Source organism: Dermacentor albipictus, chromosome 2 (genome assembly GCF_038994185.2).
Source record: "Dermacentor albipictus isolate Rhodes 1998 colony chromosome 2, USDA_Dalb.pri_finalv2, whole genome shotgun sequence".
Classification (NCBI taxonomy): domain Eukaryota; kingdom Metazoa; phylum Arthropoda; class Arachnida; order Ixodida; family Ixodidae; genus Dermacentor; species Dermacentor albipictus.
In genome coordinates, this window is record NC_091822.1 from 75,068,165 (window position 1) to 75,140,253 (window position 72,089).

Here is a 72,089-nt window from a genome sequence, read left to right on the forward strand (position 1 = left end):
AGCACGGTACTACAACAGGTACCACAGAACCCGAGAATTGAACGAACTAAAAGCTGGTGATTCCGTTTGGGTAACGGACATGAAGACTAGAGCAACTGTACTAGCCACAGCCGCTACACCGCGGTCCTACATAATACGCACCCAGGATGGGAGTACGCTGCGGCGTAACCAACGAATGCTCAACCACTTGCCAGAACAGAGGAAGGCAGAAGGCAGCTACGAGTTTCCAAGCGAAAGTGATTCATCCGAATTTGTTTTTACGAACAGGGAGTCACCCGATACCTTAACAGATTCGTTACCTTTAGCATCGGGGGCTATGACTTCAACTTTAGTACCTTCTGCTTCAGTGACTGTGACCAAGTCTGGTAGAGTGGTTAAGCGACCAGTTCGATACGGGATTGATGAATAAGGTTTTGTTCATGGTAGATTACCACTGAGGGTTCTTGCTTTGTTCATGTGCGGGTGTGCTAAATGTCATGCACGAAAACCACTTTCATTTTGCAAAAGGGGGGATGTGCTGGAATGTATTTCTATGCGGCTGAAAGCACGCTCCCGCAGGGCGCGCTGAGTCATTGCGCCTGACGCATGTATGGAACCACGTGTCACTGACGTCACGCTGGTTCTACTTAAACGGCTGTGGAAATAAAGAAGGGGCTCTTTCCCCTTGCTGGCGTTTTGGACTTTAGTCGTCTCCTGTCTTTCGTCGATCACCCACTGATAGCAGCGGCGCCGATACGACAGGTGGAACGGGGGAGATACCTATGTAGGTAACGGCACGATGAGGGAGGCGAATATGCTCTGTGGAACATAGCCGTGTCGGATCACTATCGGGAGGGTCAATAGCAGCACGTAGAGCGAGTTGCACAACACCAGCAGAACAGTTTATCAAAGCGGAATGTATTCACAGAAAGTCAAGTCCCAGGATGAGGTCGTGAGGGCAGTGCTCTAGAACATAGAATAAAACAGAAGTATGATGTTCGGCGACACTCACGCGAGCCGGACACATGTCAATCACGGCTGGTGTTCCACCGTCGGTGACTTGGACCACAGGCGACGGAGCAGGAGTGAGGACTTTCTTGAGACGATCCCGAAGCTGAGCATTCGTCACAGATACGTGCGCGCCAGTGTCAATCAGAGCCGTAACAGATACACCATCCACGTTCTTTAATTAGGTTCCGATGTGTGGGCAAGGTGAGAAGAGGATTTTTGCGTTGGGTCGGTTTGGCAGCATATCCTCCAGGTGCTGTACCCATTAGTTTTCCAGAAGGGTGTGGCGGAAGGAGCTAGGGGACGGTGATCGGTGAGATGGAGGCGATCGGGTGAAGCGGTGACGTGGCGAAGCAGAGCGGCTAGAGCGGGTAGGAAGAGAAGTGTCGCCAGAACTTGCTGGCTGCGTTTGCGGGGCGAACCGAGAAACAGCATGAGGGCCGTGGGATGGGTGGTAGGACCAGGGGGTCGAATCCCACGAAGACCGGCAGTGACGTGAAATATGGTCGATACGGCCACAAGTGAAGCATATAGGCCTATCGTCTGGAGTATGCCATTCGGCCGGGTTGCGATACTGCGTTGGGGATTCAGGTTGCGGGTGCGTATGACACTGCTGGACGGAGTGTAGTTAGGCCGAATAACTGAGCAGACGTTGGTCAAGCCAACGTTGGCCAATTCTCGGCGCACGACGGACTGTATCAATGAGGCGGTCGCCTGGTAATTGTCGGGGCCATGGGTTGGGGTCGTGATAGTATATGCAGCTTCTATTTAACGTCGGATGACATGAAGGATGTCATCAGAGCGACTGGGTGTGGGTGGACTGCGGAGGTCTTCGCGGGTGGACGTAGCAGCCACGTTGGGAAGGCGGGGAAATGGCTGTGCAATGCGGCGACTCTTGGCTTCTTCAAACCGCCGGCATTCGCTAATGATGGCTTGCACGGTGGAAGAATTCTTGAAGACAAAGAGATGGAAGGCATCATCTGCTATGCCCTTAATGACTCCGGCACCTTATGAGGTACGGACATCTTCGGATCCCCTTTGCGGCACAGAGCGACCACGTCCTGGATATAAGTGAGGTAGGATTCAGTGCACGTCTGGACACGCGAAGCGAGGTCTTTTTGGGCGGCGCGCTGACGTACAACAGGCTTGCCAAACAAATCTTTGAGCTTCTGTTTACAAAGGTAAGTTCCTCCTTGTAGGTCTGAAAGTAGGCGCTTGCTTTGCCCACGAGGTAAAATATCAAATTAGCGAGCATGATGGTGTGGTCCCAGTGGTTGCTGGCACTCACCAGCTCATATAGTTGAAGCCAGTCTTCAACATCAGTGTCATCGGTGCCAGAAAGGATTCCTGGGGCGCGGGGTTGTGCTAGAATGATGGTGGGCCTGGAAGCCGACGGGTTCGAATCATCCTCGCCTTGAGCTGGCATTCTAGATGCAGCCAAGGAGCGCCCGCTGCGTAAATCCGTCTTGATAATGATCCACCAACCTCCACCAAAAATGTTACGGGGTTAAAAACAGTCAGACGTATATTTACAAGATATTTACAATAATTGCAGCAGCTGACAACATGTTAGACAGCGCGCGAAATTCAGAGCGTCGTCTTCTTCCGACCAGGATTAAAACATCTCGGTCAGCATGTCAGAATATTATAGGACCTTTTTCTCACCACTGCAGCATCGCCTAACTTGGTACCTCAAACTTGGTAGTTGCTTTAGCCTATCCCTTCAAGCATAGCGATTCCGGGTAAATCATCTTAACATCTTCCCCTGACGATGGCTTCCGCAGGCTCCTCGAAGACGAAGCTGAAGAAGCGCTGATGCAGTGACACTTCTTTTCTGTGGTTATTTCTTCAGTCCAGGGGATGCTGAGGCAAAGTGCACTGATGACTGGACGGAAAAGAAGTAAGTCATACGGTAGTCAAAAGAGTAATAGCGCCTTCGCAGCAGCCCTGTTGTTTAAACACGATATGGTTACACATGTCCATTTATCGGGAACATCTCTCCTTCCGTCGTATTCATATACTTCTTCAGGCCGTCCCTTTTGTACTTTATCACTGTCAATGACACTGGTATTTAAAATTGTGATGCTTGCTCCGCTGTCAACTAACGCGCTCCTTTCCTTTCCATCAACAAAAACAGATATGTACAAGAGGCTTGCATGCGACAAATAAACAGCTTCTCTTGGTATCGTCACGCGGAAGCCCACGTTCTCTTTATTTATTTTTTGTCATATCGTCTGACCCTTCCCATTTACTTGAGCCTCCTTCGTGAGTCAGAAAGGACACATGAGTAGCGGTAGACTTCCACCTTTCAAGCGGGCGTCTTTCATCAGCTGGTGTGGCAGTTGGATGCCTTGAACGAGGCAACAAGGGTTGCGACTGGGGCCCTGGGGCCTTGTAGGCAGAGTTTTCGCATTGCCTGCAGCAGTACTTCAACCATTTTGGGCCCTAGCTGAGTGCAGTTCAGTATGCAGTGCAGCTCAGAATAGCTCAGTGCAGATTCACATCTGTACTTGAATGCGATAGCTTTGTCCCATAAGAATACCTTGTTCTCACCAAAAGTGCTGACAAGACTTTCTTTCCACTCCGTAGAGGGCTTGTTGGCGTGAGCGTTGACACGTTATTCGTACCGACCCTTCGCTATTCCTGACAGGAGTAGTCGCATGCTTTTCACTTTATCTTCGTACGTGCGCCACTAATTTTCACTACAGGCATATTCATGGAGCGTTAGCCAGGACTCGGTACGTCTGGACTCTCCATAAAATATGTCTGGCTTCACGTGTTCATTATTCGGTCTGTTTATTCCTCTTTCAATCACGCTTACAGGTAAACACATTATTTCATTTTGCTCTCTGTTTTGTGTCTCTTGTACTTCAAGAAACTTAGTAATCAGGTTTACGCCGCTGTCAGACCAAGCAACCGTAGCAGGCTTCGCGCAGTTTCGATTTGTAGTCAAAAGAAATTTTCATTCTCTTGAAGTTTCATATACAGCTCCACTTTTTCTTTCGCAATTAAAACATCTCAACTGATCTTTGTCCTAGCGCTTATATAAGAGACAAATGCATCGGTTCTCACAGCTTGCGGAAGAACTCGTTTCTCTTTATCTTGACGGGTTGTAGCCAGGTTTCGGATGCCACCGCTTTGATTCGTTCCGCTGATGGTGTCCACCCACGTCTCAACTTGAATGTCCACAAAGAAACTATGCGGCTGCACCAATTTGTAGTAAGACATAGTAGGCCTAGGTTATGGTGTCAGCTATCTTCTAGTGCGAACCCCCTGGTGCTTCGTCGTCTTCGTTCAGACGCTAAGTCGTGACAACGTCCATGTACAACCATTTCAATCGGTTTTTATTCCAATCGCTCAACGTCAAATTTGCATAACAGCCGACGCAAGCATCGCGCAGTTGTTCGCAACGTTGTTTCAACAATCAAATAAGGCGCTCTCGTCGTTTTTGTGTGCAGGTCACTTTTGTTTTCTTTCAAAGCAAATGTCATTGCCTACTTCGACTGGTGCTTCTTATCTAATTACCTGACAAGAGGCGAGGAGCACGAAGAAGGGGAGAGGGCGTTCGTGGGGCTGAGCTAGCGAAATAGAAAGTAGATAACCGAATGAGAAGGGCGGTGTCGACGTCTGCGATTGATCTGGTTTCCCTCGCTTAGCTTGCGGTGGCTAGCGTTAAATCGCAGCAGGGCGCAACGGAACGGTAAAAACGCCAATAAAGCGAGTCCTCTGTGACCATCACTCGGCAGAGCGATGTCGTATACATGGGCGAATGGGCTCGAAAGCGTTATACTGCCACGCAGAAATATTATACGCAAATAAATTTGTCCTCCCCGGCAGCTCCGAGTGGCCACTGCCAAGGTGATCGGCGGGATGCCACCAATTTCATTCCGAATGGGCTAGTGATCGGCTATTACGAAGAAAAAAATCAATTTAGTTTGGCCCATTAGTGCATCTTTAATGAGTAGACGCCATATTGAGGTGGTGAGTTCTTGTGGTTTTCTGACCTTTCCTGACAGACATACAGAGGAAGTGGGCGCCACCTGAAAGAAAGTTGGCCAGTAGCGGTGGGTTAATTGTGAAAAAAAGGCGTAACATAGGGAATAATTATTGTTAATCATACATAATAAATGTGTACACGTAATATCAGGTGGGGAGGCTTGGTCGTTTCCGCATTGTCGCCTGACAGACAGACGAAGTTGGGGTGCCTTGCGCGTCCACAGCTAATCAAGTGTGCAGAGGTATCAGGAAGCAAAGCCAAGCCAAAGAAGAAAGAAGCACAGTTGCCCGTATGTTTGCAACTACATGCATTCCTGCATAAACTCACGACTGTATTCGCTATTATTGCCTGTATAAGTATCATCCAAATACCAGATATGCAAAAACAGGATGAATTTACGTACCTGACATTTATTTGTGTTAGAGTGCGAGATGCAGTTGCTTACCGATTTATTTGTAGTGTGATTTAATGACGTGTGTACAGATTCCCTAATATTCTACTCAGACTAGCTGATGCGGGCCCATACTTGGTCAAAATTCTACTAAGCCGAGCTTGCTGCCACTTATATTTAACAAATTATTCTCAGCCAGGCTCACACGAACTCAGCCTCATCGTTCGGTTGAAGTCTTAGTGAGCTCACCCTTGAGTTAGTTCACCGACCTGTTTATAAATTACATGACATTATAGTTGCCGTTATTGTTCGCATTGATGACGCTGTTGCCCTCAGCGAGTCGAGGGAGACCTCTCCTGATCTTACATTGACTCCAGACGAGGGAAAGGCCTGGAGTATATATATATATATATATATATATATATATATATATATATATATATATATATATATATATATATATATATATATATATATATATATGAACGAGAGGTAAGGAAACCCAGGGGCAGGATTATGAGTCATAAAAGCCAGCAAATAGACACCAAGGGCAGCAAAAGAGCATTTACTTCTACATATTACTTATTTCAAACAAGTGATTGATTAATTGGAAAGTCAATGGAAGAACAACTGCCCGAAGGTGGGGTACGAGCCCTGGTCTTTGAATTACGCGTGCGATGATTGTACCAATCCAGCTACCACGGCGCCGTTTTCCTATCTACTTTTCTGGGATATATATATATATATATATATATATATATATATATATATATATATATATATATATATATATATATATATATATATATATATATGCATTGTGAAACGAGGCTTAGGCAGCCAGTCTCGTCTTTATTCTTTCGAGTGAGAGCCCCCCCTCCAGGCCCCAAAACGGCGCTGATGAGTATGTGCGGGTGAAAATATGAAGTGCATGAATAATGCTCACGCAAATTTCCCTGCGCGTGCAAGCGACCAGCCAGGCCGCGACTTAGCCAGGAGGGAAACGCTGAACGATTCGTTCGATGCGCGAACCATGAACGATCTCCGAACCACGATAACGATGGTCCAAAGAAAGGTCTACGGGAGTAACGCGATAGTTCACGGGGGTTGTTTGTTCATTAATAATGTAGGGTCCAAGGAAGCCGGATTTAAACTTCTCACACAAACCGGGTGTACGAATGGGCGGCCAAACGAGCACTTCCTCTCCAGGACGAAAGGAGACGTCGTGACGAGAGATGTCATAACGTTGCTTGCGATCTAGTTGACTGACTTCTGTGTTGAAGCTAGCACGTTGATGGCATTCCTCAAGTCTCGAGAGAAACTGTTCGGGTATACTGCCCGAGGTGATAGTTGGTGCACTGAAGAAAGCGGCGTCCATGGTGAATGTCGATGAACGGCCGTATACTAGGTAGAATGGTGAGCACCTCAATAGTTCGTTGGATAGCGGTGTTATGAGCAAAAGTCACAAGAGGTAAAAGTTTGCCCAGTTGTCGTGGTTTGGCCAGATATACATTGATATCATATCTATTAGTGTGCGATGAAATCGCTATGTTAAGCCATTTGTTTGAGGGTGATTTACGGATGTCGTCTTATGAACTGTGCTAGAAGCTCGGAGTACTTCTGCGATCTTTGTTGACATGGAAGTCTTGCCGCGGTCCCTTAACAATACGCGAGGTGCACCACGACGCAGCATAATGACACCCACAAAGATAGTGGCAACGTCGGAGGCCGAACTAGAGTGTATAGGAACGGTCTCTGCGTAACCTGTGAGCTGTGGTCAACAGCTGTCACGATTCATCGATGACCTGCCGGCGTTATGGGCAGAGGGCCGACTAGGTCTATCCCAACGATGGCAAACGGTGTCTCGGGACATGGGATGGGCTGTAAAAGCCCAGCAAAAGGCGAAGTCGGCCGTTTCCGCCGTTGACGCTGGACGCAAGAAGCGACGTACTTGGTCACAAAGGTACACATGCCTGGCCAAAAGAAACGGCTCCTAACGCGGTCGTATGTTTTGTGAAAACCCAAATGGCCAGCAGATGAGTCGTCGCGAAAGGGTTCAAGGACTTATGTGCGCATCGAACGTGGAAGAACAGGTACCCAGCGGTGTCCGTCGGAGTTGTAAGTGTAGCGGTGCAACACATCGTTTTCGAGATTGAATAGCCGCAGTTGTAGACAGAATCTGGCATTTGCTGCAGAATTACTTCCGTACAGGCGTTGGATAATGCTGTTGCAGTAGGGGTCAGAACGTTGACACGAGACGAGCTGAGTGACGCGATTGGTAGATAACGTGTCAGTAACCGCTAGAGGTAATAACGGCAGTGGCGACTTAGTCTCATCATCAAGTGGCGAGCAATGAAGAGAAGTACTCGAAGATAATAGTGGCAGCGGGCAGCAGGAGAGAGCGTCGGTATCTTGATGCTTTTCGCTAGACTTGTAGACAACGTCAAAATCGTACACTTGTAAGCGGACCACCCAGCGACCAAGCCTTCCAGACAAATATTTGATTGACGACAACCAGCATAAGGCGTGGTGGTTGGTTATCACCGTGAAATGGCATCCGTAAAGATATGGTCGAAATTTTTGTATCGCCCGAACTACTGCGACGCATTCCAGCTCTATGATCGAGTAGTTCTTTTCGGGTTAATGCGCGGCTGACATAGGCGACAACTCTCTCTCGTGAGGCGGTATCACGCTGTAGAAGGACAGCACCAATCCCATGGCCACTAGTGTCGGTGTGCACACAAGTTTGTGCATTCTCGTTAAAGTGGCAGATGGCAGGGTCGGTGGTGAACGCTTGCTTCAGGGCTTGAAAACAAAGTTCGCAGCCATCTGTCCAAGGGAAAGCAGTGCCCGACGTGAGCAACTTGTGCAGCGGCAACGTCGCGGCAGCAAAATGACTGATGAAGCGGCGGAAGTAGGATACTAGGCCCAAGAAACTTCCTAATTGTTTTTAATTTTCAGCGCGAGGGAAGCAAAGCACGGTAGCAAACTTTTCGGGATCTGGTCGAACGCCATCTTTGCTTATAATGTGGCCCAACACTTATGTTCTTTCTGGCAAAATGGCATTTCTTTGTGTTGAGTTGGAATCGAGCGTTGAAAATGCATGTGGAAACTTCGTCCAAACGCTCAAGGTGCTGACAAAAAGGTGTAGAAAAAATAACGATGTCATTTGAATAGCACACACAGTTCTTCCACTTATGGCCACGTAAAACTGTGTCGATCATGCGTTCAAATGTTGCAGGAGCATTACATAAACCGAAGGCCATGACGTTGAACTCGTAAAGTCCGTCTGGTGTTGCAAATCTGTCTTGTCCTTGTCCGCTTCGTGCATGGGGATGTGCCAGTACCCGGAGCGGAGGTCTGGAGAGAGTCAATGCAATTGTCGATTCTTGGCATCGGATCGACGTCTTTACGCTTGATCTTATTAAGGGCTCGATAATTGACTCAAAATCGTACAGAGCCGTCATTCTTGCGAAGCAGCACAACAGGAGACGACCAAGAACTGGACGATGGCCGAACTATGCCTCTTTTGAGCATGTCATCAACGTTATCCGCAATGATTTTCTATTCTGCGAAAGACACACGATACGGGCGGCAGCGTGCAATTGAACGGCCTTCCATTTCCATGCGATGTACTGCGACGGAAGTGCGTCCCAGAAGCTTGGAGTGAACGTCAAATAAGGCGCTGTGTTTTTGTAGGAGTGCCGAAAGGTCTTCCTTCTGCGCAGCGGTCAGATCGAGATTTATCGCGGCCGTTAAAGCAGCGGCAGCAGTATGATAATCAATTGTGGTAGACAAAGGTGGTGATTCGGTGTGAAGCAGTACCAGCGAAAGAACTTCGGTGTCAGTAAAGTAAGTCACAGTAGTGCGCTGGGAGAGCACAACTGGCGAAGAAGTAGGGTTACGAACAGCGACGAACGCTGTATCGTCATGAAACCACACCAGGTTAGGAGTAAGGCTAAGCCCACCAGAAATGCAGTGACCGCTCGGCGCAAGGAACACATCACCTTTAGGAATAGTGTCGGAAGTCAGTGTGAGAATATGCTTATTGCCCGCGGGAATGAAACAGTCGGTAGACATGACGAAACGTGGGCTATGAGCATCGACTGCGGACGAAGATTCAGCGTCCGTCATATGAATAGTTCGCTGACGGCAATCGTGCATGTCACGGCCTTGAGCCTACTGACATGCACATCACTAGATGCCAGAGGAGAGGACGAGGTTGAACCCACAGGAGCAATTTCGTAAGTCACAGGCGTCACCTGGCACACCACGGGGTAGGGTCCTGTGTATCGCGAAAGGAGCTTCTGTGAACGTCCGACGTGACGAGAGGGCGTCCACAGGAGCACGAGCGCACCAGGCGAAAACTGTACGTCACGATGTCGGGCGTTGTACTGACACTGCTGTGTGGTTTGTGAGGCCGTCAGTCGAGCACGGGTAAGCTGGCGCTCATGGTCGGCGAGGGCGATGGCGTCGCGCGCATACTCGCTTGTTGAGATAGCAGCAGGAGGAAGTGCCGTGTCTAGGGGCAAGGTAGGTTCGCGACCGTACATGAGATAAAATGGAGAAAATCCGCCGGTGTCGTGCCGGGAATCCGTCGGGTCGTGCCCCTCCTCACGTAACATTTGTACGCAAATGTTACGTGAGGAAGGGTAATGTCCCAGTCGTGGTGGTCTTTGGAAACGTACTTGGACAGCATATCGGTAAGAGTACGGTTTAACCGCTTTGTCAGGCCATTTGTTTGAGGATGGTATGAGGTAGTCAGTTTGTGTTGAATGGAGCAGGAACACACAATGTCAGCGATAACTTTCGAGAGGAAGTTCCGACCACGGTCAGTAAGCAGCTGTCGTGGGGCCCCATGAAGCAAGATAATGTCACGCAAGAGTAAGTCCGCGACGTCAGTGGCGCAACTGGTAGGGAGAGCCCGAGTGATAGCGTATCGGGTGGCGTAATCAGTCGCGACGGCTACCCATTTGGTTTCAGAGGATGACGTGGGAAAGGGACCGAGCAGGCCTAATCCAACACGAAAGAATGGTTCCACAGGGACAGTGATCGGCTGGAGATGACCGGCAGGTAGCACCTGAGGTGTTTTCCGACTCTGGCAGGGAACACAGGCAGCAACATAGCGTCGAACGGAGCGAGTGAGAGCAGGCCAATAGAAGCGGCGGCGGACGCGGTCGTAAGTGCGGGTTACCCCAAGATGTCCTGCAGTGGGTGCGTCATGCATCTCAAAGAGCACAGTCTGTCGTAGCCGTTTTGGCACGACAAGAAGAAGATCAGAGCCGTCAGGGAGGAAGTTCCTTCGGTACAGAATGCCGCCCTGGAGGACCTGTCGGTGAACGGATGCGTCGGTAGATGTAGAGCGCAGACGCTCGACAAGTGCTCGCAGCGATAGGTCTAGGTACTGCTCATCGGCAATGTTAGCGAAGGCAGACACAGAGAAAATGCCGTTGGCGCTACTACTGTCGGCGTCGTCAGGCTCGTCGACCGAGTAGCGAGGCAGGCAGTCAGCGTCCTTGTGTAGTCGGCCAGATTTATAGGTGACAGTATACGAATATTCTTGGAGGTGTAAGGCCCAGCGACCAAGTCTTCCTGTAGGATCTTTCAGTGAGCGTAACCAGCAAAGCGCGTGATGGTCTGTGACAACGGAAAAGGGTCGGCCATATAAGTATGGGCGGAATTTCGCAACCGCCCGAACTAGGGCCACGCACTCACGCTCACTGATGGAATAGTTGCGCCCCGCGGGTGAGAGGAGCCTGCTGGCGTAAGCGATAACGCGGTTGTGAGATCGCTCTGATTGTTCGTGTTCTTAAGTGTCACGAATCGGCCTTGTGCTTTGTGTATAGAGGGGGGTTCACTTCCCCCCACGTCAGCGGGGCGACAGTTGCTGTGTTATGAGGAGTCACAGGCACCGCGCAGTGTTGGATGACGCGTCGCGGCAGGCGCCAGGAGGGCGAGTGCCGATTCTGGGAAGTCGGTATTGTGCGCACGGTGTTGGCAGTCCGCCGACGGTCACACAGACCAGCCTTGAAAGGGACCGCTGTACAAGGTATTGTGGGTCTGGCGCCCGAGTGCCTGACTAATTGGAGGCGCCGCCGAGGTTAAGAAGGACTTAGCAACTCTGACCCCGTGCCGCATGCAGTGAGCATGGACCTAATCTTCTACGCGTCCGGAACGCAATCGCCAGCCTTGTTGGGTGCGACTGCCTGTGTGGTGTCGAAGGCCAGCTTACAGTGCACGCTGTAGGAATTCGGTGCACACGTAAAGAGTGCATTCGGACGACGGCGTCTTGGAAACACGCACTCGGAGAACTTTGTCTTGTAGACAATAAGTTTGAAGGACAAGGAGCGCCATCCGTCTCCCACATGGCCAAACTTTGAGTACAGCGGCACTACGTGGTGTCGATGCCCCTGCTTCCGAGACATTTGCGGCCTAGATGCCGTTGGGATTTGAAACGGTCTAGCGATAACTTGTTCGGGCCTGGCGTGTTTTGCTGAGCCCGTCACCAACTACGGAGAAATGAGAGGGCAACGGAGTTTTGGCGAAGAAGGAAAATAGCTTTGTTTTCCAATATGTTTATTTTTAAGAGTAAGCCCATCCCTGTGGGTTGTGGCTTAACAAACGGTTGACTCTGATTGGCAACTGAACCTGTGGGACGGGCCAACGGCCCTACCGCCTTTTTTTCTTTGTATATTTGGGCTATAAAAATCGGGACGACATGCTGTCCCTCAGACTTGGCTGAAATCAGGATTGATGATAGATCAGTGAGCCTCCGTACTATGTACGTTAAAACGAGTCTGGGCTCTAACAGTCATTGAGACAGTCGAAGAGTGAGACTTTGTTTCTCAATTGTTCAAATTTGTAATGTATTTGTTTTACCTGCCATGTATATAGAAAAGTTTACGTATAAATGTTTGTTGTACATCTGACCTCATCGTTTCCTGCCTGCGTTTGATCAACAACTGCCGATCATCATCCGAGAAGCTTCAAGTTCCAACGGTGAAGCGAGGACGGAGAACGAACGAAACTTTACTACGGTCGTGGCCACGCTGGCGTTGTGCCAGTACTGCGCCAATTCCGTGACCGCTGGCATCAGTACGGACTTCGGTAGGCGCAGAAGGATCGAAATGGGCCAGAACGGGAGGCGTTGTGAGAATGTCGATTAGATGTGAGAATGCAGAGGCCTCGTTATCGCCCCACTGGAAAGGGGCGTCTTTTTTCTAAAGCTTGGTAAGTGGTCGTGCTATGGCGGCGAAATTTCTCACGAAACGGCGGAAGTACGAACAAAGGCCGGTGAAGCTGCGCACATCCTTGACACACTTCGGAATAGGGAAGTGCGCAACAGCATGGATCTTGCCTGGGTCCGGTTGCACTCCGTTCGCGTCAACGAGATGTCCAAGGACGGTAATCTGGTGACGGCCGAATTGACACTTCGATGCGTTGAGTTGCAGACCGGCTAGACGAAAAACGTCCAGGACTGCTGAGAGGCGCTCGAGGTGCGTTGCGAACGTTGGGGAGAATACGATAACGTCGTCCAAGTAGCACAGGCTCGTGGACCATTTGAAACCGTGAAGAAGGGAGTCCATCATGCGTTCAGAAGTGGCAGGGGCGTTACATAGGCAGAACGGCATCACTTTGAATTGATAAAGACCGTCGGGTGTTACAAAAACAGTCTTCTCGCGGTCGAGATCGTCCACGGAAATCTGCCAGTAGCCGGAGCGGAAGTCAATAGAGGAGAAATAGCGAGCACCATGGAGGCAGTCAAGGGCGTCATCAATGCGAGGTAGGGGATACACGTCCCTTTTGGTAACCCTGTTAAGGTGCCGATAGTCCACGCAAAAGCGCCATGAACCATCCTTCTTTTTGACCAGTACAACAGGTGACGCCCATGCACTATATGATGGTTCAATAACGTTCTTGGCAAGCATTTTGCGAACTTCTGCGAGAATAACTTGACGCTCAGCTGGTGACACTCGATACGGGCGGCAATGAATAGGAGGGGCATCGCCGGTATTAATGCGATGTTTGACAGCTGTAGTTTGGGCCAAAGGACGATCGTTAAAGTCGTGGTAGGAAAACAGAACGCGGTAGAATTCACGAGCGGGCTCGGACGGCAAGTCGGGCGCAATCATTTTCTGTAAGTCAGCGATGGTACAATTTGCCGACTGCGATGGTAGAGGAGTATCGGACGAAGTGTCGTCTACTGCAATGGATGCTACTGAGTGATCCTCGAATGAACAAAGTTGAGCCAGAGACATCCCGCGTGGCAGCACTTGTGTCGTCAAGCCAAAGTTGACCACTGGCAGGCAGACGCAATTCGCCGTAATAGATAAAACTGTAGGAGGTACTGTGATCCCGTGTGTAAGGAGGATGTCTTGCATAGGAGCCGCGATGTAGTGACCGTCGGGGACTGGTGGGGATGACACTAGGTCAACGTAGGTCAGTGCCGAAGGTGGCAAGCGAACGAAGTCGACGGAAGTGAGGCGACTGGGGTGTGGTTCAGCAGGGTTCAGAACAGGCAGGTCAAGGCGGAGAGTACTGGCGGAATAATCGATGAGAGCAGAATGTGTGGAGAGGAAGTCTAAGCCGAGGATCATGTCGTGGGGACAGTGGGCGATGACTGTGAATAGCACGATTGTTGAGCGATCGGCGAAGGAGACGCGGGCGGTACACATACCAATTACGGGGGCTGTTCCGCCATCGGCGACACGGACAACAGGCGTCGTGGCGGGCGTGACAGTTTTCTTGAGCCGGTTACGAAGGTCAGCGCTCATTACGGACAAATGCGCCCCAGTGTCTATGAGTGCGGACACAGAAACACCGTCGACTTGCACGTCAAGAAGGTTCAGATGAGTGGGCAACGTCAGTAGTGGATTTGGCGGCGTAGGGAGCAATGCAGCGTCACCTCGAGGCGCTGCATCGTCTAGTTTTCCGGCTGGGAGCGGCGGCCGAAGGGAGTCGGCGAATAGGAGCGACGGGGCTGGGGAGAGCGAGATTGTCGTCGTTGGGGAGAAGGCGAACGAGAATAGGAGCGGTTCGGTGCAGGAGAATCAGCGGCGGCGTTATCGCAGCGTGCGGCATAGGGACGAGAAGGGCCACCTGGGAGGTGAGATTTGGCAGTATAAAGAGAGCGGGTCGGGGAACTCCAGCGACTGCGACAGTGCCGAGAAATGTGCCCGATTCGATGGCAGTGGAAACAAATGGGCTTGTCGTCAGCAGTGCACCATTCAGATGGGTTGCGGAAACGTGGTGGGTAAGACGATGCGGGACGGGGCGGAATCGAAGAAGCCGGGCGGGTATCAGGACGATGGGCCGAGCAGATGGAGTGAAGACCCATGATTTCGAACTCTTGGCGGACAACTGCCTGGATGAGTGAGACCGTGACTGCAGATATGTTGGTGGGGCTGGAGTCGAAGGCAGCCGGATAGGCAGCCTCGATGTCACGCCGGACGATCCTGGTAACATCGGCAGTGTTGTTGGGACGAGGGGTGTCGGCACAGGAAGATGTCGCTGGGGTGTTGGGCAGACGGGCAAACTGCTGGTCAATACGTCGGCTTTTAGCGAGTTCCAGGCGGCAGCACTCTTTTATAACAACATCCACCGTCGCTACGTTGTTGCAAACCAGCAGGTTGAAGGCGTCATCGGCAATGCCTTTAAGGATGTGGGCAACCTTGTCTGACTCAGTCATGTGGGTGTCAACTTTGCGGCACAGAGCCAAGACGCCCTGAATGTACGTGACATAGGGCTCTGTTGACGTCTGCACACGGCCGGAAAGCGCCTTCTGCGCGGCAAGTTGGTGACCGTAGGGGTTGCCGAACAAGTATCGAAGCTGTGTCTTAAGTGAATACCAACTGATGAACTCATCTTCGTGCGTGCGATACCAAACTCGAGGTGTGCCACCGAGGTAAAAGACGACGTTGGCGAGCATGATAGTTGGGTCCCACCGGTTATTGCGGCTGACGTGTTCGTAAAGGCTGATCCAGTCCTCGACGTCTTCCCCATCTTTCCCCGAGAATACGCCAGGATCACGGGGAGCGGGGAGGGTGGTGTAGGTCGTCGAAGTGGCAGCAGGTGTCGGAGCCGGTGGAGTCGGGTTGTCGTCGCCGGGCGCCATAAAGGAAGGCTCGACGTACCGTCCACTGCGAAGCTCCGTGACGAGGTACAGGGAACGTCCACCTCCACCAGATATGTTACGTAGGAGACGCAGACGAAAAGCTATGTACATGTATATTTGCAAGAAGATACGCTGCCCTTGGCCAAGAGGCAACACCCCGCGCTTGCTTCTAATCGTTGTCGTCATCTTCACACAGCTCGCCTTTTTGCGATCGCATATATCGTTCCGTAGCAATATGAATAGTTCGCTGACGGCAAGAGATGAAAGGTGAGGTGGAGGACAGGAAGTCCCAACCCAATGTCATCGCGTAGGTACACAAAGACAGCACGACGTACTGAATGTGGTGAAGGATGCCATCAATGAAAACATGCGCAGTGCAAACACCGGAGGGCTGATAACGAACTGCATTAGCACAACGAAGGGAAGGGCCATTATGCGGTGTCTTCACTTTTCGCAATCGAGAACACAAGTCAGTACTAATAACGGAAAACGATGCACCTGTGCCAATCAAGGCTTCGATTCGGACACCCTCAACACGCACCAAAAGTACACTTGACGGGGGCTCCAGAGGAGTTGCACGTTGTCCAAAGGATGCAGCTTTCCCTCCTGAAGCTGCACCATTTAGTTTTCCGGGCGGTGATCGGAGGACGAAGTAGCCGGTCGTACAATGGAAGAGGAGCGCCGCATCGGTGATGGAGGGCGACGATGCGGGAAACGCAATGAACGGTAGTGTTCAAGTCCTGTGGAGATGGGGAACGTCGTGGATAATAATTGTAGTAAGAACGCCGACGTTGTGGTGCAGGGCCAGAAAACTCATCCCTTTCAAACTCGTCATAGCCACGTCTTTCACCTTGCTGACGGTGTCGGTCAAATTTGAAATGTGGCCACGGATGCCGCAGTAGCAGCAAACCGGTCGAGATGGGCTCCGTCCGTTGTAAGACGGAACAGCTGGTGGTATTGTAGTGATAGGATTCAGGGACACGTGCGATGCAGGTGCCTGTTGTGGTGGCTGCTGGGGCGGTGGCACTATAGAGGCAACCTGAGCGTAAGTTGGCGTAACGATTGGCTGCGGGCTCGGTATTTGCGGGCAGGTCACGGCTGCTACCTCTTTCCTCACGATATGGCGTAGGCCACCCCTAGGAGGCGTCAGATGGACCTCAGGAGGGTTTGATGAAGCTTGGGCGGGCAGTTCCTCACGGATGATGGAGCGAATCAAGGCACGTAGCTCGCTGTCATTGGACGCCTTGAAATCAGATGTGTGAGGTAGTAAGCGGAGCACATGAAGCTCATCGAGTCGCTGACACATACTGATGATGTCTGCGACGGTAGTGGGATTCAGCACTACAAGAGCATTGAATGCCACAGTCACAATGCCCTTGAGCAGGTGGCGTACACGGTCACTCTCTGCCATCGAGGTGTTCACGCAGCGGCATAGGGTGAGGACGTCCTCTATGTACGAAGTGTAAGACTCGCCCGAGAGCTGAACATGCTCAGCAAACTTCTTGGCGATATCGGAGCGGACATACTAGTTCGCGAAAATGTGGCGTAGGTCGTGTTTAAAGCTGCTCCAGTTGATGAAATCGAGCTCATGATTGTAAAACGAAGTTTTCACAACGCCGGTTAGGTAGAAGGCGACGTGAACCCGCCATGGTTGCTCAGTGGCTATGGTGTTGGGCTGCTGAGCACGAGGTCACGGGATCGAATCGCGGCCACGGCCGCCGCATTTCGATGGGGCCGAAATGCGAAAACACTCGTTTACTTAGGTTTAAGTGCGCGTTAAAGAACCCCAGGGGGTCGAAATTTTCGCAGTCCTCCATTACTACGTGCCTCATAATCAAAAAGTGGTTTTGGCACGTTAAACCCCATAAATTAATTCATTTTAATTTTAAGAAGGCAACGTGAGCAAGTTTTGTTGATTGGTTCCATTGGTTAAAGTCGCTCACGTGCTCGTATAGCTCCAACCAGTCTTCAACGTCGTCAACTGGGAGCCCAGCAAACACCGGTTGATCCTTCTGAGGGGTGGTGACTGTCCAAGAAGGGGTTCCAGCAGTAGCAGGCAAGGTGGATGTCGTGGTATTGGTCTGCTGCTTTTGCGACATGGTTCAGTGCAGTTGGTAGAGGCGGCGACCCGAGCAGAGCTGCAGGGTTATAGCTTAGGTGAAGCTGGAGAGACACTAGGAGTGAGAGGGCGAAGAAACCGGACAACACACTCCACCACTGCTGAGACGAGGTTTAGACAGCCAGTCTCCCCTTTATTGTCTCGAGTGAGAGCCCCACCCCCAGGTCCCAAAACGGTGATGATGAGTATGTGCAGGCGAAAATATGAAGCGGAATAACGCGTGCAATATATATATATATATATACACAGATATATATAACAGAAAAAAAGCAGTTCTGGGTCCGGGTAAATATTCATAGTGAAGTAGACGCGCGTATGACGCGGTTTATTGACGTTGCGGCCGGGGTCCGGCCTTCATCATTCTGATGCAGGCCGGACCCCGGCCGAAACGTCAATAAACCGCTTCATATGCGCGTCTACTACACTGTATATATATATATATATATATATATATATATATATATATATATATATATATATATATATATATATATATATATATATATATATATATATATATACGGAAACTGTGTTCATCCCTTTGTGCGATTGTGTGTGTCTCTGTGTGTGCGCGTTTGTATACATTTGTTTCGTGTATATTGTTGCCCAGGTGACACATACTGCAGTCGAACGAGATGTGTGTCAAGTTGATGCATGGCAGGGACGTCACCAGAAGTGTTTCAATACACTGCGTCCTGGGTTGTACCATATTCCAGACCTAATTAGGCAAAATATTGCGACCTGTACCGACATTTGCCGTTTATGTTGTGGACGGGAAAAGCAGATGATCCTCCTATTTTCTATATTTCTTGGCCCAGGCGGTGAGAAAATTTCGAAAAACATCACGAAGCATCGCAGACCCACAGCCGGCAGAATCGATTCGTGGCTACATGAAGACATGTGTGCACCCACCTGCACGCAATTGCTATTGCCCCCAGAACCGGACACTCCTTCGATTGAGTTGTGGACGGAGGCCTTTAGAGAAAAGTGTCCGCTGGCGCACTGCATAAATATTGCGAGTCATTTAGAAACAAAAGACGGCTATTCTAAAGTCGGTCGACAGTTCAACATTAGCTGGTACGGAACGTACCGTTCGTGCCAACGATTTTCTACTCAAGGTTGAAGGCAATTCTCGCCTAGTCGAAGGTGGCGGACTACTAGGCACGTTTGCTAGAGCACAGTGTTGAGGTCTCTGTTCCTCCAGAAAGGAGAGCTTAGCAGAAGTGCTGACGTACGGTATATAACACGACAGAATAGCTCGGCATACTGCATGCGTTTGTCTGAAAGTGAAATCTTGGCCTCTTCAAATGGCCTTCGTTCTTTACTGCTGAACCTAAAAGCGCAGGAAACAGCACGGTCGCACCCGCATAACTGGAAGAGGGATGCATTGGTTCGATCTTAGAATTTTGCTCTTGTTGCTGGTAGCACTTCGGCAATTGGATTCGCCGACCTTGACTTCATCGCAACTATTTCCGAAAATGATAAGCGCTATGAATGCTTCAAATGAATATTCCGCACGTCATTTCTTGCTATACTCTTCAAGTGACATGCAAGAGTTGTTCAGAAAGGTTCATGAGTTTCCCCATGCACTGAAATTTCTTAGCACGTCATCGCGCGCCAAGATGAGATGCGAATTTTTATTGCGTGTGTGGAGTTCCGACCGTTGCGTAGCATCTAGAGATGACTTTCTATCACTTCATTTTCAACGGAATGAAGTGTTTGTGCCTTGGTTGACGAGTGATGCACGGAACGCAGTTCATTATCTTAATAACCTTATGCCACATGGATTGCGGGCTCGATTCTATGTTTCTGGGAGAACACATAAGGAAAACGTTGTAAAGTTTCCGCGAGATCTATGCCAGGTTGTAAGTATCAGCTCTGAGAGCATCAATGCCCCTGCAGATCAGTTTCGCAGGTGCCACATTCGAGAGACGGTTTCAGTGCAGCACCTGTTCTCAAACTTGCGAGCGCATCAACAAATGTTTCCGAGAGGTGAGGCTTATAAAGCGGCGGTGTCTGCAATGGGAGGTTCGCCCACAGAGGTACAGAGCTCACCAGATGCACTTGCAGTGATTTCCGCGTATAGGCACCTTAACAACACGTTGCATATCGTACATGGAGATATCGGTGACCTGCGCACAGCGAAAGCAGACATAATTCTTCTGCCTGTTAGCAGCGCGACGGCACTTAAGCACGGGTTGTTTATGTTTGCCCAGTATCCACCTGCACAGCTGTGCATCCTCAGCTCCCCTATAAGAGCGGTGCGGCTAACATTCATTGACTCCAGTGTTTCTATCTGTTGGTTCTTCGTATACCTTGTGGCTCTCGGAACACTGGTGGCAATGTGCCGCCTTGCAAGCTGCCGTTTTGCATACTGGGTCCCACGACGTAAGTTCAGTGCGTACAGCGTGGTCACTTACCTAGTGTGCACTTTGCTGGGACGTTCTCCTCCAACCTCGGTAGCGTTGTCCAACCGCCATGTTGCGACGGCCTTTTGGGCGCTCGCCATGTTGGTTCTTGGGAACTATGTCCAGACTAGCATCACCGCCATTCGTAGCGTTCCATGTGTTCTCGGATCCAAGTCCTTCGATGAGGTGGTTAACGATATCAGAAGTGGCACCGAACTATGCTTCAGCAACGAATGGGCGGAAATGTTTTTCTTTAGAAAGATGCTGGGAGGGCGTTTGTCAGAATTGCTATCAGCGGCGACACGCCAGAGAAATGGAAGGATGGTCATGCCGACGAATGTACGGTTTTGTTACAAATGCGCACATAACGGGAATTGTGTAGCTTTTTCTTCTTGCACCGAAGATGAATTGTTGACTGCCGCACATTGGAGCCTAGTTCCCGGCGACCTCACCGTAACTGCTTCCCGACTGGCTGGTCTTCATCCTGAAAACCCAATGAGGTCAAGTACCATTGTTTTTTCGGGGCCGCAAAGATCCGTCTTACCAATACCTCTATGAAGCGTTCAAGCGCTGATTTCTGGTTGATGTACTGGGGGAGATAGTAATAGTGTAACGGCCTGAGCGATATTAATGGCTAAAAACTGTGCGCCAACCTATCATAACAAAAGGGTACGTTTGAACGAATGATCTAATTTATGATCGGAAAAAATTGGTGTGCTTGTTGCAGGCGATTAAGGGAATTACGCTCATTGTTGATAATGCTGAACGTAGGCCAACTGATATTAGGGCTTGTGTCGTAACCATGTTTTCATATGCCAACAATGGTCCGGGGGGCTGTTGTGTTGGTAACCAAATTGTTTTCCTGCATTTTGCAATCAACCTTTTACTGCGATAACAATTATATGGACGCTCATGGCGCATCTCTGCCGTTCGCGTTGGTATTTCCGTGATGCTCCGTACAAAGTCCAAGGGTGATAAAATCGTCGCCCCGGGCCGTATGCTCTATGTGCGAGTGATAGCGGGCAAGGATGAACCGGCCATCGCGACTGAATCACGCGCACGCAACGGGCGGAAGCGGGGAGGAGGAGGCGCACCGGCTTCCGTCGCACGCAAGCCTTCGAGGGGGAGGGCACAGAAGGGGCCGCGTTCTACTCCGGGCGGCCCGGGCGGCCCCCGCCGGTCCGCTGTATCTCGAAAGCCATCTGCGACGGGCACCGAGTTTGCGCTGCGCAGCGTTGATGCGAGAAGGTGCACGAAAGTCAATTCGTTCACTGCTGCTTCCGCGTTTCCTCACTGCAGAATTTTGAAATCGAGTTTCCGCTGTAATCGAGTGAAATGTGTTCATGTTTGCTTGTGTGCGCGTGACACCATGCTTGTTATCTTAGTTAGTATACCTATGTTTGCAAGTTTATACAGCCGATAAAACTACCATCCTTATTAGTGTAGTTATCTGCCCACTAATTTGCTATCGCAATAGATGATTCGCCTCTCGTGCAGAAATGCGATATTTTCTCTTCTTCTATCATGACTGAAAAGAAGCACCTTGATGCTGCACAGTTCTTCGAAATATAATGTTCCTTTATTATTTTGTGTCGTGTTCATACGGGGTCTCCTGAGCGCCATTTGATTTTCATGGCATTGAGATACAACCATCCATATTCCATATGCATAAAGTCACAGCTCATACGTTTCCATTTAGTTACCGTGATGTATTAAATCTAGCGTTGCAAATGCTAGGCGTCGTCTCACGGCCATGTTAGCGGATGTGGAACAAGCGCAGGCGTGACATGGCGGCCTCACGGTCGCACAGCAGCAGCCAGACACCGTTTCCCCTTTTTGACTCGGTAAAATCTTATCGCGTTGTGTGAGGGAAAGGGAAGTGGTAGGAGGGTGGGCAGCCGAGGCGTAGAGGCTGGACGATCACAAAATGAAGTTCAGTTTTTGCTTGTTCTCGAAGGGCGCACTACTCGCTTCTATCTGCTGATTTCCAGCCGCGCTCGCGTCCCGCACAACACCCTGTAAGTGTGATAGTGTGGGTTTCAATGTACCGTGGGAGCATCTTGTTTTACTCCTAAAACCTCCGCTTCTTGAACGCAAGTGTGGGTTCACTTTGTTGATTTGTGAGAAGTACGTCGTTGTACTCAGTTCCTTGCCTGATACTTGATCAATATTTCTTCTTCCTGCACAAATGATTTACCCGTTGTGTAACACGAAACGTGTATGGATTTTCTTTCGCAGACACCAGCACCGGCGCATCCTGCTTGCCATTGCTGAAGGTGGCCTGTCTGTCCCACACAGAAGACGAATTGTCCCCGTGGAGCCAAGATACGCTGAAGAGGACGAGACAGCTCGGCTTTTGCTCACGTTGTACGGTATCGGGTGTGCAATATCGTTCGCTGCTTTGGCCGCCGAGCTCATTGTGCACAGGCATATTCGTGGATCTTTTCGACAACTGCTCCGGGAACTTGCACACCGCTGTAGAAATAGGTCTGTGGCACTGGAAGGTCGAGTTGCATAATCGTCTCACTTCGTCATAGAAACGTAAAGGAACGCACCAGGTTGCGCAGTCGCAACGTTCTTGCCCACTTACCACGACCTGTAGGTTTACGTTCACAAATAGCTTCCTTTTATTTTTAATCAAGAAGCTTTCGGCATGTGCTCTAGGCAAGGAAATCGGAATCCTGTTTGAATTATATGAAAGCTGCGAGAAGAATAATTGTGGTGTTAGATCTAGCTTATCCTATAACACAGGCTGTTTTGCGACGATGTGTATTTGGAGAAAAATAAGCGATGGTTATATTCACTGGCTAATATTCTCCATCTAGGCAATCAACAGACGCACAAAAGATACAAAGAAATTGATGTGTGCATAAATATAGTATAGCAAAGTCGCGAACAGCTTAGGTTAGTGATACAACTCAAAACGCAAATGTACATAAACATACAGTTGTGTTCACTATAAGCTGCAACATCGATACACGTCACTGAAGAGAATCCAAGACTGCGCATCTGCGATGACATACGAACAATTGTAAAGCCAAGCGGAGGTTCCGTTACGGGTATTTAGTAAATAAATATTTCTTATGTGAGAGCCACCCTGCAGACTTGGATCTCCGTCGACCATGGGCACTGGCGTTTCAGCTCATATTGAAGGCGTCTGTACCCGGAGAAATAAATGCTTAACGAAAACCTAAAGAAAAAATATTATTTATCATGCAGTAGTTATGGCAGGAGAGGTGAAAGGACTGGGAATAGTTATCGTAAATTCAGCGTCCTCCCTCTTGCTCTAAGGGTACGAATAAAGAAAAAAAGCAGAAAGCGTTTACAACACCCTGTAGGAAATTTAAGCATCCGCTCTTTGACTACGTAGAAGGCGCTTATGAGCCGGACTGTCTACAGGGTAATCGTTTTTGTTTTACGTAATTTTTAAAGTCGCCTCTAGCAGATAATATAATTCTAGTCCTAGAGCTGGATTCATGTGAGGGATGGGGATTACTTGCACGCTAAATACTTACAGATACTCAACTAATTGATACAAAATCACAAATGAACTTCTTTATGTTTCTTTGCGGCAAATATTTCAATTCACGAATTGTATCGGGTGAGTTTGCAAGCCATATGCACTTAAAGTTAATTTCCAAAGTGAGACAGACAGACAGACAAAGAACTTTAATTACAAGGTCCTGAGAAGCTTTGCCTTAGGGCAGAGCTGCGGGCCGCTCCCACGTGGGGACGGGTAGGCCGAGCCTAACCGCCGCATCGTGGGCTCTCTGGACAGCCCAGGTTTGACGTGAAAGGTCTGAGCTCTGGATGGCAGAGCTCCATTCTTCTTCTGTGATGCGATTGGGTCCCTGTAACGAGGGGCATCGCCAGAGCATGTGTGCGAGATTGCTAACAGACCCACAGTCGGGGCAAGTAGAGCTAAAAACCTCTGGAGTGATCGTGTGGAAAAGGGCCAGGTTTGGATAGCACTTAGTTTGAAGCATGCGTAAAGTGGACGCCAGAGGTCTAGCCAGTTTGCTGTGAGGGGAAGGATAAGTCCTCCTACCCAGGTGATAGTGCGTAGTAATTTCGCTGAAAGTTGTGAGAGTGTCCCGAAACTCGAGGACCCCGGAGTCTGAGCTCGATCCTGCTCCCGCGCGGTGGGTTAGTGCGCGCGCTTGGGAGTGGGCAATGTCATTAAGATTGGGAAACGAGTCAAGCTGGGGTTCGAGGTGAGCCGGAAACCACGTGATGGTGTGCGGAGAGATGATCTTGTTCTTGAGAATCTTGTGAGCCTCCTCAGCGATGGATCCTGAAGCGAAAGCCCTGACCGCCGATCTCGAATCAGTGAAGATTTGTGATCTTCTGTTGTCTAGCAGTGCTATAGCAACTGCGACCTGCTCCGCTCTGGTTGGTGTTGAGCACTTCAGGGAAGCCGCATTCACTATCTGTCCGTTGTGGTCAACGAGGGCAATAGCGAAGTTAGACGACTGTCCATATTGGGCGGCGTCGACAAAACATGCCGAGTAGGGATCGTCCTTGGTACGCTTGAGGAGGGCGAGGGCTCTTGCCCTGCGTCTGCCTACGTTGTGTTGAGGATTAACGTTACGAGGAAACGGTGCAACTCGTATGTTGTTCCTTTGATCTTCTGAAATTTCATATTTCCTCTCTTCCAGGAGGATAGGGTTGATCCCAAGAACCGCCAGGATCTTCTTTCCAGCTGGGGTACAGGATAGACGGGCCAGTTGGGCTGACTCCTGGGCCTCAATTATCTCGTCCAATGTGTTGTGCACTCCTAGTTGCATAAGGAGATCCGTACTCGCCAGTAACGGAATGCCTAGTACTTTTTTAATACTTTTTCTGATGAGCGTGTTTAATCGTTTCTTCTCGGAGTTATACCAGTTGTGCATGGCTGCCACATAAACTATATGACTCATGAGGAAGGCGTGGAACAACCTGAGGAGGTTGTCTTCCTTTAAGCCTCCACGAGGAAATTCGAGACTGTTGATAAGTCTGATCATGTTCTCAGTCTTGGCTGTGAGCTTGTTGAGTGTCGTATTGTTACTGCCAGTGGATTCGATGAACATGCCAAGTACCCGAATGGTGTCTACTCTGGGGATTGTCTGTCTCTGGGGAGCGAGTCTCTGGGGAGCGAGTCTACTCTGGGGAGCGAGTCTGTCGGTACAGCCGCTTTTAGTGTGGAGCTTGATGTTTATTTCTGACAATGGTTTCCAGCCTCTAGGTTTGGGACCTCTCCTGACTGGCCTGTAGAGGAGGAGCTCAGACTTGCTCGGGGAGCATCTAAGCCCCGTATTTTCCAGGTACATCTCTGTTTGATCTACGGCCTCCTGTAAGCCTGATTCAACAGCTCCTTCGCTTCCTCCGGTGCACCAGATTGTGATATCATCAGCGTAGAGCGTATGATTGATTCCTTCTATGTTGGAGAGCCTTTCCGATAGTTTCTTCATGGCGATGTTAAAAAGCAGTGGTGAGACTACCGCTCCTTGTGGCGTGCCTCTGGGGCCCAAAATGAAATTGTCGGACTTGAGGTCACCGATTTTGAGCGTGGCCTTGCGATCCCGTAGGAACGAGCTAATGTATCTGTGAAAGGCGTCTCCCAAATTGAGCTCGGAGATGGAGTTAAGAATGTGAGCATGGGATACATTGTCAAAGGCCTTCTCCAGGTCTAAGCCTAAGATGCCTCTTACATCTCTTGTGGTGTTGTCAATGATTTGACACTTGATAAGCTTCATCACGTCTTGCGTTGACAGGGCCGGACGAAAGCCAATCATGTTGTACGGAAACAATCCTTGTTTCTCGATGTGCTTGGAAATTCGATCGTTTATAACATGTTCCGCTACTTTCCCCACGCAGGACGTGAGTGAAATGGGTCTGAGGTTTGAGAGACTCGGGGGCCTTCCAGGCTTTGGAATGAGGATGACCGAGGCCATTTTCCAGGACTCCGGAACAAGCCCTCGTTCCCATATTCCATTAATCTCATCTGTCAACCATTCTATAGAGCAGTCGTCCAGGTTTCTGAGGGCCCGGTTGGGGATGCCATCAGGACCAGGGGCCGACCTGCCATTTAGATTCTGGAGAGCTTCCCTTACTTCGCATGCCGTGAAAGGGTTATCTAGCTCGGGGCAAGAGGAACCTTTGTAGGGGGGATAGTCTTCGTCACTCGAGTTTCCCAGTGGCAGATACATGCGAGCGAGTCTGTCGAGTACGGTCTGCAATGTCTCTGATTGTGATGCCTGGTGTAGAACCTTCGCTATCACTTGTCTTTGGTTTGACTTGGTGTTGGTATCATCGAGCAGATGCTTGAGGAGGTTCCATTTAGCTCCAACTCGCATCTGGCCATCCACGGAATTGCAGACCTCATCCCACTGTTGTCTGCTCAAGGTTTGGCAGTGATCTTCTATAGTTTTGTTGAGCTCCGCGATCTTTTTTCGGAGCCTTCGGTTGAGTTTCTGCCCTTTCCATCTGTTCAGCAGTGACGTTTTAGCTTCTACAAGATGAGCGAGGCGGCTATCCATCCTGTCTATCTCCAATTCAGTCTGGATTTTCTTTGTCGCCGCGCTGATATCTTCCTTTAACTGTTCAGCCCACTGCTCTAGGCTAAGTGCTGAGTCATGTGTTTGTGCTCGCTCTTCCCTAACCTTGCGAAAGTAATCCCAATCTGTAATAGTGAACTCTTTGAGGTCCCCGCTTCTCACGTTGACGGAGGTGGCCAGGATGTTGTGATCACTGCCAAGGTCCACTTGGAGGTTGGACCAAGATGCCAATTCCACATTCCGTATGAAAAAGAGGTCAGGTGTGGTATCCCTGGAGCAGGAGTTGCCGATCCTGGTCGGAAAAGCCGGATCTGTTATAAGCGTGAGGTTATTATTGACTGTAGTTTGCCATAGGTCAACGCCCTTGCGGTTAGCTTGTTGGTACCCCCATGCTTGATGCGGAGCGTTAAAATCTCCGGCCACCAGTAGTGGGAATGTCTTGGCCTTGCTTGTAGCCTTGTTGATAATTGCCGCGAATCTTTGCCTGAGGTCTTTGGGTCTACTATATATGTTAAGTATAAATATACTTGTCTTGAACTGTCCGCTGGGGATGATTTCAACGAGCGAGTGCTCAACCTTATTGGATTCAAGATTCAAATCGTGGGCTATGAACGCACATTTGTTGGTAACTAATGTGCTGATTCCCCTCTTCCCATCACCATATTGGGTATGCGATTTATAGCCCGGTAGGCTGACCGTATCCGTGAGCGTTTCTTGTAATAGGATTACATGTGGCTTTTCCTGGTGGGTCCGAATGAACTGTTGGAGGACATTCCTTTTACGATGGAATCCCCTACAGTTCCATTGCCAGATATTAATTACCCTGTGATGTGCCGCCATGGTGGGACGTAGCAGTTAGCTTGTGTTATAAAATGCTGCGAAGCGCAGCCGCTGCCGACCTTTCAGTGTCGGTGTTATTTACTTTGTCCAACGATGTAGCTGTAGCCATTGTAGAAACGTGGCGCTCCAGATTGTCGCATCTGATTCCTAGTGATCTGACCGCCTCAGCGAGTTTGTCAATCACAATTTGAACTTTTTCGAGGGATTCATCAATTTTATCTATCGTTTTTTCCAATTTACGAACACTGGCGCTCTTGTCTGAGGCATGAACTGCCAGCGCCCTCTTTTTGGGTAGACCATTGGCCGTCGGTTCCGCTACGGGGATCTCCATGGGCGTTTCTACTGCAGGGGCCTGAGTGGGTTGGACTGTCTCTCGCGGGCTGGGTTTTTTGAGTTCTGCAATTTCTGCTGTGAGCGGTTCCGCTACGGGGATCTCCATGGGCGTTTCTACTGCAGGGGCCTGAGTGGGTTGAACTGTATCTCGCTTGCTGGCTTTTTTGAGTTCTGCAATTTCTGCTGCGAGCTGCTCCATCGCGTATTTTAACGAAGCATTTTCTCTTTCCAATTGTGCAATCCTGTTGTGCTCTGGCGATTGACCCCCCGTTACCTTTTTCGGTGATTCTTTGACCCGGTCAGCCCATGTGGTACCACGATCAGCAGGATCCTGGATCTGAACTGCAGGTCCCCTGGAACGAGAGTGGCCCCTGGAGCGGGAGTGGGTCCTGAGGGCGTTGCGGCCTCTGGAAGACGAACGTTCCGTCGAGCGATCCCTAGAAGGGGCACGGTCCTGGTAGCCGCCATCCTCGCCGCCGGGGTCTCGGGATCGGCTCCTGGATCTGCGCGAGCTGCTGAGGGCCGGCTTGATAGGGGTAGGCGACCCAGTTGGTTGTTTGGATTGTTCGCGGTGGCGCCGTTCTCTTCTCCGTTGTCTAACTATAAACGGAATTTGGAACCTTTGCTTGCAGGTTCTGTCAGCCGTGGGATGAGGGCCACCGCAGAGGGTGCACTTCGGTGTACATTCGTGTTTATCGTCCGGGTTGCTCGCACCACAGCCGCGGCAGATTGCATTTTCAGGGGCTGGGCAAACGTCAGCTCTGTGGCCAAGCTTTCCACATGCATAGCAAACGTCAGTTTGTCTGCGATAGAGAGAGCATTTGACCAAACTGGGACCGCATTTTACGTAGTCCGGGACTTTGAGTCCATCAAACAGGATGACTACCGTGCTTGTGTTCTTGATTCGTCTCACCTCGAGGGCGCTTGGATTCTTGGATTGAATGATGAGGCGTTTGAGCTCCTCTCGATCGATGGTGGGATCAATGTCACGAATAACTCCCTTGCATGTGTTTTCGGGGGCTGCGATATATGCACTAACTTCGTAGCTGGCTTGTCCAATATGTATAGCTTCCACTTCGGCGTAGGCCATGGCGTTACGCTTTGATGGTGTGCTTGCTACCAATATGTTTTGCACCATGTTCGGACATATGATATCCTCCACCGTATCCGCCTCCGTAAGCCTAGCAGCGGTAGTGAGGGCTTGGGCAACTCTGAAGTGGCCCATCTTCTTGATGTCCAGTCCTCCACGGGGACGGATTATGATGCGAACATGCTCTTTCGGTAGCGGAGGCAATCTCGAAGCAGTCGTTAGCCGTGCCTTGACACTCGACGGAGCCTGGCTTTTATTCCCGCCACGTCGCATGTCGGTGACTCGGGCGCGCTGCCCTAGCGGGTCCTGGATGATGGGTTTTCGCTTGTGTAAGGCTGTGGTCCACCCAGCGCTTTCACTGACTTCGTCGGGAGATATATCCTCGCCATCAACGGTGATTTGCATAGCCGTAGGCATCGTGGCTTGAGCGTGCGGAGCCGCGCTGAGCTCGCCCACCGAGCCTCGGCCGGGCAGAGGTCGCACAGAAAAGTCCTCGAACGACTGGGAAAATGTCCACCCACCGTTGAAAACTTGGTATCGGCGGAATCCTTGCACCTTTAGCCGTCGAGTGGTACCAACATCTTCAAGAATGAAGCAAGTACTCGACCTTAATCATGTAGAGAAGCAGGAGAAGCAGATATTGACGCACGCTATCGTTTCTTCTTCTTCTTCCTCCCCCTCTAAAGTGAGAGCAGTTTGGAAATATGCGCCATCAAATTCACCGTAGAAATGCACTGCTGTTCCAATCCCTTGTTTAAAAAAGCGCTCTATTATGCATTGCAGCACAAAAGTAACTGAAACGCCCAAGTATTTGGTCCAACACTTTGAGAAATATCGCTAAAGTGGGGTGATTTTGCGCGTTTATTTCTAGCGGATGCGTCTCGTAAACACTGACAAGCATTCGTAAATTTCCACATGGGCCGCAAAGTAATTAACTAAGAATTAATATAGTCATTTTTGTTAATTGTTTGGATTTGTGTTTAGATTTCTGGTCCTAGTAATTTACGCAGCTTCGAATGATCCAGCTCAACGACAAAAATTATGCCATGTACCACAGTGGAGTGTTAGAAATATCGCGACAATTAAAAATTATCACCCTGGATGTTGAATTCTTGCTGTGGCGTCGTCATAGCAATGTTTTTGTGGAACACTATTTTGTTCTTTCCAGTTAGATGACTGAGTAAAAGCAATATCAACAATAGACCATTTATGCAGTTCGTACGCCGTGTGTACTAATCATTAGAATTGCAAATACAAGGAACTAAATGCCGGTGATTTGATGTGAAGTCCCATTTGTGGGGACGATGCTTACAAGCAGAAGAAATTTCTTGCCACTTTCTCACCAATAAATATCACTTGAAAACCACTCCTGTATTGCCCGTTCTCACAATAACTTTTTACAACTTTGATCATTTAATCCTGCCTCTTAGATACGCCGTTCTGGATTTTTTTCTCGGATATCGTTATCAAATATATGGCAGCACTTATCATTCATATTGCTTGATCAATGCTTAAGAGAGTCGTTGATAGTTCCTTACATGTTCTTCAAGAAGCAGATAATTTGTTGAGTAGCCATCTCTACACCACCCAGTGTATTTACTGTAAACGCGCTCTTAGTAGCAGGCGAAATTGTGTTTATCGAAGTGTGTATGTTCAGTTCTGGAACATTGTATGAGAAAATTACACAAAGCTTTTTCAGATGGTAACCCTGGGCTTACCTTTGATTCATTGCAAAACACTAGCTTTAATATCGGACTGAAGAGAAAGCATGATTTGTTACGTTGCATTTCACAATTCAATTATCGGAAACAGAATGCGGTATGATGTCTGGGAAACGAGAAGTGGCCGAGCAAGGTTGTTGCCGTTAAATAGTTTCATCATATTTCAGTTTCGACTTTACCAACAGTTTTTTTTGTAGTGTAGTTGTGTAGTGTAGCCCATGTACATATTCCGTTGTATGTCTTTTTAATTGACAGTTATAATAATGAATAAGTGGAATTGCCATCGGTGAGAGACAACTTTTAAGGAATATGGAAAGGATATTTTAGGACAAGGTGACTGTGATCGGCAATTAAACTAACACGAGCAGCGTGCTAGAGGCCTCTAGCGCCGCTGAATTACCGCTACTGGATTAACTATGGACGGACCGTGGTTTAAACAGGCTAATTCTGCCGTGCTATGAAATCATGCTCAGTTTTCAGCGTCCCATAATACATAAATACGGAAGCCCCACCATCACTCCAAACGAATACGTAGTGATGGCTCTCCATGTGAAAAATGTTTGGAATGTGTGGAAATCGTGCACTTAGAATTGCTATTGGACATCGGTAAAGCTGCCGTTTCTATTTTATGAGCATTGCTGCGACACTGTTTGGGGTGTTGAAGGACACGTGGAAAGTACAATCTGAGAGTGTGGAGGAACTCCCGGTAGAGGTAGTGCAATTGTCTGCAATCTTCGCATTTTGAAGAGATTCCCTTCTGTGAATTCTAAGAAATGATCACACGTAGGGTGTGAACTACCCAAAAAATTACCAGCCATTAGAGCTGCGTGTAGAGCTGCGTTGCAGCTCTAATGCAGATGAAGATGTGCAGCGGTGGCGTAGAGGTAGAACACCCGCCTCGCGTGCAAGAGGACCATGGTTCGAATCCCGGTGCCGTTCAATTTTCCCCCGGAATTAAAAAAATCCGCGTGTTGATAAAATTGCATAAACAGGCCTGGAATGCGGCCAGATCCAGGTGACCAGATCCGGTAGAGCGCTCCCTCACCAGAGCAGGATTGGCCACCCTGGTGCACTACTTGGCCACAACCTCCTATATGAACACAACAATCAAACCCCGGCCCTCAGTCCCCAGCACCTGCGAAACAACTGACCACGACAGTGGGCGTACCTGTGACGGAGCAGAGGGGGCTAAGAATACCTGGGTGCGAAAAGGCCGCCATTGGAGTCTGAGCTTGGCAACGTTTAAGGCTAAAACCTTATCTAGTGAGGTGAGTCTAGCAGTGCTATTGGATGAATTAGAGGGCAGTAAATGGTATATAATAGGGCTCAGTGCAGTTACGAGGACAAAAGAAGCATACAAAGTGCTAAAAAGCGGGCACGTCCTATGCTAGTGGGGCTTAGCGGAGGGACGAGGACAAAGAGTCGGATTCCTGATTAATAAGGGTATAGCTGGGAACATACAGGAATTCTATAGCATTAACGAGAGGGTGGCAGGTCTTGTAGTGAAACTTAATAAGAGGTACAAATTGAAGGTCGTACAGAACTACGCCCCTACATCCAGTCATGATGACCAGGAAGTCCAAAGCGTCTATGAAGGCGTGGAATCGGTGATTGGTACAGTCAAAACAAAATACACTATACTGATGGGCGACTTTAATGCCAGGGCATGCAAGAAGTAGGCTGGATACAAGTCAGTGGGGGAATATGGCATACGCTCTAGGAATAGCAGGGGAGAGTTATTAGTAGAGTTTGCAGAACAGAATATTATGCCGATAATGAACACCTTTTTCCGCAAGCGGGATAGCAGGAAATTGGACGTCGAAGAGCCCCAATGACGAGACTAGAAATGAAATTGACCTTATACTCTGCATCATACCCTTATACCCTGGCATCATACAAGATGTGGACATGCTCGAAAGGAAGCGCTGCAGCGACCATAGGATGGTAAGTACTCGAATTAGCCTAGCCTTGAAGAGGGAGCGGAAGTAACTGGTACATAAGAAGCCAGTCGATGAGTTAGTGGCAAGAGGGAAAATAGAGTAATTCCGGATCAAGCTACAGAACAGGTATTCCGCTTTAACTCAGGAAGAGGGCGCTAGTGTTGAAGCAATGAACGACAGTCTTATGGGCATCATTAAGGAGTGTGCAAAAGAAGTCGGTGGTAATTCCGTTAGACAGGATACCAGTAAGCTATCACAGGAGACGAAAGATCTGATAAAGAAACGCCAATGTATGAAAGCCTCTAACCCTACAGCTAGAATAGAACTGGCAGAACTTTCAAAGTTAACGAACAAGCGTACGACAGCTGACATAAGGAAGTATAATAAGATAGAATTGAACATGCTCTCAGGAACGGAGGCAGCATAAAGGCAGTGAAGAAGAAACTATGAATAGGCAGGAACCAGATGTATGCGTTGACAGACAAAGCCGGCAATATCATTACTAATATGTACGAGATAGTTGAAGTGGCTGATGAGTTCTATGGAGATTTATACAGCACCAGGGGCACCCACGACGATAATGGAAAAGAGAATAGTCTAGAGGAATTTGAAACCCGAGAATTAACGCCGGAAGAAGTAAAGAAAGCCTTCGTAGCTATTCAAAGGGGAAAGGCAGCTGGGGAGAATAAGGTAACAGAAGATTTGTTGAAGGATAGTGGCCAGATTGTTCTAAAAAACTGGCCACCCTGTATACGCGATGCCTCATGACCTCGAGCGTACCGGAATCCCGGAAGAGCTCTCACATAATCCTAATACATAAGGATGGGGACGCCAAGGACTTGAGAAAAATTATAGACTGATCAGCTTACTGTCCGTTGCGTACAGAGTATTTACTAAGGTAATCGCAAATAGGATCAGGAACACCTTAGACTTCTGTCAAAGGCTACTGAACATTAGACCATATTCACACTGTCAATCAGGTGACAGAGGAATGTGGGGAATATAACCAACACTTCTATATAGCTTTCATTGATTACGAGAAAACGTTTGATTCAGTCGAAACTTCAGCAGTCTTGGAGGCATTACGGGATCAGGTTGTAGACGAGCCGTATGCAAAAGTACTGAAAGATATCTATAGCGGCTCCACAGCCACCGTTGTCCTCAATCCGAATAAAAAAATCTCGATAAAAAGAGAGAGAGAAAATGATAAAAGGAAGGTAGGGAGGTTAACCAGGACTGAGCCCGGTTGGCTACCCTACACTGGGGAAAGGGAAAGGGGGACGGAAAGATGAAAAGAAGAGAAAGTCCACTGGAGATATCAGTCGGTCACTCAGTCCGAATCACAGGCGCTCACTCGATCCGGTCGCTTTCAAATATCGCAGCAGCGCTTTTGTGGCCTTTTGTAGCTGCGATATGCGAGGCCATGGTCCCAAGATCTTCTTCAAGGTGAACGGCTTCCCATCCAGCTGATTGAGAGCTGTGCAGAGGTCTTGCCTTTCGTTTTCATAAGATGGGCAGTAGCACAGTAGGTGTTCTATGGTTTCCTCGACACCGCAGGCATTGCACTTGGCGCTATAAAATCGCAATAAAGAAAGGGGTCAGGCAGGGAAATACGATCTCTCCAATGGTATTCACAGCGTGCTTACAGGAGGTATTCAGAGACCTGGCTTGGGAAGAATTGGGGATAAGGGTTAATGCAGAATACGTTAGTAACTTGCGATTCGCTGATGATATTGCCTTGTTTAGTAACTCAGGGGCAATGCATGCTCATTGACCTGGAGGGACAAAGCAGAAGAGCGGGTCTAAAAATTAATCTGGAGAAATCTAAAGTAATGTTTAAGAGTCTCGGAAGAGAACAACAGTTTACGATAGGTAGCGAGGCACTGGAAGTGGTAAGGGAATACATCTACTTAGGACAGGTAGTTACGGCGGATCAGGATCGTGAGACTGAAATAATGAGAAGAATAAGAATGGGCTGGGGCGCGCTTTTCAGGCATTCTCAGATCATGAACAGCAGGTTGCCATTATCCCTGAAGAGGAAAGTGTATAACAGCTGTGTCTTACCAGTACTCACGTACTGTGCAGAGACCTGGTGGCTTACGAAAAGGGTTCTACTTAAATTGAAGACGGCGCAGCGAGCTATGGAATGAATGATGGATTGGGTGAGGGAATAAACGCGAGTAAATGACATCTTAGTTGAACTCAAGAGAAAGAAATGGGCATGGGCAGGACATGTGATGAGGAGGCAAGATAACCGATGGTCATAGCGGGTTACGGACTGGATACCAAGGGAAGGGAAACGTAGCAGGGGGAGGCAGAAAGGTAGGTGGACGGATGCGATCAAGAAGTTTGCAGGGACAGCGTGGCCACAATTAGTACAGGACCGGGGTAGTTGGAGAAATATGGGAGAGGCCTTTGCGCTGCAGTGGGCCTAACCAGGCTGATGATGATGATGGTGATGAAAGCTGCTTTAACTGTGAGTTACATTTATTGTAAAAGTGATATTTGGTTTGACACTTCGTCGCATTGTTTTACTTCCTTAAGGATCCCTGCCTTGTAACTCTTGAGATAATACCATTTCAAATGATTCTGAAGGAAGAAATGCTTCGACAAGCTCAAGCTCAAGGAACAACCATGCGGATGGCATGGCAAGAAAACTTTTGTATATTGCCCTGACCCTAAGCATTTTATATTTCACCAAAAGTTTCTGATGGTCAGGTTAATGTCTCGGATATACGCGTTGAAAATATCGTAAGATATGTTCGCGAAGAACCTCGACCAATCGACAAACCCCATGAAACACTAGTATTTCTTCTTTACCGGAAAGTACTCTGTAACCAATCATCAAACTAGCACATATATCTGAACAACTAGTACTTGTATGTGAGTATAAGAAGGTCGAGCATTTTTCTTTTTTTGGTGGTGAGGGCCTCGGCATGGGTAATCAAGCACTCACGTTGCTTCTCGGGCTGGTTGTCATCTGAGCAACCTCTCGCGTTAAACTCGAAATGTGCCTACGAAAGATACCCCATTCATCGAACTGTGGAAAGCAATGGCACGTATAGCAGTGGACTGAAAGCTATATTTCGTACTTTCGTGTAACCCTGGAAGTATACTTCCATAGCGTGTCCTGGACACACACCCACATACACACCCACCTACTCACTCACTCACTCACCAACACACACACACACACACACACACACACACACACACACACACACACACACACACACACACACACACACACACACACACACACACACACACACACACACACACACACACACACACACACACACACACACACACACACACACACACGCACACACACACACACGCACGCACGCACGCACGCACGCGCAATAAATCAAGTTAAGCGAAATTGCCGCCATTCTAAAGCCTCTTTTTCACGTTGCTAAAACTCACATGCTTTTCTGCCGACTCTGAGTGAACGTGCACGTTGTACGCAGATTCCTTCCAAGATCATCTTGTATATTGACGTACTGAGTGACCATATTCGAGTTATATTCAATATTTTGCAAGTAAGTGAGAACACCTATATATATACATGTCTTTGCAGGGACGACTTGATTGAGCTCGTGTGCAAGCTCGTGTGTGCTTGCTCGTGTGAGCTCGTGTGTGATTTAAAGTCATCTTGCCCTGTAGTTCGTATTACGATGAAAGCAGTAAAATGGTGAGAGAGATAAGCGCCACCAATCAACTGTTTATTATCAAACAGATACAAAAACGAAGAAGACATCCACATGTGCGTCAGCGCGTCGCGCAGGCAATGAACAGCTCGAAGGGAGGCGACGACTTGTGTCTGTTGTTCCGCGCCTCAGGGAGTCGCACTAGCGAACGCATTCATTCTCCTCTTGCAGTTGGGATAATTGTTCGCTCAGGAACGAGATTCCATCCAGCGTGCCATGAAGGAGGCCTCGCAGACTCACCTAGCTGGGCACACGATGAGCAGCGGAACCGGTCTGGGAACTCGCAACCTGCGGGGAACATGCCACCAGGTGGTTTTCACTAGGTTTAACACCCATGCTGCGTTATTTCGCACAAATTGGAGCAAAATGAGCACAATCCGGACTGGGATAGCTCGAGTTCGTCCTCTGGCCAGGCTACACGTTTCGCATTTACGCGTTTTCTAAAAGCTTTCACCCCGAAATAACGCCCATTTCGCTAAGAACGGCACGAGCAGTGCAAGCATGCGCCTTTGCTCGGCGCCATGCTACTGGAATAATAAATAAATAAATAAATAAATAAATAAATAAATAAATAAATAAATAAATAAATAAATAAATAAATCAGTCAAACGGTCGATCGATCCTTTATTTACCATGCCCAGGAAAGAATATGGGCAACAATTACGGCAAAGGAAATATAAGTAAAAGAGCAACAACAACGATAATACGAATAAGAAGAACGTTTATTGAGTCCCACAAATGGAAAACAATATGAACAGGCATGTCTAAGCCCCAGTTGGCTGGTATGAACATGCCTAATAATAACAATAATCAATTACGTGTTCATTAAGGTGCCCAAGAACACCTACGGAACCTTCGTATTGGTGCACGTAAACTTTATACGAGACACAATATATCGAAAGAAGACATAGCTAGTATACAAAACAATGCGAAATGGAGAAAGAAATAGGAAAACAGAAAAACCATGACCTGGGTTTAAAGGTGAGCTAATCACACATCATTATCTACATTTATGAAATAACACAGAAAATGAACTCTGATATTTCGTTAGAGGAAGAATACTTATTACAGGATTTTTTTTTTCAGTCGAACAATATGACAATCTTTAATGCAACAAGGCTGGTCAGAAAATGTAGAATCTGGCCTGGAGCACTTTTGCGGAACTGGAAATTGCACACGATTAAGAGGCTTTGAGCAATGTTTAATGCCATGGACAACCTCATAGAGGAATAACAGGTCTGATTTATTACGTCTTCGTTTTAGATATGTGAGTTGACGTATGTTTCACAGGGCTGTACTGCTGTCGCCAGAACGGCAAAAGAGGTGCTTGATGGATACCAGTGTATTCTCCACGCGTTTGCTGAGCGCAGAATTAGATTTGCACGTTCTACCCCAAGCTACAGAGGCATGCTTTAGTAGTGATAGTCCCACAGTAGAATGCAATTTCATTAAACAACAGGGGAGTGGAAGTCTCACGATACACGAACGACGATACCAAGTGCGCGAAGTGAACTTTGTTTCACAAATTTAGCTTGAGAAGAGAAACTTAACCGTTTGTCTAAATATACTCCAAGGTCTCTCATTTCATCTACGCTGGGCAGTGGAGCACCCGGAAGAATATTTGGGAATTGCGCATGTTGCGTTTTCTGGGTGTAACTTCACACCATATTTTCGGAAGCGTGTAGGAGTAGCCCATTTTCTCTGCACAGTTTTTAAGGTGAAAAAAAAAATGTTTTCTTGGAGGTAAATGCAGTCGTGAACACTGTTTACACTCTTAATAGCCTTATGTCGTAGGCATATATAAGCAATGAAGAGTGCCCAGTTGCTGATGAAATGTCCTTTATGAATAGAAGGATGAGAAGAGGGCCGAGAACGGATCCCTAATGAACTGCACAAGCTTTTAATTATAGCCAGCAACACGCAATCTAGTCTTTAGGTAGTAAAGTACGAGGGAAGTGGTGGAAGAAGGTATGTTTCAGAAGTGCGGCAGTTTGGCCTGGTTGGTAAAGTTGCATGGTGATTGTAAAACAGCGTTCGAAAAGTGACGATGAGGAAGAAAAGGCAAGAAAACGTGCGCTTTTTCTCTGTCTCGTACTTTTTTCAGCGCTGATATACACACACCATGCAATTTATGTCTTTCAGCAGCGTACCTTTTCGGGCTTGTCGGTGCCTGATTTGAATAGCAATGAATAGCAAGCAGAGGATGCGACAGCAAAATTAAGACTCTGTTCGCGCGTGTCTGAATTTTAATGTCCCGTCCTCTGCGCGCTGTTCGCTGCTATTCAAGGCATGTCTATTTAGTTTAACCTTCGTAATGAGGATCTCATGGCGCACTGCATGACATGCTCTACTTAGGTGAAAGTGAGTAAAATTGGCCCCTGCTATGTACCACACTGGAAGCATGGGTCATAAAAGTGACCACGTTCATTCTTGTGAAGCGCCCTGATAAATTCCGAGCTAATCATCTAATGAAATGTTCTTGGCACTAACAGAGAGATGGATATACAATACGGATTCAAGCACTTTTTGCGCAGAGCAGGGAATAGATATAGGCCGCTAATTATTACTGCAGTTCTAGAATCCGATTTGTGTACGGGCACTACCCGTGCTGTTGGAGAAATATGGGAGAGGCCTTTGCCCTGCAGTGGGCGTAACCAGGCTGATGATGATGATGATGATGATGCTGATGATGACTACCCGTGCTACCTTCCAACCATTAGGAAACATAGTAAACTTTAGCGAACTGTGTGAAGATGCTTCAGATAGCAGAGGCAAGTATGCTTCTGTGAGTTTCAAGCAGTGTGGGAGGAATAACATAAGCGCCAGTAGAAAGGGAAGGTTTGAGGCGCTTATACGAACGTGAAAACAACCTCTTCATTGTCTAGTATCGTACACACCATACAAGACAACATTACGCGAGTTTAAGATCACTTCACACATTCAGTGGAGTATCATATGAGGTCGCAGTTTGTATATCGTCTGGCAGTTCATTGGAAATTTGGAGAATATGAACGCTTCTTTTAGCTTTGCCATATCTTGTAGCGCAACGGGGCACAATAAAACAATGAAATTTTCAGAGTGATCGAGGCGCAGTATATGCATATCTTGAATCGGAGTCCCCAAATGTGGCACGAGACAACTATTTGCAGAAACAGGGAATTACTGTTGCTGTGGAATTAACAGGGAAACTACTGAACAATAGCCTCTGTACACTCGCGGACTGGTGCGAACGAAACGGTATGCAAATACATTTTGATAAAACGGTTGCCATGACAATAACCACAAAGAAAAAGCCGCTGTCTCATACGTACCACATTGCTAATAAAGCTATTCAATCGGTAACGTCTGCCAAATATTTAGGACTAACTATCACAAGCAACTTAAAATGGGACAAACATTTGAAGAACGTTTGTACAACAGCGTTCAATAAACTTTGCTTTTTGCGCAGGAAGCTAAAAGACTCGCCGTCAAGTGTTAAACTCGAGGCATACCGCACTTTGGTTCGACCAGTCCTTGAGTACGCTTCCGCAGTATGGGATCCATACTGCGTTAAAGATATCGCACAAGTAGAACGAATTCAGCGCCTGGCTGCCCGATTTATTGTGTCTGACTATCGGTCTACATCATCTGTTACTGACATGTTGCAGCGACTGAATCTGGAACCTCTCTGTGTACGCCGAAAGATTGCGAGACCAAAAATTCTTTATTTGATATATCAGAACAAAATTGGTCTCCTGCGCGAAACTTATCTTTCCCGCTCACAACACAGGTCTTCTAGAATTAATCACTCGAATGTTATCCGCCCGTACTTTGCGAGGACGAAAATGTTCCAGAAGTCTTTTTTTCCGCTCACAATTGAAGAGTGGAATTGTCTGCCAACGTCTGTTGTTGATTGTACAAATGTAGATTCCTTTGTGAAATCTTTGTCATCGCACTTGATGTAACCCTCTCCTGCTAGGGCAGCATTGCTGCCTGCAGTATTTTGAAATAAATAAATAAATAAATAAATAAATAAATAAATAAATAAATAAATAAATAAATAAATAAATAAATAAAAAAGGGCGGCAAAAAAAGATGCGAGCGCAGACGTGCACTGTTCACCACAGGAAAACTCTAAGCAATACTTTTCGGAATATTGTTTAACTAGCATCGATTCTGCACTGCCAACAAATAGAAGAAAATGCAAACACGCTTATACTGCGCCCCACGCTGTACGCGAGCGAGTAAATGTCTTTTCGTTTAGCCGACATCAAAGAAAAAGGTTTCATCTTCAAAATAAACAGCAAGTACTTCCCTGTCTGGTCGCTGCGCTGGATGGCTGCGCCAGGAAAGGTCATTACCCAGAAATAATCGGAGCTATTTTATCGAAGGAACATACTGTATCATAAAGCATTTATATGAATGTTCGTTGTTTGTGCGCAAAAAGAGCGGTCCCATATTAACTGCTGCCTTTAGCGGAGACACAACTTTTATTTTCGTTGAAGTGAGTGTTTGACCATTATTTTCAAATGATGCCATTGTATCGCACAAATTCGCCTCTCACAAAACTAATCGCTTTCACATAAGTTATATGTTTGGTTAGGCGCACCATGTCATCTAGGTACTGAAAACATATACTATTGAAACAGATGATATGAAATCTTTCATAAATTCCTGTAAAAAAAGACGAGGAAATAGGACCATCGTGGGACGCCGATTCTCAATGGAAGATCGCGGCTGACTGGTGTTTACCTGTCCAAGGGAACAATTTGTAAGCGATCACTAAAATAATTTTATAAGAAATCCCACAACGGTCTTCTGAAACGCAGCGGGCTCAGCTTCTCAAGAAGAAAATTGTGGCTGACTCTGTTGAAAGCCTTCGATATATCTAGAAATAAAGCACGCAGATGAAAACACAGTTGAGTACAAGATTCTTCCAAAGAGAGTGTGGCTCCTTGTCCTCCTATAACACCAAACTGGCAACGTGAGATAACTAATAACTTGTCTAGAAATGAGGTCATGCATTGGAACATAAACTTCTCTAGTATTTGTGATAGTGCCAGCAGGATTGATATATGTCTATAATTTTCAAGGTTTCTTCTCTTCCCGCCTTTGTGTAGCGGCCTGGCAATCGCAGCTTTCAGTTAAGAAGGCAAAGAAGCGGTTTTTAGAAGTCCATTAAGCATAAAAAGAGGAATAGCAGAAACAGCAATAAGATAAGTTAAAAAAAATGAACTGAAATTACATCTATGGCAGCTGGTTTGTTCAGTGGGAAACTAAATAGATTTTTAGCGAGCACACACATTTTAAAGCAAACAAAAGTGACCTCCAATAAATGGAGAAAGCATTTCATTGGTCTTTTTATGTAGCCCTGCGGGTCACCGCCCGATGCTTGTTTCGGCGGTTACGCGAATTTGACGTCAGGAGATTGGAATAAAAAGTGTAGGAATAGTTTTACGTTATAGGGCCCCTTGTTGAATATAATTTACTTATGTCCCCAATGAAAATAGAAGCATGTAACACATCGTCAGTGTCATATTTATTCAAAATAAACGAAAGTCATTCCAATGCAAAGCTGTACGTACACAGGGCACACTGACACCCCTATTGTAAGCTACCCACGCACTTTCCGAAGATGCCTATTTATCCATATGGATATTCTCTTTATATATTTTTAGTTGAAGTTGTTCCTTATCCCGTATATAGCAACTAATCATCTACATTTGCACTACTCAACAATAGCTATGCAAATTACGAATTTTTTTGCAGAGACAAGACATGACACTTTTCGCGTGATGGAGCTGAAGTACCCGCCAAGGAACGCTTGTGCATTATAACTGCATTGCCATCTTCAGGCCTGCTGCTGCAGCCATATGCGCTACAGTACGGCATTGGGCTAGCAGAACACTGCAGGAAGGACACACAGCGTGCCACGTTCGCTGCGCCGAGCCAACAAAGCCAAGGAGAAAAATGGCGCAAACCAAATAGGAAAAAGACAAGCGAAATGCAAGATCCCCGTGTTTCCAAGGGCAACGTCAGAGAAACCAGTCGTCATGCATAAAAACGGGAGCAACAGTGGTTCCTGCGGAGCTACGCTCTAGGGGAAAGGAGGAGGCAAAGAAGAGTTCAAAGAGCAAATTATCAAGGGACTTTTAAGATCAGCGAGGCAGCCGCGCCATACTTTGCTCCGGTTGCATCGTGTCGCACGAGACGAATTGTACACGCCAAACAATATACCGCGAAATGAACAAAAAATAACACATAGAGCGTCACTGAAATTTCGCATTATGGAGTACCGTGATCTTCGGCGAAATTCGTGGGCCACCCCCACTTCGCCTCTTTGTCAAGCTACACCACATCAACAGCGAAAGCTCTCCTCGTCATGTGCAGTTACACACTGATTATTTATGATGATATTGGCCTGTACTTTCTTTCATGCTGCGCCCACTTCGCTTGCTCTTACGCAACGTCACCTAACCACAAGAACGCACCACGAAAGTGAAGTGCACTGAATAAAGATGCATGAATATGCGCAACGAAATTGAATCTTTTTGAAAATAGTCGGGGACTTGTGCGTTTCTAAACGAATAGAAGATGGCTGCGTGCCGATCGCTGGACTTCTTTATGCATAATAAAAGTTTTTACTGGGAAGTATAACAATTTCGAGCCCTTTCGGTTGTGTATACGACATCGCTCCGCCAAGGCTACTTTGCTGAGGATTTGTTATATGGGCGTTTTCAAACTCCTCTTCCACGCCACTGCGATTTTAGACTAACCACCACAAGCTACGCTAGAGAAAGCAGATCGATCAATGACGTCAGAACCGGCCTCCTAATCTTGTTATCTCTTTCACTGCGCTAGCTCCACCCCACCAACACCTTCTCGTCTTCTGCATGCTCCTCGCCTCTTGTCAGCGAATTAGATAAGGAACCGTCAAGGTAGGCCATGTATAAACTTCGAAAGAAGACAAACGTGACCTCCTAAAAGAGAGGAGCGCGTTTGATCGGACTGGACAAACAAGGCTGCTGGCAACCGAGCCATGCTTGCATCGACGGCTACGGAAATCTTACGTCGAGCGAATTGAAGAAATACAGATTTGAGATGTGTTATAGTATAAGGCCCCTGGTGCGCGCAACTTTTCTTTCAACTTTCTTGGACGTAGCAGAACTCGCGCTTGTGTTTTCTCATTCGTGGTTTTCTTGCGCATGTGGGCAGGCACAATGAGCGGCTCAGCACCAAACAGCAGGAAATCTGGCTGGCAAAAAAAAGAGGTCTCACCAAAGCCCTCCGCAGGAGAAAATCTGAGTGGTGGGAACAGAAAAAAATTGCTGTATGAATAAGGCCTGCACGTCAAAGACTTTTACGTGAAACAGCATTACACTTTAACTCAATGTCGATGAACGGTTGGAAGCAAAAGAAATCACACACACACACACACACATGCACGCACACGCGCACGCACACGCACACGCACACGCACGCACACACACACACACACACACACACACACACACACACACACACACACACACACACACACACACACACACACACACACACACACACACACACATTTTTTTATACTGCAGACCTAGCTCAGGTCCAAGCAGGGTGGTAAGAAACGGGTAATACCATGCATCAATCAATTGAAACAGGTCACAACGAGTTAATCCAGTCTGTTATAGTTCGAGGAAAGAAAGAATACTTGAATACATCCGTGCGTGCAAAATAAGGTGTTATTGAATTTGGATGATGGAGTCGAGTAAGCCTAGACGTTGAACTAGACACACAGGATGCAGGATTAATTAATAAATCTCCATTAAAAAGCATGGATAGAAATCTCATTCTTAAGTTTCACTTCGCTGCTCAAGGATTTCGATATGATTATCACGCATTTTTTGTGAGGGGGAGTCATATCGAGAGAATGTTGAATATACTATATGCACGGTTTCTTCTGTACCCCTTCGAGACCTTTAATATTTTGTTTAGTAAATGGGTCCCAAACAACACATGCAGATTCAAGTTTCGGTTTAACTAATGAATAATAAGCAAGCACTTTTACGTTAGGTGTGGAATTTTTAAGTTTATGTCGCAAAAAATATAATTTACGCAAGGCCGAAGAACTGCTATTATCAATGTGCAAATTCCATGATGAATTGTTAGTAATTGTGACACCCTGCAAAGACAACGAACCTAACGTGTAATTAAAGGTTAGGGGAGCTTTCTGACGAGTGAAGCGAAGAAAGACCGTATTTTCAGCGTTAAGCCGCATTCCCCACGTTTTGCACAAATCAATAATGCTAGCAAGAGAAGTGTTTAAATCAATTTGATCATTTATTGAAGTGAACTGGCGGCTATTTGCTACATATTTTGTTATCTATGCGATCGATGTTTCTCGAAGCTCAAGATGTCTAAGTTTTTAGTATTAGTTTGTCATATGGAACTGTATCGAAGGCTTTGCGAAAATCAAGAATTAAAGCATCAATTTGACCATTTTTATCAAGACATGAAGGGAGTGAATGAATTACGGTGACAAGCTGTGTAACTGTTAAATAGCCTTTTCTAAATTCGTGTTGAAATTTAGGTAGTATTGAATGTTTCTCTATCAATTCCTTAATCTGATTTGCAACCATATGTTCAATTAGATTACAACATGAGGATGTCAATGATATTGGACGGTCATTTTCTAACAATGAACAGTCGCCCTTTTTGAATACGGGTACAACTCTGGCTATCTTCCAGTCACCCGGTAATTTTCCAGCAAGTAGCGATGCACGACATATAATAACAAGGAACCCTGCAATAGCTTCAGCGCATATATATATATATATATATATATATATATATATATATATATATATATATATATATATATATATATATATATATATATATATATATATATATATATATATATATATTGTTACGGGGTTAAAACAGGCAGACGTATATTTACAGGATACTTGCAATAATCGTAGCGGCTGACAAGATGGTAGACAGCGCGCGAAGTCCAGAGCGTCGTCTTCTTCCGACCAAGCTGACAACATCTTCTTCGCCAGCTTGTCACATCACCCCCGGCGGCGGAAGCACCTGTTCGATGCTGTTTAGGAGGCGGGCGAGTGATACAGCGTAAGACGCGCGACATGGACCACGTCGGAGTGATGCTGAGCCATGGTTGGCTCAAGAGGGGCGATTTCGTACGTGAGGTCAGCTACTTTACGCAAGACACGGTAAGGGCCAGAGTAGCGTAAAAGTAACTTCTCCGAGGGGCCAACGCGTCGCGACGGTGACCAAAGGAGAACCGGGGTGCCCGGTGTGTAATGGACGTCACGATGGCGGGCGTCATATAAGCGCCGCTGATTGGCCTGCGACTCCACAAGTCGACGTCGGGCAATATGGCATGTTTCTCGATCTTTGAGTATGGCTTCACGGGCGTACTCGGACGGGGAATTCAGGCTAGCAGGCAGAATGGTGTCGGAAGGTAACGTAGGGTCGCGGCCAAACACGATGAAGAATGGAGAGAAGCTGGCGGTATCATGGCGAGACGAATTATAGGCGAAAGTAACGAACGGTAGCACAGCGTCCCAGTCGCGATGGTCAGCGGAGACATACATTTACAGCATGTCAGTAAGGATGTGGTTAAGGCGCTCGGTTAGACCGTTCGTTTGTGGATGGTAAGCAGTAGCAAGCTTTTGTTCAGTCGCGCATGAGTTCAGAATGTCGTAGCGGCCGCGGTCGGTGAGGAGCTGTCGAGGGGCGCCGTGGTGAAGGATGACGTTCTCTAGAAGGAAGACGGCGCCATCGGTTGCACAGCTTGTCGGAAGAGCGCGTGCGATTGCATATCGGGTGGCGTAGCCTGTTGCGACAGCAATCTACTTGTTTCCCGAATCAGACGTAGGAAAAGGGCCTACGAGATCAACACCTACACGGAAGAAAGCTTGTGATGGCACGTCAAGTACCAGGCCAAAAGAAGCGCCGACGAACGCGGTCATAAGACCGTGACACGCCAAGGCGACCTGCAGTCGGTACATCATGAAGCTGGGCGACAACAGTCTGACGCAGATGCGAACTGGGGAGACACCTATGTGGCTAACGGCACGGTGTGGGAGACAAAGATGCTCTGTGGAACATAGCCGTGTCCGATCACTATCGGGAGGGTCAATAGCAGCAGGTAGAGCGAGTTGCACAACACCAGCAGAACAGTCTATCAAAGCGGAATGTGTAGACAGAAGTCGAGGCCCAGAATGAGGTCGTGAGGGCAGTGCTCTAGAACATAAAATAGAACAGAAGTATGATGTCCGGCGACACTCACGCGAGCAGGACACATGACAATAACGGCTGGTGTTCCACCGTCAGCGAATTGGAGCACAGGCGATGGAGCAGGAGTAAGGACTTTCCTGAGGCGGTTCCGAAGCTGAGCATCCATCACAGATATGTGCGCGCCAGTGTAAATCAGAGCCGTAACAGGTACACCATCCACGTTAAATTTAATGAGGTTCCGATGTGTGGGAAAGGTCAGAAGAGAATTTTTGCGTCGGGTCGCTTTGGCAGCATCACCTCCAGGTGCTGCACCTGTTAGTTTTCCGGAAGGTTGCGCCGGAAGGAGCTAGGGGACGGTGTTTGGCGAGATGGGGGTGATCGGGAGAAGCGGCGACGTGGCGAAGGAGAGCGGCTAGAGCGGGTAGGCAGGTAAGTGTCGCCAGAATTCCCTGGCTGCGTTTGCGGGGCGAACCAAGGAGCAGCATGAGGGTCGTGGGATGAGAGGTAGGGCCAGGGGGTCGAAATCCACGAAGACCGGCAGTGACGTGAAATATGGCCGATAGGCCACAAGTGAAGCACATAGGCTTGTCGTCTGGAGTGCGCCATTCGGCCGGATTGCGATACCGCGTTGGTGCGTTCAGGCCGCGGGTGCGTATGACAGTGCCGGACGGAGCGTAGTCAGGTCGATTAACTGAGCAGACGCTGGTCAAGCCAATGTTGGCAAATTTCTGGCGCACGACGGACTGTATCAGTGAGACGGTCGCCTTGCAATTGTCGGAGCCATGGTTTGGGATTGTGACAGGAGATGCGGCTTCTCTTTCACGTCAGATTATATGTAGGACGTCATCAGAGTGATCGGGTGTGGATGGACTGCGTAGTTCTTCGCAGATGGAGGTAGCAGCGTGTTGGGAAGGCGGGGAAATGGCTGTGCAATGCGGCGACTCCTGGCTTCTTCAAACCGCCGGAATTCGGTAATAATGGCTTATACAGTGGAATAATTCTTGAAAACAAGGGGGTGGAAGGCATCATCTGCTATGCCCTTAATGAAGTGTGCAACTTTATAAGGTTCGGACATATTCGGATCCACCTTGCCGCAGAGAGCGAGCACGTTCTAGATGTACGTGAGGTAGGATTCAGTGCACTTCTGGACACGCGAAGCGAGGTCTTTTTGGGTTGCGCGCTGACGTCCCACAGGCTTGGCAAACAAACCTTTCAGTTTCTGTTTACAAATGTCCCAGCTGGTAAGTTCCTCCTTGTGGGTGTGAAACCAGACGCGTGCCGAGCCCGCGAGATAAAATATCAAATTAGCGAGCATGATAATCTGATCCCAGTGGTTGCTGGAGCTCACCCGCGGATATAGTTGAAGCCAGTCTTCAACGTGAGTGTAGTCGGTGCTAGAAAAGGTTCCTGGGTCGCGGGGTTATGCTAGAATGACGGTGGGCGTAAGTGCCGAAGGACCCGAAGCATCCTCGCCTTCTGCTGGCATTGTAGATGCAGCCAAGGAGCGCCCGCTGCGTAAATCCGTCTTGATAATGATCCCGCATCCTTCACCAAAAATGTTACGGGGTTAGAAACAGTCAGACGTATATTTAGGGGATATTTACAATGATACTAGCCGCTGACAAGATGGTTGTTGTTGTTGTTGTGTCCTGAGTTGCCGTGGCAAATACACACAGTGGGGGATTGGCCAAGAATCGGGTGGTTTAATAGGTGCATAAAAATAATAATGATAACAAGGGAGTTAGCAATTGAGCACATGAGTTTGAAAGTAAACGCTTTGTGTTTGGAGAAAAAAGGAAATCATCCGATGAAAACTGGCTATAAAATAATAATAATAATAATAATAATAATATAATAATTGATAATAGATAAGAAATAAAAGAAAGCTATCGTTGGCAGGGAGAACGATCAATCTAACATGGAAATCGATTGGTTTCAATGAAGTAATTTTGGATCGCCAAGCAACCATTTCTGTGGCTGAACCCAATAATGGAGGCTCCAAAAGATAGGATCACAGGCACTGATAAAGTTAGACCAATAGAGCGAAGCGGGATTTCTAGTAGTCGTTTTGTTATAATAGAAAAATGTCTGCAAGACAACAAGAAATGGTCTTTCAATGGAATAAGCGCCAAAAGTGACAGCACAAAAGAAGAAAAACAGAAAGGACAAGGCGGTTTTTCTTCTTTTGTGCTGTCACTTTTGGCGCTTATTCTATTGAACGCTATGCACCAACTAGCCCCACAACGTGTTTTACTGAAGAAATGGTCGATTGTCTGCGCTTCGCCACAGAATCAGCATAATGGTGAGGGGAGCAGACCAGACCTGTGGAGGTAGAAGTCCAATGCAGGTATACGGCAGCGCAGCTTCGTGATGGACACTTCAATTTTCCGTGTTCGGCAAAAATTTCTGTTCCAAGGGTGTAGGAGATGTCCGTAATCCACAGAGTTAGTAATTGCGGAGCCTGATACTGTCTGTATAGTGATACTCCTTTGAAATCTAGCAGCAGTAACATAAGCAGTCAAAGGGCCGCAAGGGAAAATCGGGCGACTTATCGATGCCTTAGCTAGAGAGTCTGCAATTTCATTAATGATTAGTCCTTTATGGCCAGGCACCCAAATCAAACGCACGCTTCTCAAGTAACCAGGTACCAATGAATGAAATGTCCTCATCACGCGAGAATCACTAGAAGCAGTAAGGAATGAGCACAATGATAACGAATCAGTGACTATCCCGGCTGACGTAATTGATGGTCCTAATTTGCGTAATGCCAGCACCACGGCCATGAATTCGGCTAAAAAGATCGGTATGAAATCTGGCAGCCAGAGAGAAAATGTCCAATCGAGAATCGGGGAAAATATTCCTACACCTGACTTTTCTTCACATTGTGAAGCATCTGTAGCAAATACAACGTTTGTTTGAAGGTTTTTCAGGTGCTCTTGTAATATGCCGTCTAGAATACGGTGTGGAAGTAATTTTGCATTATTAGGAAAGATGTCATCGAATTGAATATCCGTGGCAACAGCTCTGTCGGGAACAGGAAGTACATCGCATATGCGCCCGTCCAAAGAGTCAAGTAATTTTTGCACGAATATAATTTGCGGATTATGTAGTCGCGGCCAGATGACACCGAAAAACAATGCAGGTTGTGAAATAAAGATTATTTGGGGATGACGCACTGGTGATTCATAAATCCTTAAAAACGTCTGCACCGTCAAAAGCCAGAACCTGCACGAAAGTGGCGGAGCACGGGATTCTCGATAAAGAATATATATATTGGCAACAAATTTAGGAAGACCTAAACACAGACGTAATGCTTTTCTTTCTAAGAGTACATGTAGGCTGGAGCTCCAGAGAAGAGCACGCAACGAAATTCTAATACAGGGCGAACGTACCTACGATATATCATAAGGAGTGTCTCTCTTCTGTATCCTATTCGACGACTGCTCAGCCTACGCAATATGCCAATTGCACGGGTACCATTCTCAGTCACATGATCTATGTGTGAGCGCCAGCTGAGAGAGGCGTTATAAATAATTCCACGGTATTTAACAGATGCCACCTGTGGTATGTCTTGAAGGTGGTAAGACAATGAAATGTGCACTATGTCACGTATCGGAAAAACGAGAACACCACATTTGCTGGCATTGAGTGGGAAGTGACTGACATCTAACCACCTCTCCAGATCATAAAGGTAAGTTTGTAGTCGTTGGTATAGCGTGTGCATGTCGTTTGCAGATGCAAAAAACGCAATATCGTCTGCATAAACATAAGTAGTTATTTCTTGATAACAAGGTAGTGTGCTCATGAGAATATTAAAAAGCACCGGGGAAAGAACTGAGCCTTGCGGTACGCCTCTCGTTTGCTTGTGTTTAGAAGAAACGCCACTTTCGCAGCAATAGAATTCTCTTTCACATAAGAATTACTGAATCCACGCTACTGTATACCCAGGAACACCACAGGAAGTTAACCGATGGATCAATACAGTGTGCTCCACAGTGTCGTATGCTTTGGCGATATCGAGCGTCACTAAGGCAGCGTATTGCTTATGACGTCGAGCGAGTTGTATTCGGCTTCCCAAGTCGACGTGGGCATGCCTGATGGAGCAGCCGGCCCTGAAACCAATCTGACAGGGACTAAGAATGGAATTATCATTAATAAATTTCATGATACGACAGTGAAGAAGCCTCTCAATGAATTTTAATACGTTTGATGTAAGCGCAATGGGCCTAATGTTCTCCAATACATACCTTCCTTCTTGTTTCTAAAGCATCAATATTACTTTGGCGAGCTTCCAGTGCAACGGAATCCAAGCATATCTAATTGAATAATTCACCAGGTCTAAAAGAACGTTAGACGATTCGTGAAACAATATTTTTAAAATTGCATTTGTGACACCATCAAGGCCAGGGGCTGAATTCGGTAAACATAGTGCACTCTCATTTAGTTAAGCTAAGGAAATTGGAGTAAAGCCATCCCAAGGATCTAATGCAGAATGAATAGCCGGAAGCCCGGCCGTAAATCGATTTTCTAAGCCTTCGGCAATCTCTTTTAGGGAGGCGTTGAGTTCCTACGCGGTCAAAACAATTGAATCTAATGTTATGGGTATTGGTAGCACCTTCCTAGCACGAAGGAATGCAAATAAAGCACGCTTATTTTTTCAGTTAGATAGATAATCGTAATGTCTAATATCGTATTCCTTTTTGGCTCGATTAACAGTACGCCTAAATACACCAGCATGAACCTGATAATTTTTCCAATTTGTCGGGCACTGATTATGCAGAAGCATTTTCCAAGCGGCCTTTCTTTTTATATAGTCCCGCGTACACTCGTTATTCCACCAACGACAAGCGGTGCCTTTAGCCGAAGGGATGACAAATTCAGCTTGCTTCCGGGAATCCTCGAGGATTGAGCAAATGGTTGAAGCGATTTCCTTATTATTGGCATTGACAAGTTTCGAAACGGCAGAACGCAAGAAAGTTTTAAATTTCGTATGGTCCACAAATGTGCATGCCTGGTATTCTAAAGATGTTGTTTGACAATTGATTTCAAATGACAAAGGAAGATAGTCACTGTTGGTTGCTGAGTCAACCGCTACCCACGACAAAACCTTGATGCCAGCGCTACAAAATGTCAAATCTAACACTAAACGGAAGGGTCCTCTAGCAAACGTTACTTGTCCTGTGTTCTGACATGAAAAGTGACTATCAATAGTCCACTCCCAAAGTCGCTTACCAGAAAAATCTGTTTTTAGCCTCCCCGACACGTGATGCGAATTGAAATCCCCTACAAGCAAAATTTTATTTCTACAGGCAGCCACAGCCCTATCAAGTTGACGTGTACTTTGTACACCACTGGGGAAATAAGCATTTATAATTGAAAATATATGGTATCCTGGGAGACATAAATCTATGGCAAAAATTTCACCGTCAGAGTCCATGATTTGAGAAATTTTTGCCTTGTGACAAATTTTACTGGAAACAAGTATCATTAATCCTCCACCTCGCGAGTCTCTATCTAATCGGAAGGACCGAAAACCTTTTAAATGAAAATGTTTCTCTGGTGAAAGCCACGTTTCTTTAAGAAGTAAGATATTTGGATTGAATTGAATAGATAGGCAGGATAAATCTGTTGAAGCTGAAAATATAGAACGACAGTTCCACTGCAGCACTTTCAACTGTCCAATGGTGTGGAACGCACAGCAGCGGCAGCTGCCTCCTTTAGAATACTTTCTGTAAGCACAGGAGTTGGTTGACTCTTTTTTGATTTTGGTTTCATAGCTTTTGAAATTGGCGACCCGATACGTTTGGGAGCTCGAGTGTCAGGTTTCATGTCTGTGTCACTAACAGTGTCTGAATAAGAGGGCTCATCCTCGCGTGTTTGGACGAGCGAAGTAGTTAGTGTCTGTGGAATGTTCTGCAACTGTAGAAGGCGCCTCTACCTTGTTGCTAGGCATTCGAGGTGTGGCGTTAGATACTGGGCACTGCATTGGTGTCTTATTGGTCTGCATTATTTGCATCTTGTGACTGGAAATGATTTGCGCTAAGCGATCAGAGAGACTGGATATCAGTTTATCCATAGGTTTAGCCATTGCTTTTTCCACTGCAGAGTCAATTGCTTCTAAGAGATAAAGATCCATGCTTGGAGTGTTGCGCGCTGTTACACCAGAGTATCCGAAGGCCCTGTCTTTGATAACTGAAATTGCATCTCTTCGGGAGTAGCGACGGCGGTCGATCATTTCAAGAATTTGCATTTCTTGAGCGCGAGCTGAGCAGTTCGAATAGTCTGCTGGGTGTTCTCCCCCACAGAGGCAGTACTTTTGAGATTGAGTAGAGCATTCACTTGAAAAATGACCATCCCCACAGGTGCGGCAACGCAAGCCAGACTTACATCCTCCTGCACTGTGCCCGAATCTCCAACAATTCTTACACTCGATTGGACGTGACGCAAGCGGCTCTACACGGAACACAAGAGGCCACATCTTTATTTCAGATGGACATGATGTGCCCACAAACGTTGCAATAACAGATTTTGTCGGAACCCTCTCGTTATTTGCCAGTCGATTGCAACGGTAGATAGCAATGACGCCTGCTGCAGATAGCTTGTGCAGGGTTTCAGTACGAATTAATCGGGAGTCTATGCCCCGTACAAGACCCTTGGTTACCGCAAGGTGAGGCGGAATGAAAGCACTCACCGGGGTGGAAGCGAATGAAGCGCATTTCAAGAGGTTTTCAAAACAGGGATGGTCGGGTGAACGACACACTATACCTCACCGTCCGAACGCTCGCACATCAGTGATGGTCTTGAAGTGGTTGGACGTGGCCTTAAGTGCCTTTTGGACAGCCTGTGGATGCGTAATCCTGATGGAACCTCCATTGGTAGGCACAAGTGCCACAGGAATGGTGCTGACGCCACTCCAAAAAAATAAATCTATGGGCAATTCACTAGGTGGCGGGGATGCTGACCAGGTGGATCGCGCCTGGCCAGAACTGGTGGACATCAGCCCAAGACGGCTGACGAAAGGAATGCCAGTCAACCAGGAACTAAAATAAAGTTATTCAGACACCTTAAACCACCCGATACTCAGCCAAAACACCACTGAAGGTCAACGAAACGGTCGCTCTGTCGAGGCCAGCAGGAACCAGGGACAACAGCCGTACCGGTAGCACCGCTGTGCACTCGGTAGACAGCGCGCGAAGTCCAGAGCGTCGTCTTCTTCCGACCAAGTCGACATCTGCGTCAGCGTGTCACAATATATATATATATATATATATATATATATATATATATATATATATATATATATATATATATATATATATATATATATATATATATGTTGCAACGAGTATAATAGTTGGCTGTGTCGTGGGTTTGCCGCTTCTGCAGCAGCTGAGGTTGACGACGACAGAGACTCGCTCTCGGTCAAGGTGTCGGACAGGAACGGTCGGGTTCTAGTGTTCGTCACACACACACACACACACACACACACACACACACACACACACACACACACACACACACACACACATATATATATATATATATATATATATATATATATATATATATATATATATATATATATATATATAAATGGTAACGTTACTGGTGAGGGTGCGGGGTAAACTGTTCCATGCACTGCGACCACCACGAAGCTGCCTGCTTCGATCGCAACAACTTTGACGCTGACCTTCAGCGCAGCCGGTGACAACTAGGACTGCCTCCAGAACTACAACCTCGCTCAGTAAACTCTGCAACCATGACAACCAGTTCAATGAGGAGCCAGACTAGAGAGACCAACACTCCGCCTGCTCCATGGATTTTCAGCACGCCGCGAACCCCAAGGACATTTCACGGTGGCGTGTTCGGGGATGTTGCGGACTGCCTGGGCCACTACAATCGAGTTGCCAGCGTGAAATAATGGGACGACCACTACATGCTCCGGTAGTATTCGGCGCGCATCTGGTTCGAAAACAAGGAAGCTAGTTTGGCGACCTGGCGAATATTTTGTAGCAAGCTACGCAATATCTACGGAAGTTCAGACCAGAAGGAGCAAGCAGAACGCGGTCTAAATTCCAGGAATCAAAGAACAAATGAAATTTTCGCCATGTTCGTTGCAGACATCTCGCGGCTCTTCCGGCGAGCTGACCCGGGAATGACTGAAGAAAAGAAAGTGCGCTTCTTAATGCCGGGCGTTAAAGAGCAGTTGTACGCATGTCTACCACGCAACCCACCAGATACCGTGGCCGAATTCCTCAACGATGCAACAATGATGGAGAGTATGCTACGGCAGTGGTCATCGCAGTACGAACGCCCAGTCAACTTCACACCTCTGTCTTTGGCCATGGCCACCCAATTTGACGACCCTAACGGAGCTCGTGCGCAGTATTGTACGCGAGGAGCGGCAGCAAGTTCATGCAATGTCTCCTCAATCCTACGTGACTGCTTTAAGTGATGTGGTTCGTGAAGTGGTCAGGCAGCTGGTACAAAAGCTGGTCAAGCTGCCAGTCGCAGCCCCTATTCTGACAGATGCCGAAGCATTAAGGTTTCATATGCCGACAGTCGGCTATCCGTACCGCTATCCCACCAAACAGACGACGCAGGACGTCTCGAGACCTCATTACTTTTCCAGGCCTCTGACGTCCGCAAGCCCGTGTCTAAAGGTGTGGTAATCCAGAGTTTGGCGCACTCCAGACAGTCGGCCACCCTGCTACGATTGTGGTGAAGCAGGTCACGTATACCGAGAGTGCACGTACGGCCAGATTGGCCTTCCTGGGTTTCGCCGAGACGCATGTCGACCCCGTGATCGTGAGCGTCCCCGAGCAATTCTCGAGTACTTGGCGAGCCAGCGGTTCTCGAATCTTCCGTGGCGCCAGTCCCACTGTCAATCTCCTCGACGTTCTACTTCACCTGGCCAACATTTGCCGTTTGCTCATGCCGCTGGGGTCATAACCATTAGGTCCTCAAGCCCACGCTGGGGAGACTAGGAGCACCGACCTCCGGGTTTGGGTCCGCTCTTGACGGATCTCTAAAACAACCTTCTCCCCCGATATGCCAGCCAAACGCCGATTCCCTTTCACTGCCGCATGCCGTCGATAATAGCAGCGGCATCGCTGAAAAAAGCCTGTCGGTGTTCCTGGCTCGGCAAGTCTGTGTCACCCGCAGCATTATTCAACTGGACCGCCCTATGAGCGAGCTTTTAGTGACGCTTTCAGCGCCGACTACCAACACCTGGAAAAGCCAACGGTCATTGCTCACTTTGAAAATATTAGGGTTACAATAGGTGCTACGCTTGCTGAACTTTCTGCAACCGCCAAGGGTGACACCGTGGTTGACAGTACGGTGGACGTAAATCCTGCGCTCTCCACCACACAGAAAAAGCGAACACGAAGTATTTCATGTATGTTTAGTGATTGTTTCGCATCTACGGCAAAAGTAACACAGTCCTCCATCCCGAAGCGCTGTATTATAACGGACACGGCCGAAGTATCCATGCATCGGAACGCCTACCGGATGTCACAAAAGTAGCAAGAGTCAATTCGCTGTCAAGTGAAGCAAATGCTAGACAACAAAGGAATTCAACCCTCAACCAGCCCGCGGGCGTCGCCCGTTGTACTTGTCAAGAAAAAGGACGGCACTTTTCTTTTTTGCGATGATTATTTCGCAAAAAGAATAGGGTGACCAAAAACGACCTCTACCATCTTCACCGCATAGATGACTCTCTAGACCATCTTCGACATACCCGATACTTCTCCTCAATGTATTTACGCAGCGGATAGTGGTAGATAGAAATTGATGAATGAGATCGCGAAAAGACTGCTTTCGTAACTCCTGAGGGCCTGTACGAATTCAAGGTACAGCCCTTCGCATTATGTTCAGCTCTCACGTACTTTCAAAGAATGATCGACACTGTGTTATCAGATCTTCAGTGGGAATCATGTCTCATCTATGTAGACGATGTCGTTGTTTTTTTCCCGACATTTTAAGAGCGCTTGCATGACTTCAATCTGTGAGCCTTGCAATTCCATCTGCAGACCTGGCAATAAAACCTGAGAAATGCGATTTTGGTTAGCAGGAACTCAAGTTCCTCGGCCACGTTGTTAGTCATGAAGCTGTTCGGCCAGAACCAGAAAACAGTATGACTGTTGCCGCATTTCCGCCACCAGCCAACAAACGTGACCTGCACCGCTTCTCCAGCCTCTGCGCCTACTATCGGCGCTTTATGAAGAATTTTGCAAGATTCCAGAATCTTACACTCGTTTAACAAAGGAGGATATCCCGCTTGTTTGGGGTCCCGGGCAGAGAGACTCCTTCTCCGAACTTCAGTGGCGCCTCCAGACAGCGCCCTTACTTGGAAACTTTGATGAAAATGCTGACACTGAACTGCAAACTAATGCTAAGAACATCAGCCTAGGTGCAGTCCTCGTGCAGTGGCAAGATGGTGTTGAACGTGCTATCGCTTCCTCTAGCCGCACCTTCACATCTGCAAAAACGAACAACTCTACCACTGAAAGGGAATGCTTAGCTGTCGTCTCGGTGATAGCTGAGTTTCAGCGATATTTATACGGTTGTCCATTCACAGTTGTTACCGACCATCATGAGCTCTGTGGGCTAGCCCGTCTCAAAGATCCTTCAGGACGTCTTGCCAGGTGGAGCCTTCGTCTTAAAGAATTTGATGTAAAAATTGTCTACAAGTCTGACCGGAGGCGCACTGACGATGACTGTCCTTCGCGCGCTCCACTTGCAACGGTGTCAAGTGATGCTGATGATGATGGTCGTTTCCTTTGCACTGTCATATATGACTTAGCTCGGCAACAGCGGCACTAACTCGCGCAACTTATCGACCATCTTGAAGGCCAAAGTTCGCATCCTCCACGAACATTCGCGCGTTTACCATCTCCGTTCTGTCTCCGCAACAATGTCTTGTATAAAAAGGATTTCCACCCATTAGGAGACTGTACATCTTGTCGCTCTTTCCGCGCTGCGTGCCGATATTCTGTCCGCGTGGCACGATGAGCCTTCTTCAGCCCATTCGGGATTGGCTCTTCCCTTGGCCCGAATTCGACAATGCTACTTCTGGCCCAAGCTTCCCGCGGAAGCAAAGCATTACGTGAAGAATTTCCGCGACTCACCTCCGCGACTCACCTCCGTCCACCTCAGTGCCCAGCCGATTTCCTGAAGCCTGTTACACGACCAACGCAGCTATGCCAAGAAATGAGCATGCATTTTCGCGGGCCCTTCCCTAAGGCCATTCCCCAAGTCGGGCCGCCAAATTTACTTCGTCATTCCGTTGGGCATCGGAAAACTTATTTCATCGATGGAAGTGGACACGCTGCGCCAAACGGAATGGGGAATCAAATATGGCGGACTGTCGGCATTGAAGCGCTAGGCCAACGCCCCAGATCGCAGAGAGATAACGCAAGCTGCTAGCGGTAGTAAAGGCAAGGCGCCGAAGACCAGGACTCAGGAAGAAGAACACAAACGATAGGACTGGTGCCGGTCCTGTCGTTTGTGTTCTTCTTCCTGAGTCCTGGTCTTCTGCGCCTTGCCTTTACTACTTCAAGCATGAACCAACTAGACGAAGCAAGAGTTTTACTTGAGCATATTTCTTCTACATGGGCCCTTTCTTTCAACAAAGCTTTCGCCCGATCCTGCCATTTTGTGCGTCAACCTGATCGCCGTCTCAGTTTGCCAGTCTCGAGTGGTGTCGTATTGCTTGAGAAAAAAAAAGGCGCCGGTCCTGTCGTTTGTGTTCTTCTTCCTGAGTGCTGGTCTTCTGCGCCTTGCCTTTACTACTTCAAGCATCAACCAACTAGCCCAAGCAAGAGTTTTACCTGCTAGCGGACCGGGCTGGCGGTGACCTGGGAGTGGTGACGAAAGGCAGGGAGGTGGCAACATTGAAGAGACAGATGCTCTTTTTGCAACCAGTTTCGGTTTCAAAGAGCCTGCCAAGGGGAGCTAATCGTTCACATAGCTCCCAGATGAAATACGCTATTTGATCGTTTGGAAAGGCTGTGTCGAGGACGGGCGTCAAAGCACTCATTTGCTGTAGCCACCTATTGTCGAAAATTAAAAAGTTACTTACCGTTACTTCGCCTCTTACGCACGTAAGTGCGGCATTTGCTCTGTATCCAGAGGCCGGCAATCTGTACGTTCGAACTGTGAATATGACATAACCGTGATTTCTTTTGCAATTTTAAAAATTTGGTGCAGCTAAAATACGCTCTGTATAGATATAGAGGGTGTCCCAGCTGACTTTGACCAAGATTTTAAATATACCCAGGAGCTCTAGAGAAATTGTACCGACTGTATAGTAGCCATATGTACTTAATGCCAGTATTTTTACATCGCGAAGTATTGCTTAATAAATTACTATTAAGTAGCGAACCTGTTATTTTACCTATTGCTTGAAACGCAGACATATCAATTATATATATATATATATATATATATATATATATATATATATATATATATATATATATATATATATATGTATATATATAATCTAGAAGAAAGTGGGTTAGCCGAGGGACCCGAATTTATTAATCACAATATAAGAAGCCAACACTGACACCAAAGACAACGTAGGGGTGCATACTTGCGTAAATAAGTGAACTGAAGTAAGAATAAGTAATGAAAATGAAAGTGGACGAAAAAAACAACTTTCTGCAGTTGGGGAACTATCTCACAACCTTCGCTTTTCGCGTGCGATGCTCTAACACTTGAGCTATCGCGGCGCGGTTTTCCCATTTACTTTCTTGGGTATTTATGTTTCGTAGTAGAGCCCTGGGGGTGCTAGCCAGAGTCGCCACTCACAAACCTTGATGGCGGATGTGGAACATGCTTTCAGCCACAGGGGTCACATGAACATGATCTTATCTCGGTGCAGGCAACTGGTCAATAAGCCCACACATGCTACCTGAAGGCATCAGTGTTGCCGGATTCGAGACCCTCGTTATGTAATAAACGAGAAGAAAGGAGGTTGGCTGAGGGACCGCATTTTTATTATTCATATCATAAGAAGCCAACAAATACTGACCCCAAGGACAACATAGACCAAATAACTTCTCCTTAATAAATGAAATAAACACACGATAATTTAGTGGAAATGAAAGTTGAATGAAATGAAATGAATGAAAAAACAAACACTTTGCCGCAGGTGGGGAAGGATTTTCGGGTGGGGAAGGAACTTTCGTATTTCGAGAAGGTTGTGGATCCAGTTCCACTTTCACTTCCATTAATTTATTGTTCTTTTATTGCAATAATTAAGCAGAAGTAATTTTCCCTATCTTGGCCTTGGTGACAGTGTTTGTGGGCTTCTGGGATTGGTACAAACATCGCACGCGTAATTCAAAGACGTGGGTTGGTACCCCACCTGCGGCCACGATGTATATATATATTGTGTATGTGTGCGTGTGCGCCTATATACATTTGTGGTGCGTATACTGTTGCCCAGGCAACATGTGGTGCATTCGGAAAACAAGTTTATCAAAGCGACGCATGGCAGAGCCCTCTATAAATCTGCTTCAGTATGCTGCTTTCTGGGTTGAAACGTATTTACAGTATACATCATGGAAAGTTTCTTCACTTGTATGGATACTTGCGGTTTATGTTTTCGATAGCAAGAACAGATGAACTTCCACGCCGGCACTCCACTGTCACCGAGGTGATCTTGCTTGCCTGAGGCCACGAGAAATGCACCCAGAGTGCAAGATCGATTTGTGGCGACATGAATAGATATATTCACCGTCCTGGGCGCAACCGCTGTCGTCCCCAGAGCCGTGCCGTCCTACGATGGAGCTGTGCACAGAAGCTTTTAGAGAAAATGGCTACTTGTTGATCGCATAAATATAACAACATATATAGAAACACGCAAGGACTATTCAAATGGAAGACAGCTCAATGTTACCTTGAAAGAAGCAAGGTGTTCGCTACAACATTTTTTTCTTCAGGGTAAAAGGCGACTCCTGCCTCTCTCGAAATTCACAGAACGGAAATCACCGCTAGACAGGTAAGCAAGAGCGCAGTGGTGAGGTCTCTGCTTCTCCAGACCGGAGATTTAGGCAGATGTGCCGACATGATATACATTGCGGCAGAACACCTTGGTAGACTGCATGCGTTGCTCTGAAAGTTACGTCTTGACCTCCATAAGCGGTGTTGTAGCTTTATTGGGCAACCAAAAGGGCAGAAAAGGACATTGTCACGTTCACATCACCGCAAGAGTGATGCCTTCCTTCAGTCTTACAATTTTGCTATTCTCGATGCTAGCGCTTCGGCAATTGGATTCGCGGACCTTGAATTCATCGCAACTATCTCCCAGAATGCTAAGCGCGATGAATGCTTCAAATGTATATTCCGCAAGTCATTTCTTGCTATACTCTCCTAGAGAGGCGCAACAATTGTTTGGAAAGCTTCATGAGTTTCCCCTGGCTCTGAAATTTGTGAGAACGTCATCGCGTGCCAAGATGAGGTGCGAATTTTTATTCCGTGTGTGGAGTTCCGACAGTTGCGTAGCATCTAGAGATGACTTTCTATCACTTCGATTTCAACGGAATGAAGTGTTTGTGCCCTGGTTGTCAATTGATACACTGGACGCACTTCATCATCTTAAGAAGATTATGCCACGTCGAATGCGGGCTCGTTTCTATGTTTCTGGGAGAACACATGAGGAAAACCTTGTAAAGTTTCCACGAGATCTGTGCCAGGTTGTAAGTATCAGCTCTGAGAGCATCAATGCCCCTGCAGATCAGTTTCGCAGGTGCCACATTCGAGAGACGGTTTCAGTGCAGCACATGTTCTCAAACTTGCGAGCGCATCAACAAATGTTTCCGAGAGGTAAGGCTTATAAAGCGGTGGTTTCTGCAATGGGAGATTCGCCCACAGAGGTACAGAGCTCACCAGATGCACTTGCAGTGATTTCCGCGTATAGGCACCTTAACAACACGTTGCATATCGTTCGTGGAGATATCGGTGACCTGCCCACAGCGAAAGCAGACATAATTCTTCTGCCTGTTAGCAGCGTGATGGCACTTGAGTACGCGTTGTTTATGTACGCGCAGTATCCACCTGCACAGCTGTGCATCCTCAGCTGCCCTATGAGAGCTGTACAGCTAACTTTCATTGACTCCGGTTTGTCAATGTTTTGGTTTTCCGCATGCCTCGTGGTTTTCGGTAGCTTGGTGACAGTCTGCCGCCTTGCAAGCTGCCGTTTTGGATACTGGGTCCCACGACGTCAGTTCAGTGCGTACAGCGTGATCACTTACCTTGTGTGCACCCTGCTGGGACGGTGTCCTCCAAACTCGGTAGCCTCGTCCAATCGCCATGTTGCGACAGCGTTTTGGACGCTCGCCATGTTAATTCTGGGGAACTATGTCCAGACTAGCCTCACCGCTATTCGCAGCGTGCCATGCACACTCGGGTCGAAGTCTTTCGATGAATTGGTTAGCGATATCAAAAGTGGCACCAGTTTATGTCTCAGCAAGGAATGGCAAGAAATGCTTTACCTTAGAAGCAAGCTGGGAGGGCGTCTGAGAGAATTGCTATCAGCCGGGGTACGCACGAGAAATGGAGAAGTTCTCTTTCCAGTGAATGTAACGTCGTGCTACAAATGCGCGCGTAAAGGGAACTGCTTAGCTTTTTCTTCGTGCGCCGAAGACGAATTGTTGACTGCTACACAGTGGAGCCTAGTTCCTGGCGACCTCACCACAACTGTTTTACGAATGGCCGGTCTTTACCATGAAAACCCTATAAGGCAAGTACCACTACTTTTTCATGACGGCAGAGTTCCGTCTTACCTAGACCTCTATGACGATTTAAGCACTGAGTTCCAATGGATGTGTTGGCGGGTGTTGTAGTAGTGTGGCGAGCTGGGGGAGATTGGATTTATAGTTAGGAATGAATGCGCCCACCAAACGTAACAAAACGGCAACGAGCACAAAATGGTTTGCAATACAATTGCAAGAAACGGGTGCAACTATAGCAGGCGCTCTATGAAAGAAACTTCTTAATCGATATTGTTGCGCGCATAAAAAACTGTGCATAGGGCTTGCAGCATGACCATATTCTCGTATGCCGTTAATTACGAGGGAGGCGTTTTAAGGGGACAATATTGTCCTCGATGATTATGTATTCAGCCCTTTTTCTTTTGGCACCAGGCGTAAAAAGACGGGCCAGATGACGTGGACCCGTTTCTGCGACATATATTGACTATGGCTTTTAGGGATAATTGTCATCTCATTATGCTCTGTCTTGCCCTTGGGAGTCTCCTGAGCTCCATTTGAATTTCATGGCAATGTCATACAGATCATGCTTAAATTTCATGTTCATTAGGCCGGAGCTCTTGTGCTCAAATGAATTGAGCGTGGCGTATTAAAGATAGCCTTGAAAATGTTAGAAAATGCCTCATGGCCATGTGGGTGGATTTGGAACAGACTGCCAATGAGAGGCATCATATCGTACGTGAATAACGAAGAGGAAACTGTCCCATAAGCTATCGCATGCTTCCTCAAGATATACAAGCTGCTAGAGCCACTATCCAGCGAGGAAGAAAGATCAAGGGTACGAAGGGGCTCTATCTTGTTTTAAGAACCTTACAGTCCATGAGACTACTGAGAGTGGAAGAATACATATGGCGACTGATCGATTCAATGCAGCCACGAAAAGTCCGGTAGTAGATTTCCTCTCCGTAATAAAACAATGATGTGTAGTTCACAGGCTTCACTCAACCTCGATTATCAGTGCTTAGTTAGAGGCCATTTAGAGAGAGGAACGTTAAGGGGAGAAAGGCAGGGAGGTCGGCCTTAATGAAGTGCCTCTGACTTGCTGCTCCATTCTACCTAAAGACCTAAGGGGAGCAGCCGAGAGAGGATGGGAAGATGTAGGGGCAAAGCATCGAACCGACATGAAATTCCTTTCTGATTAGAACAAACAAAAATTTAAAAGGTTTCTTCAACCGTTTAAGTGCAGGAAACATTGTGCTGTACTATGGGGAAATGCTGCGCAATGATATCGACCTTTACGTGCAGTGCATGCGCAGGCTTCGTGAGTAGTTGGAAGAAATGGGCTCCCCTGCACATGGGAGACAGAAATAAATGTTTCCGCACGAATATACTTGACGTTTAATTTTGTGCGGCCACAGCAGCCATGCACATAGATGCCTTCATCTTAGGCAGTGTCCTCAAGAGGGTTCAGCACCTGATGCGGTACCTCGAAGCGTCCTCCGTCTTTCCCATGTATGAAAAACTCAAATTACGGAGTTTACCGCGCCAAAACCACCATTTGATTTTGAGGCACACCATAGTGAGGGATTCCGGAATAATTTGGATCACCAGAGGTTTTTCAACGAGCACGGGTAATCTACGTACAATGGTGTTCTCGCATTTCGCCCACGTCGCAATGGTGCCTTCATCACTGAGTTGAGTTGAGTTGAGTTGTTGTAGGCTACTGGTGGGATTAGCCTTGCAGTTGCTGCCGGCAATTGCTCCACCGTAGCGGCACTTAAAATAATTAAATCACGTAATCCGACACAGACCTCCAAATTACAAATGTTCACTCCTCAGTTGACCATGTGGAAGCCAAATCCGTGTCCTGTAGGTAATTTAACAGAAGGCGAGAGACCTCCGTCCTGAAGCGAACTGTGAGGAAGTCCTGTGTTCTTGAGGGACCCGAATAACACCCTCCTTTCCGCGTTATACACAGTACAGCACATTAGGTAATGTTCTTTGTCACCGCACACACCACACGTTGAACATAATGGTGATAACGCCAGGCCAGTCTTAAACATCCACGCAGGGGTACGAGCAGAGCCCGTGCGAATGCACGGGCTCTGCTCATTCATCACTATTTCCGTGTTTCCCTTTACTGTCATGATGTATTCCAACCCCTTTTGTAATACCCCTATCAAAGGGTCTTCAAGGTCATAAAGTGAACTGAAATGAAGTCATCCATGCTGAGTGCCGCTAAAACGGCAGATATGCATAGGAAAAACACGGGGAAAGCGCGAGGGGGAACTTGACGGCAATGAGCAAAACAAGAACAAGGTGAAAGCAGGAGCCAATTTTTCGACACGTGGACTTGTCTTGTTCAAGGCGACATATGCTTTCGTTGCCACAGTATTGTTACGTATGAAAATACACAGATGAAATTGGCTAGCCCGACAACCGGGCCCACCCTCGCTCGCGCTAAGGGCAGCGACGAACTTCGTCGTCGTTCTCGCAGCGGCCCGTCTCTTGAGCATCGCTCGATAATATCGTAATACTACACCTCCCACCCCCTCCTATGGCATACGCGCCGTCACGATGCTGTTAAAGATCCAAAGATTCAAGGCGGTTGGAGAGTTGTAGGGCTCGAGTCGGGCGACGTAGACAATGTCAATGGATGTCACAGCGGAGGACGTAGTGGGCGTGGCTAGAGCGATTTCATAGGTGACATTGGTCACTTGGTGGAGCACGCGATATGGGCCCGCGTAAAAGGAAAGCAGTTTTTCACGAAGGACAACTTTACGCGACGCTGACTAAACCAACACGAGGGTGCCGGTTACAAAATGGACGTCACGGTGACGGCGGTCGTAGCGTTGCTTCTGTTTGCCTTGACACACTTGTAGGCGAGTGCGCGCAAGTTGGCGAGCATTATCAGCATGGGCGATTGTATCACGGGCCTAATCGCTAGTTGAAGCTGTAGCAGACGGAAGCACAGTGTCCAGTGGTAGCGTTGGTTCTCGGCCAAACAAGAGGTAAAACGGGAAAAAACCAGCCCTTTCTTGACGGGAAGAGTTGTATGCAAAGGTAATGTAAGGTAGAGCGAAGTGCCAGTCACGGTGGTCGTCTGAAACATATTTGGATAGCATGTGTGTAAGGGTTCACTTGAAACGCTCAGTGAGGGCGTTCGTTTGGGGGTAGAAGGAGATGGTAAATTTATGCTGTATTGAGCAGGCACGCACGATGACGTCGATGACTTTGGTCTAAACCGTACAGCCACGATCTTTTAGCAATTCACGTGGAGCCACATGCACCAAAATTATATCATGTAGGAGGAAGTCCGTAATATAAGTTGCGCAATTGGTCGGAAGAGCGCGGGTTACGGCGTAGCGGGTCGCGTAGTCCGCCGCGACTGCAACCCACTTGTTTCCTGATGTAGATTCCGGAAATGGCCCGAGAAGGTCTAAGCCGACACGATGGAAGGGCTCAGCAGGATTGTCGAGCGGCTGTAGGTAACCAGTGGGGAGAGCTGAGAAGGCTTCTTGCATCATTGGCAAAGTTCACAAGCGGCGACGTAACTTCGTACGGAGCGGACAAGGCCCGACGAAAAACAGCGGTGACGTACACGGTCATAGGTTCGAGATACGTCGAGGTGTCCTGCTACTGGCGCGTCGTGAAGTTCTTCTAGAACGGTGCAGCGAAGGTGTTTAGGTATGACAAGTAGGAACTCAGAGTCATCCGGATGCAGGTTACGACGGTACAGGGTACCGTCGCGGAGGACGAAGAGGCGTAGAGCAGCATCGGCCTGAGAGTGTTCAAAACGGTCGATGAGTGCTCTGATGTAGGCGTCACGACGTTTCTCGTCGGCGAAATGAAGCAGCCGTGATACAGCGAATACGCAAGCAGCACTGGTAATATCGGAGTCAGGATCGTCAACAGGGTAAAACGACAAGCTGTCAGTGTCTTGGTACAGGTGGCCAGACTTGTACCCCACGGAATATGAAAATTCTTGGAGCCTCAAACCCCATCGACAAAGCCGGCCTGTAGGGTCCTTTAGTGATGAGAGCCAGCAGAGAGCTTCATGGTCAGTGACCCCGGAAAAGTGGTGACCGTAAAGGTAAGGACTGAACTTCGCAACCGCCCAGACAAGAGCAAGGCATTCTCGTTCCGTGATGGATTAGTTGCGTTCCGGTGGTCCTAGGAGGCGGCTCACATAAGCAATAAGGCGATCCTGACCACGCTGAAGCTGGTCTAAGGCGGCACCTACGCCATGATCGCTGGCATCTGTACAAAATTCTGTAGCGGCATCAGGGTCGAAGTGGGCGAGAAAGGGTGGTGAGGTTAAAAGAGTGACGAGATGAGAGAAGGCGGTGGCTTCTGCAGTACCCCACAAGAATTGTACTCCTTTCTTGAAAAGATTGATGAGGGGTTGAGCAATTCCCTCAAAATTTGGAACAAAGCGACTAAAATAGGAACATAGCTGTACAAAACTTCGAACGTCTGCCGCTGTCTTCGAAACCGGTAACTCTCAGACAGCGCGAATTTTGTCGTGATCAGGCAGTACTCCGGAAGCGTCAACTAGATGGCCCAGAAGAGTAATTTGGCGGTGGCCAAAACAACGTTTGGACGAGTTAAGTTGCAGCTTCGTCTTTCGAAATATATCAGGTATAGTTGTTAGACGCTCAAGGTGAGTGTCGAACGTTGGCGAGAAGACGATGACGTGGTCGAGGTAGCAGATGCATGTGACCCATCTTGGAGCAAGGAGTCCATCATACGCTCAAATGTGGCAGGGGCGTTGCATAATCCGAACGGCATTACTTTAAATTGGTATAAGTGGTCAGGTGTGATGAGCGCGGTTTTTTCTCGGTCCGTATGGTCAACAGCAATCTGCCAGTATCCAGAACGAAGATCAATAGAAGAGAAATAGCTGCAACAGTGCAGGCAGTCAAGGGCGTCGTCTATACGTGGGAGCGAGTAGACGTCCTTCTTAGTCACGTTGCTCAGATGACGGTAGTCTACACAAAAGTGCCACGTGCCGTCCTTCTTCTTAACCAGCACAAGTGATGCCCAGGGAGTAGAAGAAGGCTCAATGATGTTTTTATGTAGTATTTTGTTCCCTTGATGTTGAATTACTCGGCGTTCCGACGCAGGAACTCGATAATGTCCTCGGTCAATAGGCGCAACATCGCCAGTAAGGATCCGATGCTTGACCGCGATGGTCTGGCCGAAAGGGCGATCGTCGAAATCGAAAGAGCTACGTCATAAGCTCTTTCGAGAGCAACTTGGGGATAGTTCCTTTTTGCTAGCCTTGTTTTAAGGCCATTTAGGTGGTGGATATTATCGTGTTCTTCGCTGCGGTTCCTTCTTGTTCGTTTCGCTTGTTTGTCAAAACTTCCTTGCTTGCCGTGTCGCGGGTGATGACCGCTGTAATCGAAATATTCCTGGCTATCCGTAGGCTTCCGGAAAAGTGTCGTTCACTGTTTTCTGTTTTCTATGTAGACCGTCGTGTCCAGGAAGTTGGTCTGACTAGCAGAGTGGTGAGCATTAAAATTAATACTCGGCTGAAAGTGATTGAAGTGGCTAATTAAATTGGTTAACGCGCTTGTGTCGTGTTCCCATATTATAAATATGTCGTCAATGTAACGAAGATATATAAGGGTTTTAGAGGGTGGGAGTTCAACAGGTCTGCTTCAAGCTGTCTCTTGAAAATGTTTGCATACGTGGGAGTGAATAGTGTTCCCATGCTAGTGTCGAATGTATGGAGGTAGTGAATAGAATGGAATTCGAAATAGTTGAGCGTGAGGAGTAACCTATGGAGGGACAGGTAAACTTCAGGAGCGTGAGCTTGAGGATTTATTGCGAGGGATTTAGAAACGGCTTCAATTTTTTCACTCATGGGTATGGTAATGCAAAGGGCAGAAATATCCAAAGTGACTGGAATAGCGCAGTGGGAAAAGATTTGGTTGGTGTTGATGCCGTCGATAATTCGAAGGAAGTACGGCAAGTCTTGAGCAAAAGATGGGAGGGTGGTGGGGATGTTTGACAGGCGGTGATTTAGGAATTTACATAGTAACCCAGTATTGTGTTGTTACTTGACAAATTAGACCGACCTGGGATTTCTGCTGTACAATATTTCTTTCAACGGAAGTTTATGAATTTTATGAAGAAAATAACAGCGGCCTGCTTTCTTGTTCTTAAGCATCGTGAAGCGAAATTCAGACTGCGTGATTAGTTCCCTCGAGAGGAGCTCCGCTGTTGTGTTTTTCCCGGCATTGCTGTAATCTGAATGTACCGGCGAAACGGGACAATCAACGAAAGTCAGATTAAATGGACATCGCACGGACACAGCTAAAAAGCTTGCCAAAGCCGTCGCCGAACATTTCAACCAACCAGGTCGTAACTTTGATGAACTTAACCTCTACATCCTAGAGCCAAATTTCCGTCCTGAACGAGAACGAAAATACAGAGAATCATACCTTATCCATATTTCAAGACATACACGCTTTAAAGGGAGCTTTAGAATCTATTCCCTATGCTCAAATTCAAGCTTTGTTTTGTTTCTTAGCGTTCTCTTGTTTTTTTTTCTTCTTTTTCCTTCTTTTTCTACCTTCTTCTTTCCATTTTTCCTTTTATTTATATATTTATTTATTTATAAGGTTTCATAATTTTCCTTCGTTCATTACGAGCACCGGTTTGTGCCGCTCCTTATATTATGTCTTTCAGAGACCCGATAGCCCACGACCACCAGCATAAGAGGTAGTAGAGGGTTGCTGTGCACGCCGTTTACACGCCGGCTGACAAACGGCCGTTGAAGCGCGATTGACAGACGGCACTGTCCCAGGCCTTGTGCTCAGCCCTCCTTTATTCTCAATTCGACACTCTCGCCGCTAACACACCTTCGCTTGTTGCCGCACCTACCCGCATTACGCGCTCTCCCCTCCAGAAGAGCCCTACCTATTTATACTGTGGCTAGGAAAGCATATGTCGCCTTCAAGAAGACAAGTGCACTTGTGGAAACATTGGCTCCTTGTTTCACCTTCTTCTCGTTTAGCTCTGACATACATAGGGACATTCGGAAAGCGAAATTTTCGATCTCATCTTGCACAAGACTGACCGCCGAATATGAAGACAAATGTGCTATATTTCCAAATTAATTCTAATTTAAATATCGAACTTTATCAACACGCTTCCCCTCAGCACTTGCAGACTCGGCGCGGCAGCAAGGAGCTAGCTTACACGATTTCAGGCCTAGATAGATAACATAGATAACATCTGGTGCTCGATGACATTTAAAATTAAAAAAAGAGGACCAGAGCATGCGACATGCGTGTAAAGTGCTCATTAAAAGAACGAAGCGCCATATCACAGTGCCGCCCATCATTTGAGGAAATACAGACGTAATGAGATTTGTCAAACTTTTCATTTTTGTGTATAAAATGAAACGGCGACTACCTTCGCTGCTTAAGACGAGGCGTGCTTACAGAGTGGCTGGTAAGTATTTTGCATATGTGACCTTATTCCCCCCATGCGTTTCCTCTGCAATTCTTTCATGTGCACAATGGCCGTCCTGGCAAACTGGCGCTGGCTAAACAATATTAATTCACAGAGCCTCCGTTTGTGTCAGCCTTACTCGCCCGTAGACTGAAAGAACTTGTTCCTTTATTATTCGAACGAAACGAATATGCGACATCTTAAATTAGTGAATGCTTGAATGGAGAGTGTTCATTTCGTGCTCGAACTTTCGAAGATTAGTAGCTACCTATTACAAAATGCAACTTTTCGAAGCATGTAAGCGCATGCATTTTTAGAGAAATTCTCGTGGCCTCAGTCGAATTATGACAGGGCGCACTTTTTGCTCTAGTAAATGGCACATTGCAGTTTAGCAAAGTAAAAGCCAGATTATTGAAAAAAAAAAGCAATGTCGGCAATATATTAACAAATTAATTATTTAAATATGGCTGTTATACTACTGTTCCACATGCAAAGGAAGTACAACCCACCATCTTGAAGTAAAATCACGTAAAGGTTCCTGAAACATATCACGAGGCAGCTTATTTTCTAGACATTACCATGACGAAGAATCAACTGTAAAAATGGCCATATAGTCGCCCTAAAGCGCGATCACCACGTGCACCACTCGAAGTACCTGCAGGATGCAGCGGTGATCCGAGCATTGCGCGTTTCCATGCTGCGTCCTTTTTTTTCTCATTTGTTGCCTTTTCAAAGAATGAGGCGCGTCATTTCGAGAAACTTTTTCCTGTGGGGCCATCACCGCGATTTTAGGGTCTGTTATTTCTGAAATGGATTAACGGGAAAAGAAACTGCAGCACCTTGATAATAATTAGTAACGACGTTTCCCTCTGCAACCTGCACTTTACAAATGGATTGCACAGATACGGAGAAATGTTCGTGTGCCTATTAAAGACACCGTTATTTATTGAGAACGTTTTGCCTGCATGGGGTGGGGTCAACTTCCATGCCTTGGCAGTAGCATAGTCAGTTAGGTTTTTGCAGCGTCATGTAATGTTTGCTGGAGGATGTTAAGCAAAATTGCGTGTGACAGAGCGCGGATTCACATTGTATTATATAAATTGCCGCTCCTAAGTTCTAGTGTTTAACCAAGATAGACGCCAGCCAGTAACATTTTGCACGCGATTCCTCCTTCTTCGTAATATATTTCAAAAAAAACATTGCGCATAGCCATCTGAATTTTCCAATCGAACATTGTGTCAACCACACGTTGTGGGCCACCGTATTGACACGTCGTCGGATACAAGTACTCACAGGTGAACTTATCGGGAGATAGCTCCAGAGCGTCGCATCATCCAAGAGAGCTTGAGAAGGTGCTTGAGAAAAGTACTAGAAAGACTTCATGAAGTTTCTGCGCTTAACATGTTGTTTTTGGTTAGAAAAACCGATAACACCTGGAAGTTTTGAGTATAATACCGTCATTTAAACTGAATTACGAAGAAGGACCTATATCCATTTCCTCACAACGACTACACAGTGGACTGTCTAAATGGCGGCAGTTATTTCTCATCCATCAACCTCCGTTCTGTGGTCGGAAAGGACCGTGATATGTCAGCCTTCGTTATTTCAGACGAATTGTTGCAGCTGATATTGATTCCTTTGTGTTTTTCAATACCCGAGGCCTGCTACCTTTGAACGCATGATGGACACTCTTCTTCAAACTTAAAATGATCCAATTGGTTGATTTATCCCGATAACGTGATAGTTTTCCCCATCCGCGTTGCTATGTTCCGCCACGGTGGCCTTCAGTTGAACATTTACAAATACACCTTCCGCCGTCGTCAGATAATATTCCTCTGATACCTTATCGACCTTACCGGTGTGCAGCTCGATCCAGATAAACTTCGCTGTGTCCACGAATTAATTCTAAGTGTCCTCTTCTTCTAGGGCCATGCGCAGCTTCATGCTCAGCTTCGTTGTGATTTGTACTGTATTATAAATAACTTTGTAGGATCCGCCCGTCTTATTAAACTATTCACGAAGGACGTCCTCCTTAATGGGTTCGTAACAAGATCAAGCTTTCTCAAAACATATTGCAGCGCTCACGACTCAGCCGGTGTTAGCTCACTTCGGCCCGTCGGCGCAAATAAAAATCTGTACTGACAGCACTGACTATAGAATAAGGCCAACCTTTGGCCAAAAGCAGCGTGGCAAACAGAGCCTTTGCATGCACCCGGCCACGTTATATCATTGCCTGAGCAGAATTATTCCCTCATGGTACTCGAGCGTTTAGCAATCATTTGAGCCAGACCAAAATTTTTTTCTGCTTTTATGGCCAGCATTTCTCGGTAGTTACTGACCACCACGCGTTCTGTTGATTGTCCTCCCTGAAACACCCCCAAGGCTCCCTGGTCGCTGGGCAATACGGCTGCCGGTGCAAATTTCCGGCATCACGTACGAATCTTGCTGCTTACATCAGGACGCAGATTGCTT

At 47.3% G+C, this 72,089-nt stretch overlaps 1 long non-coding RNA gene across 1 annotated transcript; it reads left to right on the forward strand.

Moving 5' to 3' along the window:
• The first annotated feature begins 2,789 nt into the window (after positions 1-2,789).
• On the forward strand, positions 2,790-42,636 carry LOC135913088 (uncharacterized). The gene is made up of 4 exons (XR_010567883.1): positions 2,790-2,887; positions 22,255-22,388; positions 36,361-36,498; positions 41,938-42,636. It is a non-coding gene; the product is annotated as an uncharacterized lncRNA (long non-coding RNA).
• Positions 42,637-72,089: the final 29,453 nt, after the last annotated feature.